Here is a 72,089-nt window from a genome sequence, read left to right on the forward strand (position 1 = left end):
ATGATTAGCATAGAGATGCTTACCACTGAAACTATTCTCGACTCACATGATGATCGGACTTGAGATAGTGGATTTGGATCATGTACCACTCAAATGACTAGAGAGATGTACTTTTTGAGTGGGAGTTCTTAAGTAATATGATTAATTGAACTAATTGTCATGAACATAGTCTAATGGTCTTTGCGAATTACGATGTAGCTTGCGCTATAGCTCTACTGTTTTATATGTTCCTAGAGAAAATTTAGTTGAAAGTTGATAGTAGCAAACTTTGCAAAATGAGTCTGTAAAACCGAGGATTGTCCTCGTTGCTGCACAAAAGGCTTATGTCCTTAATGCACCACTCGGTGTGCTGCACCTCGAGCGTCGTCTGTGGATGCTATGAACATCCGACATACACGTTTCTGATGACTACACGATAGTTCAGTGCAAAATACTTAATGGCTTAGAAGCAAGGCGCCGAAAACGTTGTAAAACGTCACGGAACATAAGTGATGTTCTAAAGAGATGAAATTGTGATTTCATGCTCGTGCCCTTGTTGAGAGGTATGAGACCTCCGACAAGATTCTTTGTCCACAAAGTAAAGGAGAAAAGCTCAATCATTGAGCGTGTGCTCAGATTGTCTGAGTACAACAATCACTTGAATCAAGTGGGAGTTAATATTCCAGATGAGATAGTGATGGTTCTCCAAAGTCACTGCCACCAAGCTGTGAGAGCTTCGTGATGAACTATAACATATCAAGGATAGATACAATGATCCTTGAGCGATTCGTGATGTTCTGACACTGCGAAAGTAGAAATCAAAAAGGAGCATCAATAGTTGATGGTTAGTAAAACCACTAAGTTTCAAGAAAGGCGAGGGCTAGAAGGGATACTTCGTGAAACGGTAAAACAGTTGTTGCGCTAATGAAGAGACCCAAGACTAAACCCAAACCCGAGACTAAGTGCTTCTGTAATGAGGAGAACAGTCACTGAGGCGGAGCAACTCTAGATGCTTGGTAGATAAGAAGGCTGGCAAAAGTCGAGAGAAATATATTTGATATACATAATGTTGATGTGTACTTTACTAGTACTCCTAGTAGCATGAGGGTATTGGATACCGGTTCGGTTGCTAAGTGATTAGTAACACGAAATGAAAGCTACGGCATAAAAGGAGACTAGCTAAAGGCGAGGTGACGATACGTGTTGGAAGTGTTTCCAAGGTTGATCTGATCAAACGTCGCACGCTCCCTCTACCATCGGGATTGGTGTTAAACCTAAATAATTGTTATTTGGTGCTTGCGTTAAGCATGAACATGATTGGATCGTGTTTATTGCAATACGATTATTCATTTAAAGAGAATAATGGTTACTCTGTTTTCTTGAATAATCACCTTTAATGGTTTATTGAATCTCGATCGTAGTGTTACACATGTTCATGATATTGGTGCCAAAACATACGAGTTGATGATGATAGTACCACTTACTTGTGGCACTGCCGCTTGAGTCATGTTAGTATAAATTGCATGAAGAGGCTCCATGCTGATGGATCTTTGTACTCACCTGATTTCGAATCACTAGTGACATGCAAATCATACCACATGAGCAAGGCCTTGTTTTCATTGAGATGAAATAAGATAGTAACTTGTTGGAAGTGATACATTTTGATGTATCCAGTCCAATGGGTGCTGAGGCACGCAGTGGATATCATTATGTTCTTACTTCACTGACGATTTGAGTAGATACAGGAGTATTTACTTAATGAATCACAAGTCTGAAATGTTGAAAAGTTCAAATCCGTTTCAGAGTGAAGTTCGTCGTAACAAGAGGATAAACTGTCTACGATATGATCATGGAAATGAATATCTGAGTTACGAGTTTTGGTACACAGTTAAGACAATGTGGAAATTGATTCGCAGTTCATGCCACCTGGAACATCATAGTGTGATGATGTGTCTGAACGTCATAGCCGCGCACTATTTGGTATGGTGCATACTATGATGTCTCTTATCGAATTGCCACTATCGTTTATGGGTTATGCATTAGAGACAACCGCACTCACTTTAAATAGGGCACCGCGTATTTCCGTTGAGATGACACAGTATAGACCGAGGTTTAGAGAAATCTAAACTGTCCTTTCTTGAAAGTTTGGGGTTTCGACACTTATGTGAAAAAGTTTCAGTCTGATAAGCTCGAACCTAAAGCGGATAAATGCATCTTCATAGGATATCCAAAACAGTTGGGTACATCTCCTATCTCAGATCCGAAAGCAAAGTGTTTGTTTCTAGAAACGGATCCTTTGTCGAGGAATGGTTTCTCTCGAAAGAATTGAGTGGGAGAGTGGTAGAACTTGATGAGGTTATTGAACCATCACTTCAACCGTTGTGTACCAGGGCGCAGGAAGTTGTTCCTGTGGCACCTACACCAATTGAAGTGGAAAGCTGATGATGGTGATCATCAAGCATCGGATCAAGTTACTACAAGCCTCGTAGGTCGACAAGGTCGCGTACTGCTGCAGAGTAGTACGGTAACCCTGTCTTGGAGGTCATGTTGTTTGAGCAACAGTGAACCTACGAGTTATGGAGAAAGCGATGGTGGGCCCAGATTCCGACAAATGGCTGGAAGCCATGAAATCCGAGAGAGGATCCATGTATGAAAACAAAGTGTAGACTTTGAAAGAACTACTTGATGGTCATAAGACTATTGAGTAAAGACGGATCTTTAAAGGAAGACAGACGATGATGGTGATAAGTCACTATTAAGAAAAGCTCGACTTGTTGCAAAGATGTTTTCGACAAGATCAAATAGTTGACTATGATGAGACTTTCTCACTCGTAGCGATGCTAAAGGTCTGTTAGAATTATGTTAGTTGTTGATGCATTATTTATGAAATATTGCATGTAGGATGTCAAAACATTGTTTCCTCGACGGTTTCCTTGAGCAAACATTGTATGTGATACAACCAGAAGGTTTTGTCAATCCTAAAGATACTAGCAAGTATGCAAGCTCCAGCGATCCTTCAATGAACTGGTGCAAGCATCTCGGAGTTGGAATATATATACTTTGATGAGATGATCAAAGATTTTGGGTTTGTACAAGGTTTATGAGAAACTTGTATTTCCAAAGAAGTGAGTGGGAGCACTATAGAATTTCTGATAAGTATATGTGGTTGACATATTGTGGATCAGTAGTAATGTAGAATTTCTGTAAAGCATACAAGGTTGTTTGAAAGGAGTTTTTCAAAGGAATACCTAGATTGCGCTACTTGAACGTTGAGCATCAAAGATCTATGGAGATAGATCGAAAGCGCTTAATAGAAGTTTCAACAAGATGCATGCCTTGACAAGTTTTTGAAGGAGTTCAAAATAGATCAGTAAAGAAGGAGTTCTTGGTTGCGTTGTAAGGTGTGAATTTGAGTAAGACTCAAAACCCGACCCCGGCAGAATAAAGAGAATAGACGAAGGTCGTCTTCTATGCCTTAGCCGTAGAAACTAAAGTATGCCATGCTGTGTACCGCACCTGATGTGTGCCTTAACTCAAAGTATGTTGAGAGGTACAGAGAGTGATCCATGATTGAATCACTAGCAGTGGTCGAAATTTATCCTTAGTAACTAAATAGACTAAGGAATTTTTTCTCGATTATGGAGGTGGTTAAAGAGTTCGTCGTAAAGGGTTACGTCGATGCAAGCTTTGACACTAAGCCGAATAACTATGAGTTGTGAAACGGATTCGTATAGTAGAGTAGATATTTGGAGCATTTCCGAATAGCACGTAGTAGCAGCATCTATAAGATGACATAAAGATTTGTAAAGAATGCACGGATCTGAAAGTTTCAGAACCGTTGACTAAAACCTCTCTCACGAGCAAGACGTGATCAGACCCCATAACTATATGGTTGTTGGATTCGTTGGAATCACATAGTGATGTGAACTAGATTATTGACTCTAGTGCAAGTGGGAGACTGTTGGAAATATGCCCTAGAGGCAATAATAAATTAGTTATTATTATATTTCTTAGTTCATGATAATCGTTTATTATCCATGCTATAATTGTATTGATTGGAAACACAATACTTGTGTGAATACATAGACAAAACACTGTCCCTAGTAAGCCTCTAGTTGACTAGCTCGTTGATCAAAGATGGTCAAGGTTTCCTGGCCATAGGCAAGTGTTGTCACTTGATAACGGGATCACATCATTAGGAGAATCATGTGATGGACTAGACCCAAACTAATAGACGTAGCATGTTGATCATGTCATTTTGTTGCTACTGTTTTCTGCGTGTCAAGTATTTGTTCCTATGACCATGAGATCATATAACTCACTGACACCGGAGGAATGCTTTGTGTGTATCAAACGTCGCAACGTAACTGGGTGACTATAAAGATGCTCTACAGGTATCTCCGAAGGTGTTCGTTGAGTTAGTATGGATCAATACTGGGATTTGTCACTCCGTATGGCGGAGAGGTATCTCGGGGCCCACTCGGTAATACAACATCACACACAAGCCTTGCAAGCAATGTAACTTAGTGTAAGTTGTGGGATCTTGTATTACGGAACGAGTAAAGAGACTTGCCGGTAAACGAGATTGAAATAGGTATACGGATACTGACGATCGAATCTCGGGCAAGTAACATACCGAAGGACAAAGGGAATGACGTAAGGGATTATATGAATCCTTGGCACTGAGGTTCAAACGATAAGATCTTCGTAGAATATGTAGGATCCAATATGGGCATCCAGGTCCCGCTATTGGATATTGACCGAGGAGTCTCTCGGGTCATGTCTACATAGTTCTCGAACCCGTAGGGTCTGCACACTTAAGGTTCGATGTTGTTTTATGCGTATTTGAGTTATATGGTTGGTTACCGAATGTTGTTCGGAGTCCCGTATGAGATCATGGACGTCACGAGGGTTTCCGGAATGGTCCGGAAACGAAGATTGATATATAGGATGACCTCATTTGATTACCGGAAGGTTTTCGGAGTTACCGGGAATGTACCGGGAATGACGAATGGGTTCCGGGAGTTCACCGGGGGGGCAACCCACCCCGGGGAAGCCCATAGGCCTTGGGGGTGACACACCAGCCCTTAGTGGGCTGGTGGGACAGCCCAAAAGGCTCTATGCGCCAAGGAGAAGAAAATCAAGAGAGAAAGAAAAAAAAAGGGAGGAGGTGGGAAGGAAGGGGGACTCCCTCCCACCAAACCAAGTCCAACTCGGTTTGGGGGGAGAGTCCTCCTCCTTGGACTCGGCCGACCCCCTTGGGGCTCCTTGAGCCCCAAGGCAAGGTCCCCTCCCTCCCACCTATATATACGGAGGTTTTAGGGCTGATTTGAGGCGACTTTTCCACGGCAGCCCGACCACATACCTCCACGGTTTTCCCTCTAGATCGCGTTTTTGCGGAGCTCGGGCGGAGCCCTGCTGAGACAAGGTCATCACCAACCTCCGGAGAGCCGTCACGCTGCCGGAGAACTCTTCTACCTCTCCGTCTCTCTTGCTCGATCAAGAAGGTCGAGATCATCGTCGAGCTGTACGTGTGCTGAACGCGGAGGTGCCGTCCGTTCGGTACTAGATCGTGGGACTGATCGCGGGATTGTTCGCGGGGCGGATCGAGGGACGTGAGGACGTTACACTACATCAACCGCGTTCACTAACGCTTCTGCTGTACGATCTACAAGGGTATGTAGATCACTCATCCCCTCTCGTAGATGGACATCACCATGATAGGTCTTCGTGCGCGTAGGAAAATTTTTGTTTCCCATGCGACGTTCTCCAACACTACTCCCACGCTGACTGCCTTGGAATTGGCTCCAATGTAGAGGAGCATAAGTTCCTTGTCTGCTGGAGCGGCCAACACTGGCGGGTTAGCTAATTTCTGCTTCAAGGCTTCAAAAGCTTCATCGGCTTCGTCCGTCCAGACGAAACGATCAGTTTTCTTGAGCAACTGATAGAGAGGGATGGCCTTCTCCCCAAGGCGACTTATAAAACGGCCCAGAGCTGCGATTCGACCCGCCATACGCTGGACCTGGTTAACATTGGCCGGTTTTCCCAGTGAGGTAATTGCCTCAATCTTGTCCGGGTTGGCCTTAATGCCACCCTCCGACACCAAGAAACCCAATAACTTCCTGGCAGGGACACCAAAGACGCACTTGGTGGGGTTAAGCCTCATCTGGTAAACACGTAGGTTGTCAAAGGTTTCCTTGAGATCTCCGAGGAGCGACTCTTTTCAGTCAGACCTGACCACGATGTCTTCCACATAAGCGTGGACGTTACGACCTATCTGGTTGTGCAAGCAATTTTGGATGCAACGCTGATAAGTCGCCCCCGCACTCTTGAGACCAAACGACATGGACACGTAACAGAAAGCTCTGAATGGGGTTATGAAGGATGTCTTATCCTGATCCGCCACCGCCATCTTGATCTGACGGTATCCAGAATAAGCGTACAAGAAACACAATCGTTCACAATCCGCCGTCGAGTCAATAATTTGATCAATGCGGGGAAGGCCAAAGGGATCCTTCGGACAGGCTCTGTTGAGGTCAGTATAGTCGATGCACATGCGGAAAGTGCCGTTCTTCTTGAGCACCGGGACCGGGTTAGCTAGCCATTCAGGATGGAAAACCTCGATGATGAACCCAGAGGAAAGTAGCCGGGCTACTTCCTCTGCAATCGCCTTACGACGCCCCTCATTAAATCTGCGAAGGTACTGTCGAACTGGCTTAACTTTAGGGTTAGTATTAAGATGGTGCTCAGCGAATTCTCTCGGTACACCCGGAATGTCAGAAGGTTTCCATACAAAGATGTCCCGATTCTCATGGATGAATTCGATGAGCGCGCTTCTCTATTTGGGGTCGAGACCCACCCCAATAGTGAACTGCTTGGTGGAGTCGCCAGGCGAAAAGTCGATAACCTTGGTGTCGTCCATTGGTTTAAACTTGAGGGGCGGCTCAGAATCGATGGTCGGTCTCTTAAGTGACGTCTTGTCTGCCAGGTCAACATTAGATTGGTGAAACTTGAGCTCCTCAGCTGCGCAAGCTGACTCGGCATAGGCCGCGTCTCCTTCTTCACATTCTAGAGCTACCTTTCTGTCGCTGCTGATTGTAATGGGACCGTTAGGTCCGGGCATCTTGAGTTTGAGATAAACATAGCATAGGCGGGCCATGAATCTGGCGTACGTCGGCCGTCCAAACAACACATGATAGGGGCTCTTGATTTTGACCACTTCGAACAGGTGGGACTCGCTCCTGTAATTTGATTATGTGCCAAAAGCCACGTTAAGCTTAATCCGCCCAATTGGATATGATGAATTACCGAGGACGATGTCGTGGAAGACCGTGGATGATGGTATCAGGTATTTCTCCAAGAGGTTCATCCGTTGGAAAGTGTCGAAATATAAGATGTTGATGCTGCTGCCTCCGTCCATGAGGACCTTGCAGAGGGTGTATCCTCTGACTTGGGGAGCCACGACCAAAGCCAAGTCGCCAGGGTTGTCTACTCGGGGGGGGGGGGGGGGTGCTGGTCTTCCCTGCTCCAGGTTATGGGTTGCCAAGACCAGTGAAAGTACCGGGGGTGTGCCGGCTCAGCTATGCTGAAGGTTCTATGCTTCACCTTATGATCACGCTTGCATGTGCTGGTGGTGAACACGTGATATTGCCTGTTGTTCAATTGTTTGGGGTTATTCTGAAACCCGCCACGATATTCCTGTAGCTGGGGATTCCCTTGCGGGGGTGGCTGCTGGAATACTCCCGGTGGGTGATACTGCTGATTGTGAACTTGGTACTGCCCAGTGTTGGGCTGAGACCCGCCCTATGGTCCCGGGTTGGGAAATCCGCCGAACGGGACCTGGCGTGACCCGGATGCGCCGGCTTGTTCCTGTCGCTGTCCCTGTTCACCACCTTGGTCTCTCCTGACCGCCTCGGCCCGGAATTCCTGCATCACGTAGCAATCCTCCCAAGAGTGAGTCGACGGTCCCTCCGCCGTGGCATTCTGCGAACAAGGGCCTTTGAGCATCTCGTGATAATTGCACGGCTTCTTCCCACTAAAGCCCCGCTTTTTCTGGCGTGGGTTTCCGTTGTTGGTATTAGTATTAGCGACAAATTCTATAGGACCCTCCTTTTGTCTCTTTTTGCCGTGCCCTCCATGATGGTGGTTGCCCCGTCCCTGAAACTGAGAATGGCCCTTGTGTAACTCGCCCTTCCTGGCGGTACTAACTTTGTCATCATCCTCCCCGGGATCTCTGGTGTCGTCCGGCTCTACATACCTATTAAGGGTATCCATTAATTCGCCCATATCCTGTACTTTACGCTTGAGCCACCCTAGCTTTAGTACCAGAGGTTTGTAATGGTAGTTCTTCTCCAGTATCAACACCGTGTGAGCCGCCGAGATGCCCTCTGATGAGTGGATAACTTCCGTGACTCGCCGGGTCTAATGGTGGGCTGACTCATCCGGCCGCTGAACGCAGTGCTGTAAGTCGACGATGGTCATCGGGCGTTTGCAAGTCCCTCTGAAATTCTTGATGAAACATTCTTTTAGCTCCTTCCAGGTGTTTGGAGTTGGGTGGTAAGTTTTTCAACCACGCACGTGTCGTCCCTTCGAGCATCATCATGAACTACTTAGCGCAAACTGCCTCATTCACGTCGAGCATGTCCATCGCCAGCTCGTAACTCTCGATCCACGATCCTGGTTCGAGATCCGGTGAGTAATTAGGGACCTTCCGGGGCCCTTTGAAGTCCTTCGGCATTCGCTCGTTACGCAAAACCGATGCCAGACACGATACCCCGATGTGCTTGCCCCCGGCGTCCAGGGGTGCGGGAGGTGACGGCATGTAAGCCGGGTAAACCTGACCCGCCACGGCTATTGGCTCTGCTTGTCGCGCGGCTCGCGCTGCATCCATGATATCTTGGGCTCGCGTGTCGGGCATCCCAAGTGGGTCGTGTTGAGGGAATCGCCGCGGCCCACAGGTTACTGTGGGCAAGTCCTCATGGCGGCTTATGGTGTGACTCGCCTGACGCGTGGAGTGCAGCCGATCGAGGCTATGAGAATATTGCGCGTCCTGGACCATGGCTGTTTTCAGCATCTCGATGGGGTTTCTGGCCTCTATCTCAGCCAGGAGTTTCCATAGATCGGAAGGGACTCAAGGTGGCGGGTTGCCGCCAGCACATTGTCTACAGGATTCGAGAAGTGACCCCGTGGCGTCTGGAACCGAGTTGCGTGGGCATCCATTGGCTGAGGCGGCGGCGGATTGGGTAGTGGAACCATTCCTCCCCCCAGGACAGTTTGTAAGGGCCGATTAGGACCCGCCCCAGGGGGTGCATGGAGTGTCGAAAAGCCGAGTTGGGTGTAAGTCGACCGGGATGCGCCCGTGGTGCCTCCTTTGGTGAAGGGCGTCGGACGCGTGCTGCCGTCTCTCGAGCCGCCATCCCTCGGTGTTCAACCGCTCCATCTCTGCTGCGATCGCAGCCTGCTGCGTCTCCGCCGTGGAGGCTTCTGCTCCATGTCCCACTGTGCCTTGGCCACTGCCTCCCGCAGCTTGGCTAGCTCGGCATTGACAGACTCCTGATTCTCGATTGTGACCGTGGTTACCATTAGGATGGCGACCTCCACCGCTAGCTCCGCCATGGTTTGTGCTGGGGGTTTGGACGTTCCACCGGTATCATTGTTGCTAGTTGGATTTTGCTGAGGTTGCGCTGACCCCGCCATGTAGATGGCGATTTGCCGACGGGACCTCTCGAAGACTTCGGGATCCATTGCCAACGACAGCCCTCCAAGTTGTCCTTCCTGTAGAGGGTGGATTGAATCTGTCTCACCCATGGATGACTCGCCATCGGAATTGACTGGGGTGATCTCCTGGACAGCCACTTCGTCCTGTACGTTGTTTCCCTGCGTAAAACCGACGAAGGCGTGGCGACTCCTGTCTCGCCGTGTGATTGGGAGGACGTACCTGGCCAGCTCGATGATGTCGGTGGAGGTGTCTGACTCAGGTACGGGCATCCCGATCATGCCGATGAAGATGTTGATTTTGCCGAAGGGGACTCGGTAGCCAGATTCGACTGAATCGGCTTCCGGCTCCCACAACGAGTTGTCGATGTAATACCTTCCGCGGCGGCTCTTCGTCATGATGCCAACCGCGTAGCTTTCTAACCCTGGTAGGGCTCCCTTCGAGAACTCAACTCCACCGTGCGCTAGCCCCACGGTGGGCGCCAACTGTCGTGGTTTTGTCACGGCAGATGTCCTCGTGAAAGGACTGAGAGATGGAGCTATCGCACGTTGGTGGCGACTCGAAGAGGGTGAGCGAAAGCAAGACTCAGATTTACCCAGGTTCGGCCCCTCGTGAGGAGGTAAAAGCCTACGTCCTGCTTTGTGTGTATTGATGGTGGTTTCGATTACAAGGAGGGCGTAACTCGCCTGACCTAGCTCTCGATTCTCTCTAACTTGCCTGATCTCTCCCTGGGACTCGCCTTTATAGACAGGTCGAGGCCCTAGGGTTTACAAAGTCCTGCCATGCTACTCTTTGTAGCTTTCCTTATCTCTAAGTCGTCATGTCCTCCACGATCGGGAACTCTCTTGGTAATCCATCGTCCACACAATCTCTTGAACCGCCATCCATCTTCTGGGCCACGAGACGCGTGGTAAATGGTAAGTGGCCCCTTTGGTGACCCGGCCCACTTAGGGCGGGTTCCCCATAGGTAATATCCCCAACATAACCTATTAGAACACTTCTGTAGTTGGTGCACCGCCAAACCTAGACAAATCTTGAGGAAAATGGAGCTTGGAGGTTGAGCTTGGAGAGGAGCAAGCTGAAGTGTGGCTCGGGTATTTCATCGAACACCTCATGTGCATGCATAGGAGGGTGGCAACAAGAGCATGGCATGCACACCTCGGCCAAGAAACAGAGGAGAGGGTGGGCAGAGCGAGGGTATATATAGGCATCTCTTTGGTCCTAGTTGGTGGACAGAACCGGGAGAGAAGGCTAACCTTTAGTCCCAGTTCCAGCCATCAACCGGGACTAAAGGTGTTGCGCCAGGAGCGAGGACCATTGGTCTCGGTTCGTGTCTAGAACCAAGACTAAAGGGGTCAGACGAACCGGGATACTGGCCCAACCGGCGCCCTCGCCTAACGAACCAGGACTAAAGCACCCATTGGTCCCGGTTCGTAATAGAACCGGGACTAAAGCCCTTTTCTCAGCTGGACCAAAGCCCTATTTTCTACTAGTGCATGTAAATTTCCTCATCCAACTCTGCATTTAGGAAAATAGTATCAACATCCATTTGATGAACGAGAAGAACATGGGAGGCGGCTAGTGAAACTAGTACTCGAATAGTGGTCAGTCGAGCCATAAGTGAGTAAGTATCAAAGAAGTCTTCACCTTCCTTTTGGGTATAACCCTTAGCCACGAGTCGTGCCTTGTACTTCTCGACAATACCATTAGGCCTGAACTCCTTCTTGAATACCCATATGCATCCTATAGGTTTACACCCATAAGGACAATCAGTGATCTCCCAAGTTTCATTTGCCAAGATGGAATCCATCTCACTCTGGACCGCTTCCTTCTAGTAGTGAGCATCTTCGGATGCATATGCCTCTGAAATAGAAATGGGACTGTCATCTATGAGATACACAAGAAAATCATTACCAAAGGACTTTGGAGTCCTCTGTCACTTGCTCCTGGTAGGAACTTCATTGTTCTCCTCCACAGAGTTTTCAAAGTGTTTCATCGAAATGGTAGGTTCATTAATTGTAACTAATTCATGATTTGATGAACTAGGCATCTCCTGATTAGATGAGGTAACCATATCCTCCATGGGAAAGATATCTTCGAAGAAAGTCACATCATTCGACTCCATGATTGTACCGACATGCATGTCAGATATCTCAGATTTCACAACCAAGAATCTATAGCCAATGATATGAAAAGCATATCCCAGGAAAACACAATCCACAGTTTTTGGTCCCAGCTTGCGCTTCTTCGGAATTGGTACATTGACTTTCGCCATGTTGGGGAATGTCGCATGGGAAACAAAAAATTTCCTACGCTCACGAAGACCTATCATGGTGATGTCCATCTACGAGAGGGGATGTTTGATCTACGTACCCTTGTAGACTGCACAGCAGAAGCGCTAGTGAACGCGGTTGATGTAGTGGAACGTCCTCACGTCCCTCGATCCGCCCCGCGAACCGTCCCGCGATCAGTCCCACGATCTAGTGCCGAACGAACGGCAGCTCCGCGTTCAGCACACGTACAGCTCGATGATGATCTCAGCCTTCTTGATCCAGCAAGAGAGACGGAGAGGTAGATGAGTTCTCCGGCAGCGTGACGGCGCTCCGGAGGTTGGTGGTGATCTTATCTCAGCAGGGCTCCGCCCGAGCTCCGCAGAAACGCGATCTAGAGGTGAAACCGTGGAGATATGTGGTCGGGCTGCCGTGGCAAAGTTGTCTCAAATCAGCCCTAAAACCTCCGTTTATATAGGGGGAGGAGGGGGAGCCTTTCCTTGGTGTCCAAGGACTCCCAAGGGGGTCGGCCGAGCCAAGGGGGGAAGGTCTCCCCTTTCAAACCGAATCCAACTTGGTTTGGAAGGTGGAGTCCTTCTTCCCTTTCCCACCTCCTCCTTTTTTTCTTTTCTCTTTGATTTTCTTCCTATGGCGCATAGGGCCTTCTTGAGCTGTCCCACCAGCCCACTAAGGGCTGGTGCGCCACCCTAAGGCCTATGGGCTTCCCCGAGTTGGGTTGCCCCCCCCCCTCCGGTGAACATCCGGAACCCATTCGTCATTCCCGGTAACTCCGAAAACCTTCCGGTAATCAAATGAGGTCATCCTATATATCAATCTTCGTTTCCGAACCATTCCAGAAACCCTCGTGATGTCCGTGATCTCATACGGGACTCCGAACAACATTCGGTAACCAACCATATAACTCAAATTCGCATAAAACAACGTCGAACCTTAAGTGTGCAGACCCTGCGGGTTCGAGAACTATGTAGACATGACCCGAGAGACTCCTTGGTCAATATCCAATAGCGGGACCTGGATGCCCATATTGGATCCTACATATTCTACGGAGATCTTATCGTTTGAACCTCAGTGCCAAGGATTCATATAATCCCGTATGTCATTCCTTTTGTCCTTCGGTATGTTACTTGCCCGAGATTCGATCGTCAGTATCCACATACCTATTTCAATCTCATTTACCGGCAAGTCTCTTTACTCGTTCTGTAATACAAGATCCCGCAACTTACACTAAGTCACATTGCTTGCAAGGCTTGTGTGTGATGTTGTATTACCGAGTGGGCCCCGAGATACCTCTCCGTCACACGGAGTGACAAATCCCAGTCTTGATCCATACTAACTCAACTAACACCTTCGGAGATACCTGTAGAGCATCTTTATAGTCACCGAGTTATGTTGCGACGTTTGATACACACAAAGCATTCCTCCGGTGTCAGTGAGTTATATGATCTCATGGTCATAGGAACAAATATTTGACACACAGAAAACAGTAGCAACAAAATGACACGATCAACATGCTACGTCTATTAGTTTGGGTCTAGTCCATCACATGATTATCCTAATGATGTGATCCCGTTATCAAGTAACAACACTTGCCTATGGCCAGGAAACCTTGGCCATCTTTGATCAACGAGCTAGTGAACTAGAGGCTTACTAGGCACAGTGTATTGTTTATGTATCCACACAAGTATTGTGTTTCCAATCAATACAATTATAGCATGGATAATAAACGATTATCATGAACAAAGAAATATAATAATAACTAATTTATTATTGCCTCTAGGGCATATTTCCAACAGTCTCCCACTTGCACTAGAGTCAATAATCTAATTCACATCACCATGTGATTCCAACGAATCCAACACCCATATAGTTATGGGGTCTGATCACGTCTTGCTCATGAGAGAGGTTCTAGTCAACGGTTCTGAAATTTTCAGATCCGTGTGTTCTTTACGAATCTTTATGTCATCTTATAGATGCTGCTACTATGGGCTATTCAGAAATACTCCAAATATCTACTCTACTATACGAATCCGTTTCACTACTCATAGTTATTCGGATTAGTGTCAAAGTTTACATCGACGTAACCCTTCACGACGAACTGTTTAACCACCTCCATAATCGAGAAAAATTCCTCAGTCCATCAGTTACTAAGGATAAATTTTGACCGCTGCTAGTGATTCAATCATGGATCACTCTCTGTACCTCTCAACAGACTTGCTGCAAGGCACACATCAGGTGCGGTACTCAGCATGGCATACTTTAGAGTCTACGGCTAAGGCATAGAAGACGATCTTCGTCTATTCTCTTTATTCTGTCGTGGTCGGGTTTTGAGTCTTACTCAAATTCACACCTTACAACGCAACCAAGAACTCCTTCTTTGCTGATCTATTTTGAACTCCTTCAAAACTTGTCAAGGCATGCATCTTGTTGAAACTTCCATTAAGCGCTTTCGATCTATCTCCATAGATCTTTGATGCTCAACGTTCAAGTAGCTCAATCCAGGTATTCCTTTGAAAACTCCTTTCAAACAACCTTGTATGCTTTACAGAAATTCTACATTACTTCTGATCCACAATATGTCAACCACATATATTTATCAGAAATTCTATAGTGCTCCCACTCACTTCTTTGGAAATACAAGTTTCTCATAAACCTTGTACAAACCCAAAATCCTTGATCATCTCATCAAAGTGTATATTCCAACTCCGAGATGCTTGCACCAGTCCATTTAAGGATCGTTGGGGCTTGCATACTTGGTAGTATCTTTAGGATCGACAAAACCTCATGGTTGTATCTCATACAATGTTTGCTCAAGGAAACCGTCGAGGAAACAATGTTTTGACATCCTACATGCAATATTTCATAAATAATGCAGCAACTACTAACATAATTCTAACAGACTTTTAGCATTGCTACGAGTGAGAAAGTCTCATCATAGTCAACTGTTTGATCTTGTCGGAAACATCTTTGCGACAAGTCGAGCTTTTCTTAATAGTGACTTATCACTATCATCGTCTGTCTTGCTTTTAAAGATCCATCTTTACTCAATAGTCCTATGACCATCAAGTAGTTCTTCGAAAGTCTACACTTTGTTTTCATACATGGATCCTCTCTCGGATTTCATGGATTCCAGCCATTTGTCGGAATCTGGGCCCACCATTGCTTTCTCCATAACTCGTAGGTTCACTGTTGCTCAACAACATGACCTCCAAGATAGGGTTACCATACCACTCTGTAGTAGTACGCGACCTTGTCAACCTACGAGGCTTGTAGTAACTTGATCCGATGCTCGATGATCACCATCATCAGCTTTCACTTCAATTGGTGTAGGCGCCACAGGAACAACTTCCTGCGCCCTGCTACACACTGGTCGAAGTTATGGTTCAATAACCTCATCAAGTTCTACCACCCTCCCACTCAATTCTTTCGAGAGAAACCTTTCCTCGAGAAAGGATCAGTTTCTAGAAACAAACACTTTGTTTTTGGATCTGAGATAGGAGATGTACCCAACCGTTTTGGATATCCTATGAAGATGCATTTATCCGCTTTGGGTTCTAGCTAATCAGACTGAAACTTTTTCACATAAGTGTCGAAACCCCAAACTTTCAAGAAACGACAGTTTAGATTTCTCTAAACCTCAGTCTATACTGTGTCATCTCAACGGAAATACGTGGCGCCCTATTTAAAGTGAATGCGGTTATCTCTAATGCTTAACCCATAAACGATAGTGGTAATTCGATAAGAGACATCATAGCATGCACCATACCAAATAGTGTGTGGCTATGACGTTTAGACACATCATCACACTATGATGTTCTAGGTGGCATGAACCGCGAAACAATTTCCACATTGTCTTAACTGCGTACCAAAACTCGTAACTCAGATATTCATTTCTATGATCATATCGTAGACAGTTTATCCTCTTGTTACGACGAACTTCACTCCGAAAGAGAATTGAACTTTTCAATATTTCAGACTTGTGATTCATTAAGCAAATACTCTAGTATCTACTCAAATCTTCATTGAAGTAAGAACATAATGATATCCACTACGTGCCTCAGCACCCATTGGACTGCATACATCAAAATGTATCACTTCCAACAAGTTACTATCTTATTTCATCTCAATGAAAACAAGGCCTTGCTCATGTGGTATGATTTGCATGTCACTAGTGATTCAAAATCAAGTGAGTATATAGATCCATCAGCATGGAGCCTCTTCATGCAATTTATACCAACATGACTCAAGCGGCAGTGCCACAAGTAAGTGGTACTATCATCATTACCTCGTAAATTTTGGCACCAATATCATGAACATGTGTAACACTACGATCGAGATTCAATAAACCATTGAAGGTGATTATTCAAGAAAATAGAGTAACCATTATTCTCTTTAAATGAATAATCATATTGCAATAAACACGACCCAATCATGTTCATGCTTAACGCAAGCACCAAATAACAATTATTTAGGTTTAACACCAATCCCGATGGTAGAGGGAGCGTGCGACGTTTGATCATATCAACCTTGGAAACACTTCCAACACGTATCGTCACCTCGCCTTTAGCTAGTTTCCTTTTATGCCGTAGCTTTCATTTCGTGTTACTAATCACTTAGCAACCGAACTGGTATCCAATACCCTCATGCTACTAGGAGTACTAGTAAAGTACACATCAACATCATGTATATCAAATATACTTCTTTCGACTTTTGCCAGCCTTCTTATCTACCAAGTATCTAGAGTTGCTCCGCCTCAGTGACTGTTCCCCTCATTACATAAGCACTTAGTCTCGGGTTTGGGTTTAATCTTGGGTCTCTTCATTAGTGCAACAACAGTTTTGCCGTTTCACGAAGTATCCCTTCTAGCCCTTGCCTTTCTTGAATCTTAGTGGTTTTACAAACCATCAACTATTGATGCTCCTTCTTGATTTCTACTTTCGCAGTGTCAAACATCGCGAATCGCTCAAGGATCATTGTATCTATCCTTGATATGTTATAGTTCATCACGAAGCTCTCACAGCTTGGTGGCAGTGACTTTGGAGAACCATCACTATCTCATCTGGAAGATTAACTCCCACTTGATTCAAGTGATTGTCGTACTCGGACAATCTGAGCACATGCTCAACGATTGAGCTTTTCTTCTTTACTTTGTGGACAAAGAATCTTGTCGGAGGACCTCTCAACAAGGGCACGAGCATGAAATCACAATTTCATCTCTTTAGAACATCACTTATGTTCCGTGACGTTTCAAAACGTCTTCGGTGCCCTTGCTTCTAATCCATTAAGTATTTTGTACTGAACTATCGTGTAGTCATCAGAAACGTGTATGTCGGATGTTCACAGCATCCACAGACGACGCTCGAGGTGCAGCACACCGAGTAGAGCATTAAGGACATAAGCCTTCTGCGCAGCAACGAGGACAATCCTCTTCAAAGGTTGCTACTATCAACTTTTAACTAAATTTTCTCTAGGAACATATAAAAACAGTAGAGCTATAGCGCAAGCTACATCGTAATTCGCAAAGACCATTAGACTATGTTCATGACAATTAGTTCAATTAATCATATTACTTAAGAACTCCCACTCAAAAAGTACATCTCTCTAGTCATTTGAGTGGTACATGATCCAAATCCACTATCTCAAGTCCGATCATCACGTGAGTCGAGAATAGTTTCAGTGGTAAGAATCTCTATGCTAATCATATCAACTATACGATTCATGCTCGACCTTTCGGTCTCATGTGTTCCGAGGCCATGTCTGCACATGCTAGGCTCGTCAAGCTTAACCCGAGTGTTCTGCGTGTGCAACTGTTTTGCACCCGTTGTATGTGAACGTTGAGTCTAATACACCCGATCATCACGTGGTGTCTCGAAATGAAGAACTGTCGCAACGGTGCACAGTCGGGGAGAACACAATTTCGTCTTGAAATTTTAGTGAGAGATCACCTCATAATGCTACTGTCGTTCTAAGCAAGATAAGGTGCAAAAAGGATTAACATCACATGCAATTCATAAGTGACATGATATGGCCATCATCATGCGCTTCTTGATCTCCATCACCAAAGCACCGGCACGATCTTCTTGTCACCGGCGTCACACCATGATCTCCATCATCATGATCTCCATCAACGTGTCACCATCGGGGTTGTCGTGCCACTCATGCTATTACTACTAAAGCTACGTCCTAGCAATATAGTAAACGCATGTGCAAGCACAAACGTTAGTTTAAAGACAACCCTATGGCTCCTGCCGGTTGCCGTACCATCGACGTGCAAGTCGATATTAACTATTACAACATGATCATCTCATACATCCAATATATCACATCACATCGTTGGCCATATCACATCACAAGCATACCCTGCAAAAACAAGTTAGACGTCCTCTAATTTTGTTGTTGCATGTTTTACGTGGTGACCATGGGTATCTAGTAGGATCGCATCTTACTTATGTAAACACCACAACGGAGATATATGAATTGCTATTTAACCTCATCCAAGGACCTCCTCGGTCAATTTCGATTCAACTAAAGTTGGAGAAACTGACACCCGCCAGTCATCTTTGAGCAACGAAGTTACTCGTAGCGATGAAACCAGTCTCTCGTAAGCGTACGAGTAATGTCGGTCCGAGCCGCTTCGATCCAACAATACCGCGGAATCAAGAAAAGACTAAGGAGGGCACCAAAACGCACATCACCGCCAACACAAACTTTTGTGTTCTACTCGAGAAGACATCTACGCATGAACCTAGCTCATGATGCCACTGTTGGGGAACGTCGCATGGGAAACAAAAAATTTCCTACGCGCACGAAGAACTATCATGGTGATGTCCATCTACGAGAGGGGATGTTCGATCTACGTACCCTTGTAGACCGCACAACAGAAGCGTTAGTGAACACGGTTGATGTAGTGGAACGTCCTCACGTCCCCCGATCCGCCCCGCGAACCGTCCCGCGATCAGTCCCACGATCTAGTGCCGAACGGACGACACCTCCGCGTTCAGCACACGTACAGCTCGACGATGATCTCGGCCTTCTTGATCCAACAAGAGAGACGGAGAGGTAGATGAGTTCTCTGGCAGCGTGACGGCGCTCCGGAGGTTGGTGGTGATCTTATCTCAGCAGGGCTCCGCCCGAGCTCCGCAGAAACGCGATCTAGAGGTGAAACCGTGGAGATATGTGGTCGGGCTGCCATGGCAAAGTTGTCTCAAATCAGCCATAAAACCTCCGTATATATAGGGGGAGGAGGGGGAGCCTTGCCTTGGGGTCCAAGGACTCCCAAGGGGGTCGGCCGAGCCAAGGGGGAAGGTCTCCCCTTCCAAACCGAATCCAACTTGGTTTGGAAGGTGGAGTCCTTCCCTTTCCCACCTCCTCCTTTTTTTTCTTTTCTCTTTGATTTTCTTCCTATGGCGCATAGGGCCTTCTTGGGCTGTCCCACCAGCCCACTAAGGGCTGGTGCGCCACCCCCAAGGCCTATGGGCTTCCCCGAGGTGGGTTGCCCCCCCCCCCCCGGTGAACATCCGGAACCCATTCGTCATCCCGGTACATTCCCGGTAACTCCGAAAACCTTCCGGTAATCAAATGAGGTCATCCTATATATCAATCTTCGTTTCCGGACCATTCCGGAAACCCTCGTGACGTCCGTGATCTCATCCAGGACTCCGAACAACATTTGGTAACCAACCATATAACTCAAATACGCATAAAACAACGTCGAACCTTACGTGTCCAGACCCTGCGGGTTCTTGAACTATGTAGACATGACCCGAGAGACTCCTCGGTCAATATCCAATAGCGGGACCTGGATGCCCATATTGGATCCTACATATTCTACGAAGATCTTATCATTTGAACCTCAGTGCCAAGGATTCATATAATCCCGTATGTCATTCCTTTTGTCATTCGGTATGTTACTTGCCCGAGATTCGATCGTGCGTATCCGCAAACCTATTTCAATCTCGTTTACCGGCAAGTCTCTTTATTCCTTCCGTAATACAAGATCCCGCAACTTACATTAAGTCACATTGCTTGCAAGGCTTGTGTGTGATGTTGTATTACCGAGTGGGCCCCGAGATACCTCTCCGTCACACGGAGTGACAAATCCCAGTCTCGATCCATACTAACTCAACTAACACCTTCGGAGATACCTGTAGAGCATCTTTATAGTCACCCAGTTACGTTGCGACGTTTGATACACACAAAGCATTCCTCCGGTGTCAGTGAGTTATATGATCTCATGGTCATAGGAACAAATACTTGACACGCAGAAAACAGTAGCAACAAAATGACATGATCAACATGCTACGTCTATTAGTTTGGGTCTAGTCCATCACATGATTCTCCTAATGATGTGATCCCGTTATCAAGTAACAACACTTGCCTATGGCCAGGAAACCTTGGCCATCTTTGATGAATGAGCTAGTCAACTAGAGGCTTACTAGGGACAGTGTTTTGTCTATGTATCCACACAAGTATTGTGTTTCCAATCAATACAATTATAGCATGGATAATAAACGATTATCATGAACAAACAAATATAATAATAACTAATTTATTATTGCCTCTAGGGCATATTTCCAACACGCCAAACAACCCCAGGTACGTAGATAAGAGAGTTTTAACTTTTTCTTCTCCCATTCTTCAAATGGAGTTATCTCTTTCTTCTTTGTGGGAACTAGGTTTAGGGCATGACATGCAATCAATATTACCTCCCCCCACCATGCCTTGGAGAGACCCGATGTGCCTAACATGGCGTTAACCAAATCAGTTAGAGTATGGTTCTTTCTTTCGACTACCCCATTAGACCGAGGTGAATAGGGAGGCATCCTCTCATGGATTATACCATGTTCCACACAGAAGAAATCAAATTCATTTGAAAAATACTCTCCACCACGATCGGACCTAAGCCTCTTGATCTTTTAATCAAGTTGGTTTTCAGCTTTAGCTTTACAAATCTTGAAATAGTTCAAAGCCTCATCCTTAGATTTCAGAAGATACACATGGCAGTATCTAGTGGAGTCATCAATTAACATCATGAAATATTTCTTTCCACCTTTTGTCAAAATACCATTCATTTGACATAGATCTGAATGTATGAGCTCTAGTGGTGCAATATTTCTTGATTCCACACTCATGTGAGACTTACGAGGTGGCTTTGCTTGCACACAAACTTGACACTTAGATACCATGACTCTGGTGAAACTAAGGATTAAGTTCAATTTGGCTCGTCGCGACATGCAACCAAAATTAACGTGACACGGACGCGAATGCCACACATTTGATTCACTATTGTTGCAAACATGATTAACAACTTCATTGCATACATCGGACAAGGATGAATGGAACAGGCCTCCTCACTCATAGCCTTCACCATAAAAAGTTACATACTTGGATATTATAAATTTATTCGACTCAAAGATAAGCTTGTAGCCATCTCTACACAGAAGAGATCCACTAACAAGATTTTTATTGACGGAGGGGACATAATGCACGTTCTTCAGCCGCACGATCTTCCCCGAAGTAAACTTCAGATCGACCGTGCCAACACCACAAACAGAAGCACATGAACCATTGACCATCAGCATGGTGGAAGTCGCTGTGGTATGATAAGGACGAAAACATGGAAATATCACCGCATACATGTACATTACCACCCGTGTCAATCAACCAATCGGGAGAATGACATACTGAAAGAATAGTGGGAAATATTGTTGGAAATATACCCTAGAGGCAATAATAAAATGGTTATTATCATATTACGTTGTTCATGATAATCGTCTATTGTTCATGCTATAATTGTATTAACAGGAAACAGTAATACATGTGTGAATAGATAGATCACAATGTGTCCCTAGCAAGCCTCTAGTTGGCTAGCTCGTTGATCAATAGATGATCATGGTTTCCTGATCATGGGCATTGGATGTCATTGATAACGGGATCACATCATTGGGAGAATGATGTGATGGACAAGACCCAATCCTAAGCATAGCACTAGATCGTATTGTTTGTATGTTAAAGCTTTTCTAATGTCAAGTATATTTTCCTTCGACCGTGAGATTGTGCAACTCCCAGACACCGTAGGAGTGCTTTGGGTGTATCAAACGTCACAACGTAACTGGGCGACTGTAAAGGTGCACTACGGGTACCTCTAAAACTGTCCGTTGGCTTGGTATGAATCGAGATCGAGATTTGACACTCCGTGTGATGGAGAGGTATCTCTGGGCCCACTAGGTAGAACATCATCATGAGCTCAATGTGACTAAGGAGTTAGTCACACGATGACGTGCTACAGAACGAGTAAAGAGACTTACCGGTAACGAGATTGAACAAGGTATATGTATACCGACGATCGAATCTCGGGCAAGTTCTATACCGACACACAAAGGGATGTATACGGGATTGATTAAATCCTAGACATCGTGGTTCATCTGATCAGATCATCGTGGAACGTGTGGGAGCCACCATGGGTATCCAGATGCCGCTGATGGTTATTGGCATGAGAGCATCTCGGTCATGTCTGCATGCTTCCCGAACCCGTAGAGTCTACACACTTAAGGTTCGATGACGCTAGGGTTATAGGGAAATGTTATACGTGGTTACCGAATGTTTTTTGGAGTCCCGGATGAGATCCCGGACGTGACGAGGAGCTCCGGAATGGTCCATAGGTAAAGATTGATATATAGGATGGATGGTTTTGGACACCGGAAATGTTTCAGGCGTCACTGGTAGCGTACCAGGACCACCGGGACCAACGGAAATGGTCCCGGGGGTCCACCGGGAGGGGCCACCAGGCCCAAGAGGTAGCATGGGCCAAAAGGGGGAGGGCAACCAGCCCAAAGTGCGTTGGTGCACCTCCCACAAGAGGCCCAAGGCGCAGAAGGGAGAGAAGGGGGGAAACCCTGGCGCTGGTGGGCCTAAGGCCCACCTCAGGGGTGCGCCACCCCCTCCCCCCTGCCCTAGCCGCCACTCCTCCCATCTGAGGGGGCTGCCGCACTACCTAGGGGGGAAAACCTAGGGGTGGCACCCCCTCCCCTCCTCCTATAAATAGAGAGGGGTTTGGGGCTGTTTTGGACACTGTTTCTTCTCCCCTCGGCGCAGCCCTGCTCCCCTCCTTCCTCCTCCTCCCACGGTGCTTGGCGAAGCCCTGCCGGGAGACCTCGTCTCTCCATCGACACCACGCCGTCGTGGTGCCGGAGATCTTCCCCAACCTCTCTCTCCTCCTTGCTGGATCAAGGTGCGGGAGACGTCATCGGGCTGTGATACATCCATTTTGCATCATACTTCCATGTTGATATTTATTGCTTTTTGGGCTGTTATATTACTTGTGGTACCATATTTATGCTTTTTCTCTCTTATTTTGCAAGGATTATTTGAAGAGGGAGAATTCAGGCAGCTGGAATTCTGGACTGGAAAAGGAGTAAATCCTAGTCCACTATTGTGCACATCTCCAAATGCCCTGAAAATTTACGTGGATTTTTTCGGGAATATACTAAAAATACTGGGCAAAAGAACTATTGGAGGGGCCAACAGGGCCCCACTAGCTTGCCCACCGCCACCACCCCCCTGGTGGCGCAGGGCAGGCTTGTGGGCTGCCTGAAGGCCTACTAGCCCCCCTCTTTTGCTATATGAAGCGTCCTGGTCTGGAAAAAAAATCAATAGGGAGCTTTTTCGTGGTTTCGCCGCCGCCACGAGGAGGAACTTGAGCAGATCCTTGATGCTATTCATTACACCTCTGGTCATGATTATGATTATGTCTTGTGAGTAGTTACTTTTGTTCGTGAGGACATGGGATAAGTCATGTTAATAATAGTCATGTGAATTTGATATTCATTCGGTACTTTGATATGATGTATGTTGTTTTTCCTCTAGTGGTGTTATGTGAACGTCGACTACATAACACTTCACCATATTTGGGCCTAGAGGAAGACATTGGGAAGTAGTAAGTAGATTATGGGTTGCTGGAGTGACAGAAGCTTAAACCCTAGTCTATGCGTTGCTTCGTGAGGGGCTGATTTGGATCCACTAGTTTAATGCTATGGTTAGACTTTGTCTTAATTCTTCTTTTGTAGTTGCAGATGCTTGCGAGAGAGGTTAATCATAAGTGGGATGCTTGTCCAAGTAAGGGCAATACACTAGTGGGGACGGGGCCTTTAGCCCCGGCCCGGAAGGGGCTTTAGTCCCGGTTCACCAACCGGGACTAAAGGGGCGGGAGTAAAGGCCTAACCTTTAGTCCCGGGCCTGTTACAAGCCGGGACTAAAGGTGCTCCACGTGGGCGCCTCGTAGCACCCCAGGGGCAGGACCTTTAGTCCTGGTTCGTTACACGGGCTGGGACTAAAGAGTTTCAGATTTTGCTTATTTTTGGGTTTTTTTTGAATGAAATTATTTTTGGGTTTTAGGGTTTTAGGGTTTAGGTGTTCGGGAGATTAACGTGATGCCTCGTTTGGTGTTTGGGAATCAGTTTTCATATAATTTAAATAGAAATAATTATGCATATATATATAAGGTTAACTTATCTTTCAAGCGAGCATATATATACAATTATATGGAGATCTGAATTATCGGGATTAAAGCCCATCTATTCGATTACATGGACGAACATCAGTAATGGCCCCTAGCTACACTAAATCGTCCTTTGTCATCTATAGCTTCAGTCCTCAGAAATCCCGCAAGCTCCTCTGCAACAGCAATCGCGCCTTGCTCTGGTAGGACCTTCGTCGTCATGGTCGTGTGCTATATAAGAAGAGGAGATGAATATGAATATCAATCATGATAACAAAGAATGACGGGTAAAAATAGAAGTGTGAATGTTCATTGCTTACGTCGAATCTGTGATCCTTGTGCTCAGAGGTAAACGTGCGAATGGTCTCGCAAACATAGTATCCGCATAGATGCGTTCCCCGTAGCTGCGGGTCGCACTTTACGAGAATAGAATATATATAATCAAAATAATAATCTAGCACCATAAATGTATTAAAAATAGAAGTATATCATACTACTACTTACCTGAGCCGCTCTAAAGGTCAGCTTCTCAGGAAAGTTACCGGGAGTCACGCACTTGAACCGCTTCCAAACCCTGCCTGACAAGGATAATGATTTGCTAAGTTTTTCATTAATTGATATATCAGAAAATCATCGAAATAGACCGATAGAGCGCAAGAATGGTGGAAATTACCCTTGGAGCATGTCCTGCAGGCTTTGGAACTGTTCCAAGGGTCTCGATAATGGGTCGAAGGCATCAACTCTTCCCTTGTCAATTTGAATGTCCAACAGAATCCAATGGAAGCTGCACATGTATATATATATGTGTGTGTGTGTGTGTGTGTGTGTGTCAGTAACTTATCAATTACACTTATTAGTGAATGGACACAATAGAGTAAAGACCCTCACCTGAAGTTGTATGGATACAGTATGTGGTCACAGAAATTTTGATCTGTTAGAAACCTTAGAAGGTTTTCCTCCGTCTCCTTGGGATAATCAGTTAGCGTCGCTATATGTATTTTATCTGGGTCAATAACGCAATATTTAGGATGTTCTTACTTTTACAATCCAGAATCTTCATTCTGCACAATAGATTACAAGTTATATATAGACAATGAATTGAAATAACTAAACAAGTTATATGTAGACAACGAATTGAAAAACTTACAGAAAATAGCAACTCATAAGCGATTTGTCGAGGGTGTCGTCATTGGACATCTGGAAGAGTTCATCAAAGTCGATATGGATTTCTTCGGGGAGGCCGTAGTACTCCCGTGGGACACTCAGCACGATCATCATTCTCCCATTCTTTGATTCACTTAAGTACCATTGATGCAAGTAACGCATATTTGTTGGGAGATCATCTTTGCTGACCAAAGGCTCACCCATGACAAACTGTGGCTTAGGGGCTACCACAGCCTTGGGTATCCTGTCGTCTTGGGAAGCTAGCAAATCTTCAACCAACACACCACATTCAGCCGCCAACTCCTTTGCTATTTCAAAAGCTAGCCCCTGCACCGGAGGGGGAACATTCTCGGTTAACACCTTGAGGGGTGGGATCAACTGTTTGGCCTGTTGTCCAAACTGAGGAACGTTTGATTTTTTCTTGCTTGTAGTTGAACTTGATTTGCTCCCACTTGCACTTGCACGTGATCTGCTCTTTTTCAATTCCTTCTGCAATGTGCGTGTATAGTCATCAGGCTTATGGTGTCAGTCATACTGTGATGGGAGGGTCGTGAAGTATTTTGCAAATGCTATTTGCTTCTCGGTGTATTCCGGGCGGGGCTCGGGTTCCTTCTTTTTCATCTGCGCATCATGATGTTCCTTTGCTATCCTGGCGTTTTCCTCGGGGTACGATCATAAGGTCTGATAGGAAGATTAGCATGACGTACCTTTGGGAGGGGCGACCGTTTGCGCTTTGGGGGGCTCCGTGGCTTAGGAATCATCGGCGGAGCGTTCTTGGTGGCACGCTCCCGCTTAGTATCCGGAGCGGACGGCGGCGGAGATGGACGACCCAAGTCCGGAGGTGGTGATCGAGATGGACTCGTGTTGTGCTGGTCGACGTCATGTGGAGGGCTTGGAGGTGATATGCTCTTTTTCACTTCCTTCTGCAATGTGCGTGTATAGTCATCAGGCTTATGGTGTAAGTCATACGGTGATGGAAGGGTCGTGAAGTATTTTGCAAATGCTATTCGCTTCTCGGTGTATTCCGGGCGGGGCTCGGGTTCCTTCTTTTTCATCTGCGCATCATGATGTTCCTTTGCTATCCTGGCGTTTTCCTCGGGGGTACGATCATAAGGTCTGATAGGAAGATTAGCATGACGTACCTTTGGGAGGGGTGACCGTTTGCGCTTTGGGGGGCTCCGTGGCTTAGGAATCGTCGGCGAGGCGTTCTGGGTGGCACGCTCCCGCTTAGTATCCGGAGCGGGCAAAGGCGGAGACGGACGACCCAAGTCCGGCGGCGGTGATCGAGATGGACTCGTGTTGTGCTGGCCGACGTCATGTGGAGGGCTTGGAGGTAATGGAGGTGTAGGTGACCTGCGACGACTCGGAGGCGGTGTTGTCCTTGGGGCCGAGCCTAGAAGCTTGATGTAGTTCGTGTCCCATAGGATGACTCCACCCAGTACTTCTCCGAGTGTCCTCTCATCTTCGGGTCCAGCTATGTCGAGCTCCATATCATGAAACCCCGTCAGGATTTCATCCACCCCGACTTTAGCAAAGCCAGCTGGAATCTCACGGCCATGTCAGCGTGCATCAGGGCTAGAAGGTAAAGCTTGTCCGACGACCACCTTCATGGATATGTTCTTGAATTTCTCATGGAGTTCACATGATTTTGACTCCTTGATTCCATCCACGGGGTAGCCGGGACCACCCTCTATCATTCTTCCTGCATCGTCGGGCGGGGCCTCAGATTCAACCACGCTGCTTTTCCGCTTAGACGGGGCGCCGGTAATATCAAGTGCAGGATCTTCCTGGTGTGCTTCTCCTCTAAGCTCATCAATCTGCTTCTGTTGCTCGTTAATCCTGGCAAGCAACTAGTTGAACTTGTCATTCTCCTCATCCTGCTGCCGCTTCTTTGCTCTCTCTCGGCTTCTGTAAGTGTCTTGGTCTCTGGAAAACCCAAGCCACCACAGGTAAGAAGGACCGTAGCCTCGCGTTCGTCCTGCATGTTCATCAATGCCGAGGACCAGTGTGAGCAAATCTTTCTCTCTATCTGGAGTGAACTTTCTTTTTCCCTCCTTAATTTCTTTCACTATCCTTTTCCAATTCTCCCTGGGTATCCTAAGACCGTCACTGCAGATGAGGTCCCCTGTTTTTTCGTCGTACGACCCACCATGCGCAAGGAACCAATTTCTTGCTCTCAATTCCCACTCATCACGGAGTGGTTCAGGTACGATGCCTTTATCTAGCAGATCTTGCTCTTTCTTATCCCACTTTGGGATGGCAGTCTCATAGCCCCCTGTCCCCAGCTTGTGGTGATATTTCTTCTTGTCGGCATTTATCTTGTTCTTTTCTAATAATGCCTGGGCATCTTCTGACTCCTTGTACTCTTGAAATACCTTCCAGTGATTCGCCTGCTTGGCTAGATACCCCTTGAATACTGGCACTTCCTTTGTCTTCAGATAGTTTTTCCATAGCTTCTTCTTCCAGCTATGGAACATTTCGGCCATCTTCTTTAGAGTCCACTGCTTGACTTTGGCCCTCAGTTTGCCTGCGGCGTCTTCATTCTCACATTCTGGTAGGTTGAAATGTGACATGAGATCATTCCAAAGATTATCTTTGTACCTTTCGGCGACATAGTCACTATCGGCTGCCCCTTTGCGCTTGTTCCACTCCCGAACGCTGATCGGGACGTGATCCCTAACGAGAACTCCGCATTGCTTCTTGAATGTGTCAGCAGCATTCTTAGGAAGCTTGGGTTCGCCCGTAGGCAATATCACCTCAAAGGTGTAATGCGTCCGTGCATCCAACTTTCTAGTCAGGCCTCGTTTCGTAGCTTTGCTCAATGTGGAGGCCTAAGAAGGAGAAACATTCGTCAAATGAATGTATATGTATACAATATAGAGCTATCTCCAATATTTTTCACATATTACAAGTGATTGTCGAACTTCATATGTATACTTCGCCGGACATTATTATTTCTTCAACGGCTTATCCACCGGCTTCTCCATCAGAGGAGCTATCACCTTCTCCGTCATTGGACCTATCTCCTGCCCCATCGGCTTCAACCTGAGGTACCTACTGAAAATATCTTTTATGAAATTCCTTTTGTTATGCTTGAGAAACTGCTGGCTAATCCTTTCGCAGGAGATGGATCTTCACATCCAGACTTTCATCTAATCTATGTAGATGAAGTTTGTGGTTTATTTAAGCTTGCAGGTTTTCCCGAGGATGAGGTAAAGAAGAAAGTCTTTCCTTTATCTTTGAAGGATAAGGTGTTGACATGGTATAGGCTATGTGATGATGCTGGATCATGGGGCTACAATCGGTTGAAATTGGAATTTCATCAAAAGTTCTATCCTATGCATTTAGTACATCGTGATCGGAACTTTATTTATAACTTTTGGCCTCATGACAGGGAAAGCATAGCTCAATCTTGGGGGAGGCTTAAATCAATGCTATATTCATGCCCAAATCATGAGCTCTCGAGAGAAATCATCACTCAAAACTTTTATGCTCGGCTTTCTCATGAAGATCGTACCATACTTGACACTTCTTGTGCCGGTTGTTTTATGAAGAAGGATATTGATCACAAGTGGAATTTATTGGAGATAATCAAACGCAACTCTGAAGATTGGGAGCTGGAGGAAGGTAAGGAGTCGGGCATGAATTTCCAGTTCGATTGCGTTAAATCTTTTGTTGAGACAAACACTTCTAGAGATTTTAGCGCTAAGTATGGACTTGACTCTGAGATACTAGCTTCTCTATGTGAATCTTTTGCTGCTCATGTTGATCTTCCCAAAGAGAAATGGTTTAAATATCAACCTCCTGTAGAAAGCAATATAGCCAAAACCAATCTAGTTGAGGAGAAAATCCTAGCTTTTAGTGATCCTGTTGTTCCTTGTGCTTACACTGAGAAACCACCATACCCTGCTAGGATAAAGGATTATTCTAAAGCTCCAACTGTGATACGTAGGGGTTACATTAGACCACTTGCACCCCTTGAAGAGATTAGAGTTGAACCTAGTGTTGCTATCATCAAAGATTTCTTAGCCGAGGATATAGACGGGCATGTTATCAAATTCTGTGAGGACTCCGCTAGAATTGCTAAACCTCACGCGAAAGACAAACACAGACCTGTAGTTGGCCTGCACGTTGTTTCTGTTAAGATAGGAGATCACTGTTACCATGGTTTATGTGATATGGGAGCTAGTGTTAGTGCAATACCCCATTCTCTATATGATGAAATCAAAGATGAGATTGCACCTGCTGAGTTAGAACCCATTGATGTCACTATTACACTAACTAATAGAGACACTATCTGCCCTCTGGGAATTGTGAGAGACGTAGAAGTCCTGTGTGGTAAGACGAAGTATCCTACTGATTTCCTCGTCCTTGGTACTGCACAAGATAACTTTTGTCCCATCATATTCGGTAGACCCTTTCTCAACACTGTCAATGCTCACATTGATTGCATTAAACAGATTGTCACAATTAGTTTTGAGGGTGTGTCTCATGAATTTAACTTCTCCAAGTTTGGAAGACAACCCCATGAAAGAGAGTTGTCTCGTAGAGATGAAATCATTGCTGTTGCCTCTATTGCCGTACCTCCTACGGATCCTTTAGAGCAATATCTGCTTGAGCATGAAAATGATATGCATATGGAGGAAAGAGATGAGATAGATGAAATTGTCTTAGAATAATATCCTATTCTCAAGAATAATCTGCCTGTTGAACTGCTTGCGGATCCTCCCGCACCAAAGGGTGATCCTGTGTTCGAGCTTAAACAGTTGTCTGATACTCTTAAGTATGCCTATCTTGATAAGAAGGAAATATATCATGTCATTACTAGTGCTTTCCTCTTAGAGCGCGAAGAGAAGAAGTTACTAAAAACTCTGACGAAGCACCGCGCTGCTATTGGATATACTCTTGATGATCTTAAGGGTATTAGTCCTACTCTATGTCAGCACAAGATTAAAATCGATCCTGACTTTAAACCAGTTGTTGATCATCAAAGGAGATTAAATCCTAATATGAAAGAGGTCGTTAGAAAAGAAATATTAAAGCTTCTCGAAGCAGGAATCATTTGTCATGTTGCTCATAGTGATTGGGTAAGTCCAGTACATTGCGTACCTAAGAAGGGAGGTATCACCGTCGTTCCTAATGATAAGGATGAACTAATCCCACAAAGGATTATTACCGTCTATATAATGGTCATAGACTTCCGGAAACTGAACAAGGCAACCAGGAAAGATCATTATCCTCTGTCGTTCAACGACCAAATACTAGAATGGCTATCAAAACACACACACTTCTGTTTTCTAGACGGTTATTCAGGTTTCTCGCAAATACCTGTTGCACAATCTGATCAAGAGAAAACCACTTTCACCTGCCCTTTCTGTACCTTTGCCTATAGACGTATGCCTTCTGGCTTATGTAATGCACCTGCCACCTTCCAAAGATGTATGATGGCTATATTCTCTGACTTCTGCGAAAAGATCGTGGAGGTTTTCATGGATGACTTCTCCGTTTACGGGTCTTCCTTTGATGATTGCATCAGCAACCTTGATCGAGTCTTACAGAGATGTGAAGAAACCAACCTCGTCTTGAATTGGGAGAAGTGCCACTTTATGGTTAATGAAGGTATCGTCTTAGGACACAAAATTTCTGAGGGAGGCATTGAAGTTGATAAGGTTAAGGTTGATGCAATTGAGAAAATGCCTTGCCCCACAGATATCAGAGGTATACGAAGTTTCCTAGGTCATGCTGGTTTCTATAGAAGGTTCATTAAAGACTTCTCTAAGATTTCTAGGCCTCTTACCAACCTATTGCAGAAGGATGTTCCTTTTGTTTTTAACGAGGATTGTGAGAAAGCTTTCAAAATACTTAAGAAGGCTTTGATAACCGCACCTATTGTTCAACAACCTGACTGGAACTTGCCCTTTCAAAATCATGTGTGATGCTACTGATTACGCTGTTGGTGTTGTTCTAGGACAAAGAGTTGACAAAAGTTGAATGTAATTTACTATGCTAGTAAAACTCTAGACAGTGAACAATGAAACTATGCCACTACGGAGAAGGAATTTTTAGCAATCGTGTTTGCATGTGAAAATTTCAGATCTTATATAGTTGACTCCAAAGTCACAATTTACTCTGATCATGCTGCTATTAAGTACCTCATGGAGAAGAAGGACGCTAAGCCTAGGCTGATCAGATGGGTTCTCCTGCTACAGGAATTTCATTTGCACGTCGTTGACCGAAAGGGTGCTGATACTCCTGTAGCAGATAACTTGTCTAGGCTAGAGAATGTCCTTGATGACCCACTACCTATTGATGATAGCTTTCCTGATGAGCAATTAAATGTCATCCGCACTTCACATAGTGCACCGTGGTATGCCGATTATGCAAACTATATCGTAGCGAAATACATACCACCCAGTTTCACCTATCAACAAAAGAAGAAATTCTTCTTTGATTTGAGACACTACTTTTGGGATGATCCTCACCTTTATAAGAAGGAGTAGATGGTGTTATTAGATGTTGTGTGCCTGAACATGAACATGGACCGATCTTGCAGAAGTGTCATTCCAAAGCCTACGGAGGACACCATGCTGGAGATAGAACTGCCCATAAGGTATTGCAATCAGGTTTCTATTGGCCCACTCTCTTCAAGGATGCCCGTAAGTTTGTCTTGTCCTGTGACTAATGCCAAAGGATAGGGAACATCAGCAAGCGTCAAGAGATGCCTATGAACTATTCACTTGTCATTGAGCCATTTGATGTCTGGGGCTTTGATTATATGGGACCCTTCCCGAGTTCCAATTGGTACACTCACATCTTAGTTGCTGTGGATTACGTTACTAAGTGGGTAGAAGCTATCCCCACTAAAAATGTTGATCACCACACCTCTATTAATATGCTTAAAGAAGTCATATTCCCAAGATTTGGAGTCCCTAGATACTTGATGACTGATGGCGGTTCACACTTCATTCATGGTGTTTTCCGCAAGATGCTAGCTAAGTATGATGTCAACCATAGAGTTGCATCTCCTTATCATCCTCAGTCTAGTGGTCAAGTGGAGTTGACTAATAGGGAGATCAAGTTGATCCTACAAAAGACCATCAATAGATCTTGAAAGAACTGGTCTAGCAAACTTGACGATGCACTATGGGCTTATAGGACTGCTTATAAGAATCCCATGGGCATGTCACCGTATAAAATGGTTTACTGTAAGGCCTGTCATTTACCTCTTGAGCTGGAACAAAAAGCTTATTGGGCAATCAAAGAGCTCAACTTTGATTTCAAACTTGCCGGTGAGAAGCGGTTGTTTGATATCAGCTCGTTAGATGAATCGAGAGCCCAGGCATATGAGAATGCCAGGTTGTTCAAGGAAAAGGTTAAGAGATGGCACGACAAACGAATACAGAAACGAGAGTTCAATGTAGGTGATTATGTCTTGCTATACAATTCTCGTTTGAGATTCTTTGCAGGCAAGCTTCTCTCTAAATGGGAAGGTCCCTATGTTGTCGAGGAAGTATATCGTTCCGGTGCCATCAAAATCAATAACACAGAAGGAAATTTTCCTAGAGTGGTAAATGGTCAAAGAATCAAGCATTACATCTCTGGTAGTCCCATAAATGTTGAGACTAATATCATCAATGTCATAACTCCAGAGGAGTACATAAGGGATGTTTATCAGCCTTTTTCAGACCTTGAAAACGAAGATGTACCTGTTTCGGCAAGAAATTGGACTCCGATACTTTTCCAATAGGAAATTTATTCCATTTTGGAATTTTTGGAAAATTAGAAAAATAAAAAGCAGTCCGGAGGGCGAACGAGGCAGCCACAAGGGCCCACTCCGCCACCACCCCCCTGGTTGCGGTGGGCAAGCTTGTGGGCACCTCGTGTGCCTCCCGGACTCCGTTTTATTGCGGAGGACTCCTTCTGGCCCAGAAAAAAAATCAATATATAGTCGCTCGAAGGTTTTGATCTCCGTATCGCATAGTTTTCCTCTATTTTCGTTTCGAGCTTGTTGTCTGCCACAGATTTAGGTCAAGATGTCTTCTCAAGATTCAGAAGAAGAGATCTATGTGGCCGATGATCGTGCTAACTCTAGGATTAATGGGGACTTGGAACCATATGGCTGGACCACTGATGAGGAAGAGGACTATGAGCCCAAAGGGAAGGAGAAAACGAGTTCCGATGAAGAGGGGGCTCCTCTACATCAACCTGGAAACACCCATGTGGACTTCAAGAAGTCAAGCCTCCCTGACCATAGGAAGATGCCTAATACCTTGTTTATCCCTTCTCGTTTCTTGCAGGAGAGTAAGGATGAGCTTTGCCATAGAGTTTTGAAACTTGAGGAGGAAAATGACGATCTAAGGGAGCATAACTTTTTGCTCAAGTGGAAATTAGACAATCTCAAGACTGCTCCAACAACACCACCATCACCACCAAAGGAAGACAAATAAGCATTGGTATGGGCAATCCCCTTGGCTTCTGCCAAGCTTGGGGGAGTTGCCCTGGTATTGTATCACCTTTATATCTTTTGCTTTTACCTTTGTTTTAGTTCTTTCCTTTTCAGTTTTTATTACTTATTTTAGAGGAATAAGCCTTTAGTTTTCAGTTTGAGTCTTTTGCTTTTGTCTCTCCCCTGATGTATTCGAGCTTACGAGCTATAAAATAAAGAATTTCTTAGTCAAGGGCTTTGCTTTGTGCCATGATCAAAGTATGAAAAGAATGATAGCATGAAAGATCATGAGACGATCTTATGGAAAGTGATATCTTCACTTATGACACGTATGATGATTGAAACTTGTTGAGAATAAATAAACATAGACCTCAGTCATTGTTGCAATTAATAAGAAGTAATAAGGAAAGAGAGGTTCACATATAAATATATCATCTTAGACACTTTTTACAATTGTGAGCACTCACCAAACTATTACATGTGTAGGAGTAGATGTTGGACAAGGAAGACAACATATTGAATTGTGTTTGCTTGGTTCCAAACAGTGTTATATGATTGGAGATCCCTTAGCATGTGACGATTGCTTCCCCCTCATATTAGCCAAAACTCCCGCACTAAGTAGAGATACTACTTGTGCATCCATAAACCTCCAACCAGTTTTGCCATGAGAGTCCACCATACCTACCTGTGGATTGAATAAGATCCTTCAAGTAAGGTGTCATCGGTGCAAGCAATAAAAATTGCTCTCCAATATGTATGATCTATTAGTGTGTGGAAAATAAGCTTTGTACGAACCTGTGATGAGGAAAACATAAAAGCGACACACTGCATAATAAAGTTCTTGATCACACGAGGCAATATAAAGTGGCGTTCCTCCGCACTAAGAGGACACGCATTCAAACCTCAAAAGCGCATGACAACCTCTGCTTCCCTCTGCGAAGGGCCTATCTTGTACCTTTACTTTTTGCCCTTGTAAGATTCATGGTGATCTTCACCAATTCCCTTTTTTGCCTTTGTCTTGGTTACCGTCACATGCTTGGGAAAGATCTATGTTCATATATCAACTTGGAGTTGAGTACTCATGTTTTATTGTTGTTGACTTTACCCTTGAGGTAAATGGTTGGGAGCCAAAACTATAAGCCCCTATCTTCCTGTGTGTCCAGCTGAAACTTTGACACCATGAGTACCACGTGAGTTGTAACAATTGTGGAAAACAAAAGAGATGATTGAGTATGTGGGTTTGCCTTACAAGCTCTTATTTGACTCTTTCTCATGTTGTGATAAATTGCAATTGCTTCAATGACTATGGACTATTGATGGTTACTTCTCGGTAAGGTTTTTGCCTCATGCTTTGCTTTGTGAAGGAATTGTTACTTTCCCATAAGAATCTTTATGATATATTGTTGTTCTATGTGTGATCATGATGCCCTCATGTCCGTATTATGTTTTATTGACACATTCGTCCCTCAACATGTGGACATGTTTATGGAACTTGGTTTTTGCTTGAGGACAAGCGAGGTCTAAGCTTGGGGGAGTTGATACGTCCATTTTGCATCATGCTTTCATGTTGATATTTATTTCTTTTTGGGCTGTTATATTACTTGTGGTACCATATTTATGCCTTTTCTCTCTTATTTTGGAAGGATTATTTGAAGAGGGAGAATTTAGGCAGCTGGAATTCTCGACTGGAAAAGGAGCAAATCCTAGTCCACTATTATGCACATCTCCAAATGCCCTAAAACTTTACGTGGATTTTTTCTGGAATATATTAAAAATACTGGGTGAAAGAACTACCGAAGGGGGGCCACCAGGGCTCCACAAGCTTGCCCACCGCCACCACCCCCCTGGTGGCGCATGGCAGGCTTGTGGGCTGCTTGAAGGCCCACTAGCCCCCCTCTTTGGCTATATGAAGCGTCCTGGTCTGGAAAAAATCAATAGGTAGCTTTTTCATGGTTTCGCCGCCGCCACGAGGCGAAACTTGAGCAGATCCAATCTAGAGCTCCGGCAGGACGATCATGTTGGGGAAACTTCCCTCCCGGAGGGGGAAATCGTCGCCATCGTCATCACCAACACTCCTATCGTTGAAGGGGAGGCATCTTCATGAACATCTTCATCAGCACCATCTCCTCTCCAATCCCTAGTTCATCTCTTGTAACCAATCTTCGTCTCGCGACTCCGATTGGTACTTGTAAGGTTGCTAGTAGTGTTGATTACTCTTTGTAGTTGATGTTAGTTGGATTACTTGGTGGAAGAGTTTATCTTCAGTTCCTTGATGCTATTCATTACACCTCTGGTCATGATTATGATTATTCCTTGTGAGTAGTTACTTTTGTTCCTGAGGACATGGGATAAGTCATGTTAATAATAGTCATGTGAATTTGATATGCGTTCGGTATTTTGATATGTTGTATGTTGTTTTCCTCTAGTGGTGTTATGTGAACGTTGACTACATAACACTTCACCATATTTGGGCCTAGAGGAAGGCATTGGGAAGTAGTAAGTAGACGATGGGCTGCTGGAGTGACAGAAGCTTAAACCCGAGTCTATGCGTTGCTTCGTGAGGGGATGATTTGGATCCACTAGTTTAATGCTATGGTTAGACTTTGTCTTAATTCTTCTTTTGTAGTTGTGGATGCTTGCGAGAGAGGTTAATCATAAGTGGGATGCTTGTCCAAGTAAGGGTAGTACCCAAGCGCCGGTCCACCCACATATCAAACTATCAAAGTAATGAACGCGAATCATATGAACATGATGAAACTAGCATGATAGAAATTCCCGTGTGTCCTCAGGAGCGTTTTTGCTCCTATAAGACTTTGTTCAGGCTTGTCCCCTGCTACAAAAGGGATTGGGCCACTTGCTGCACAATTGCTACTACTTGTTACTTGTTACTCTTTGCTTGCTACATTTCACCTCGCTACACAATCACTTGTTACCGCTACTTTCAGTGCTTGCAGTTATTACCTTGCTGAAATCCGTTTATCAGAGCCTTCTGCTCCTCGTTGGGTTCGACCCTCTTACTTATCAAAAGGACTATGATAGATCCCCTATACTTGTGGGTCATCAGGCTGCACGTGTGTTGAATGTGGAGGTGCCGTAGTTTGGCACTAGATCGGAATCACACCGCGATCTGAATCGCCGCGAGTACGACTCCATCAACCGCGTTCTAGCAACGCTTCCGCTTAGCGATCTTCAAAGGTATGAAGATGCACTCACCCTCTCTCGTTTCTGGTCTCTCCATATGAAGATCTGAATATGCGTAGGAATTTTTTTGAATTTATGCTACGTTACTCAACAGTGGTATCCGAGCCAGGTTTTCTATGCATAGATTCTATGCACAAGTAGAACACAAAAGGTTGTGGGCAATGATTTGTCAATTGGTTGCCGCTACTAGTCTTATTCTTTTCCGACGGTATTGTGAGATGAAGCGGTCCGGACCGACCTTACACGTACGCTTACGTGAGACTGGTTCCACTGACAGACATGCACACCGTGCATAAAGGTGGTAGCGGGTGTCTGTCTCTCCTACTCTAGTCGGATTGGATTTCATGAAAAGGGTCCTTATGAAGGGTAAATAGCTTTGGCATATCATCGTTGTGGCTGTCATGTAGGTAAGAAGGCGTTCTTGCTAGAAACCCAAATCAGCCACGTAAAACTTGCAACAACAATTAGAGGACGTCTAACTTGTTTTTGCAGGGTTTGACATGTGATGTGATATGGCCAAAGTTGTGATGTTGCATGTATGATGTATGAGATGATCATGTTATTGTAATAGGTTTCACGACTTGCATGTCGGTTAGTATGACAACCGGTAGGAGCCATGGGAGTTGTCTTAATTTATTGTATTAGATGCAACGCCATGTGCTTACTACTTTTACTTCATTGCTAACAGTTAGCTATAGTAGTAGTGATAGTAGTAGTTGGCGTGACGACTTCGCGGAGATACGATGATGAAGATCATGGTGTCACGCCGGTGACAATGATGATCATGCGATGCCTGAAGATGGAGATCGAAAGAGCAAAGATAATAATGGTCATATCATGTCACTATATGATTGCATTGTGATGTTTGTCATGTTTTTCATCTTATTGCTTAGAACGACGGTAGCATAATAAGATGATCCCTCTTAAAAATTTCGAGAACGTATTCCCCTAAGTGTGCACCGTTGCGAAGGATCATTGTCTCGAAGCACCATGTGATGATCGGGTGTGATAGATTCTAACATTCGCATACAACGGATGTAAGCCAGATTTACATACGCGAAACACTTAGGTTGACTCGACGAACTTAGCATGTACAGACATGACCTCGAATACAAGAGACCAAAAGGTCGAACATGAGTCGTATGGTTGAATACGATCAGCATGAAGTTGCTCACCATGACGACTAGTCAGTCTCACGTGATGATCGGACACGGGTTAGTCAACATGGATCATGTATCACTTAGATGACTAGAGGGATGTCAATTTAAGTGGGATTTCATACTTAATTTGATTAAATGAACTTAATTGTCATGAACTTAGTCTAAAAGTTATCTTTATAAATATTGTAGATGGCCAACGTCAACCTCATTTTCAACGCATTCCTAGAGAAAAACAAGCTGAAAGATGATGGTAGCAACTATGCGGACTGGGTCCGCAACTTGAAGCTCATCCTTGAAGCAGCTAAAAAGGCTTATGTCCTTGATGCACCGATAGGTGACCCTCCTGCTCCTGTAGCAGCCCAGGACATTCTGAACGTCTGGCAAACGCGGAGTGATGACTACTCTCTGGTTAGGTGTGGCATGTTATACAGTTTGGAAACGGGACTCCAAAGGCGTTTTGAGCAACACGGTGCATATGAGATGTTCTAAGAGCTGAAACTAGTTTTTCATGATCATGCCCATGTAGAGAGATATGAAGTCTCCGACAAGTTCTTTAGCTGTAAGATGGAGGAGAACAGTTATGTCAGTGAGCATATACTCAAAATGTCTGGGTTACATGGTCGTCTGACTTCACTTGGAGTCGAACTTCCGGTGATGCTGTAATTGACAGAATCCTCCAGTCTCTCCCACCAAGCTACAAAGGTTTTGTGCTGAGCTACAACATGCAAGGGATGGAGAATACCATTCCCGAGTTGTACTCGATGCTCAAGTCTGCAGAAGTAGAAATCAAGAAAGAGCATCAAGTGTTGATGGTCAACAAGACCACCAGTTTCAAGAAGGGCAAGGGTAAGAAGAACTTTGAGAAAGACGGCAAAGTCGTTGCCACACCCGGTAAGCCAGATGTCGGGAAGAAGAAAAAGAATGGACCCAAGCCTGAGACTGAGTGCTTCTATTGCAAGGGAAAAGGTCACTGGAAGCGGAACTGCCCCAAGTACTTAGCGAACAAGAAGGCCAGCAATGTTAAAGGTATATGTGATATACATGTTATTGATGTGTACCTTACCAACGCTCGTAGTAGCTCCAGGGTATTTGATACCAGTGTTGTTGCTCACATTTGCAACTCAAAGCAGGAATTACGGAATAAGCGGAGACTGGCCAAGGACGAGGTGACGATGCGCGTCGGGAATGGCTCCAAGGTCGATGTGATCGCCGTCGGCATGCTATCTCTACATCTACCGCCGGGATTAGTTTTAAACCTTAATAATTGTTATTTAGTACCAGCTTTGAGCATGAATATTGTATCACGGTCTTGCTTAATGCGAGATGGCTACTCATTTAAGTCAGAGAATAATGGTTGTTCTATTTATATGAGTGATATGTTTTATGGTCATGCTCCGCTGGTGAATGGTTTATTCTTGATGAATCTCGATCGCGATGTTACACATATTCATAGTGTGAGTTCCAAAAGATGTAAAGTTGATAATGATATTCCCACATACTTGTGGCACTGCCGCCTTGGTCATATCGGTGTTAAGCCCATGAAGAAGCTCCATACTGATGGACTATTAGAGTCTCTTGACTTTGAATCATTTGACACATGTGAATCGTGCCTCATGGGCAAGATGACTAAGACTCCATTCTCAGGAATAATGGAGAGAGCGACCGACTTATTGGAAATAATACATACTGATGTGTGTGGTCCAATGAATGTTGAAGCTCGCGGTGGCTACCGTTATGTTCTCACTCTCACCGATGATTTGAGTAGGTATGGGTATATCTACTTGATGAAGCACAAATCTGAGACGTTTGAAAAGTTCAAGGAATTTCAGAGTGAGGTTGAGAATCAACGTGACAGAAAAATTAAGTGTCTACGATCTCATCGTGGAGGAGAATATTTGAGTCACGAGTTTGGCACACACCTAAGGAAGTGTGGAATCGTTTCACAACTGACGCCGCTTGGCACACCACAACACAACGGAGTGTCTGAATGTCGTAATTGCACTTTATTAGATATGGTACGATCTACGATGTCTCTTACCGACTTACCGCTATCATTTTGGGGATACACATTAGAAACTGCAGCATTCACTTTAAATAGGGCACCGTCTAAATTCGTTGAGACGACACCGTATGAACTATGGTTTGGCAAGAAACCTAAGTTGTCGTTTCTTAAAGTTTGGGGCTGCGATGCTTATGTGAAGAAACTTCAACTAGAGAAGCTCAAACCCAAAGCGGAGAAATGTGTATTCATAGGATACCCTAAGGAAACTATTGGGTATACCTTCTATCTTAGATCCGAAGGTAAAACCTTTGTTGCCAAGAATGGATCCTTTCTAGAGAAAGAGTTTCTCTCAAAAGAAGTAAGTGGGAGGAAAGTAGAACTTGATGAGGTAATTACACCCCCTCTCGAACAGGAAAGTAGCGCAGCACGAGAAATTGTTCCTGTGGCGCCTACACCAACTGAAGAGGAAGTTAATGATAATTATCATGAAGCTTCGGATCAAGTTACTACTGAACCGCGAAGGTCCACAAGGGCATGCTCCGCACCAGAGTGGTACGGCAACCGTGTGATGGAAATCATGTTGTTAGACAACGGTGAACCTTCGAACTATGAAGAAGCAATGGCGGGCCCGGATTCCAACAAATGGCTTGAGGCTATGAAATCCAAGATAGGATCCATGTATGAGAACAAAGTATGGACTTTGGTGGACTTGCCCGATGACCGGCGAGCCATAGAAAATAAATGAACCTTCAAGAAGAAGACTAATGAAAATTGTAATGTGACCGTTTATAAAGCTCGACTTGTCGCAAAGGGTTTTCGACAAATTCAAGGAGTTGACTACGAAGAGACTTTCTCTCCCGTAGCAAAGCTGAAATCAGTCTGAATCATGTTAGCAATTCTCGCCTTTTATGATTATGAAATTTGGCAAATGGACGTCAAAACAGCGTTCCTTAACGGGAATCTTAAGGAAGAGTTGTATATGATGCAACCAGAAGGTTTATCGACCCTAAGGGTGCTAACAAAGTATGCAAGCTCCAGCGCTCCATCTATGGGCTGGTGCAAGCATCTCGGAGTTGGAACATTCGCTTCAGTGAGGTGATTAAAGCGTTTGGGTTCATACAGGTTTACGGAGAAGCCTGTCTGTACAAGAAAGTGGGTGGGAGCTCTGTAGCTTTCCTCATACTGTATGTGGATGACATATTATTGATGGGGAATAATATAGAAATGTTGGAGAGCATAAAGGCCTATTTGAACAAGAGTTTGTCAATGAAGGACCTTGGAGAAGCTGCATACATATTAGGCATCAAGATCTATAGAGATAGATCGAGACGCCTCATAGGTCTTTCGCAAAGTACATACCTTGAAAAGATATTGAAGAAGTTAAATATGGAAAACTCAAAGAAGGGGTTCTTGCCAGTTTTGCAAGGTATGAGATTGAGTAAGACTCAGTCACCGACCACGGCAGCAGATAGAGAGAAGATGAGTCCTATCCCCTACGCTTCAGCCTAGGCTCTCTAATGTATGCCATGCTGTGTACCAGACCTGATATAAACCTTGCCATAAGTTTGGTAGGGAGGTACCAAAGTGATCCCGGTATGGAACACTGGACAGCGGTCAAGAATATCTTTAAGTAGGTGAAGAGGACTAAGGAGATGTTTCTCGTTTATGGAGGTGACGAAGAGCTCGTCGTAAAGGGTTACATCGATGCTAGCTTCGACACAGATCCGGATGACTCTAAGTCACATACCGGATATGTGTGTGTTTTGAATGGTGGGGCAGTGAGCTGGTGCAGCAGCAAGCAAGAAGTCGTGGCAGCATCTACATGTGAAGCGGAGTACATAGCTGCTTCAGAAGCGGCTTGAGTGGCACTCTCTGGCAATAGCTAGACGAATGTTGATTCTGTGACAACCACCCTTCCCTTGCAACAGCACCAGAAGAATGCTACTAGCACTCCCCGGCAACGAAACTAGAAGAATATTGTTGATGGCCCACCGGCGCGTGGGTTCGCAGCAGTTTTCGAGCGTAGAGTAATCGACCCAAATTTGTTGATTCGCCAGGCAGGAGGTGAGAGAATACTCTCGAGTTTTAGCAGCTGAATTTGTCTGATTCAACCGCACCTGAAAGATTAGTATCTGCAAGCAAAGTAGTAGCAGCAAAGTAACGAGTAACGGCAGTGGCAAGGAACAACAGTAGTGACAGCAGTAGCAAGTAGCAACAATAGCAAGCGACAGTAGTAACAGCAGTAGCAGCAGAGCAGGACAAGTAACAACAACAGAGCAAGACAAGTAACAACAGCAGTAGGACAAACTCGTAGGCAATGGGTCGGTGATTTGTTTGGATGATATTCATCATGCAACAGTTATAACACGGAGAGATATGTGGCTAGCTACCGTTCGTCAATGTGATGTAGGCATGCATTCCGTGTGTCGTCATACGTGCTTAGGGAAAAGAACTTGCATGTCATCTATTGTCCATCCCTCCCATGGTAGCGGGGTCCAAAAGGAAACTACGGGATAATAAGGTTCTCCTTATAATAAAGAACCGGACCAACGCATTAGCACTTGGTGAACACATGAACTCCTCAAACTATGGTCATCACCGGAAGTGGTTCCGGTTATTATCACTCCGGGGTTGTCGGATCATAACACTTAGTAGGTAACATAGTAATTTCATATCTGAAATCATGGCACTCGGGCCCTAGTGACAAGCATTAAGCATGGCAAAGTAGTAGCAACATCAATCTCAGAACATAGTGGATACTAGGGATCAATCCCCATCAAAACTAACTCGATTACATGATAGATCTCATCCTACTCATCACTGCCCAGCGAGCCTACGAATAGATTACTCACGAACGACGAAGAGCTTCATGGAATTGGAGAGGGAAGAAGGTTGATGATGACGATGGCGACGATTTCCCTTCTCCGAAGCCCAAAACGGACTCCAGATCTGCCCTCCAGATGAAGAACAGGTTGTGGCGGTGCCTTCGTATCGCAAACGCGATGAAATCTTCTCTTTTTATTTTTTCTAGGACGAAAGTGAACTTATAGAGCTGCGATTGGGGGCTGTAGAGCTGTGTGGGCCCCACAAGCTTGCCCACCGCCACTAGGGGGGTGGCGGAGGCAGGGCTTTTGGCCAACTGGCCCACCACCTCAGGTGGATCTTTGCGCAGGTATTTTTCGTATTTTCCAAAAATGTTCCCCGTAAATTTTCAGGAAGTTCTGAGAATTTTGATTTCTGCACAAAAATAACACCAAGCCAATTTTGCTGAAAACAGCGTCAGTCCAGGTTAGTTCCATTCAAATCATGCAAATTGGAGTCCAAAACAAGGCCAAAAGAGTTTGGAAAAGTAGATACGATGGAGACGTATCAACTCCCCCAAGCTTAAAACCTTGCTTGTCCTCAAGCAACTCAGTTGACAAACTGAGAGAGAAAGAAAAACTTTGACAAACTCTGTTTGATCTTGTTGTTGCAACTATGTCTAACTCATAACAAGAATTTCAGCAAGATCACAAGTTAACCACATAAGCAAGTGACACAAACGTCTCATGGTAAACTAATATCAATGGCATAATCAGCTAACGAGCAAATAATAATGAGTTTCAAATACCAACACTTCAATCAAAACAAGCATGAAGCAATATGAATAGGTGGTATCTCGCTAGCTCTTTCTGAGACCGCAAAACATAAATGCAGAGCACTTTCAAAGATCAAGGGCTGACTCAACATTGTAATTCATATCAACGAAGATCCAGTCATAGTCATACTCAATATCAATCAAAATCAAAGCATAAAAATGATAGAGGTGCTCTCTAATTGGTGCTTATATAAGAGGAGGATGACTCAAGAGGAAAATAAATAGACAGGCCCTTCGCAACGACCAAGAGTTCTCAATATCTTCCATGCTACTCATGCTATAGGCGGTTCCCAAACAGAAAAGTAAAGTTTTAAATCCCCCACCACCAATCAATCACACTCCACGGCTAGCCGAATCCTCGGGTACCGCCCATACTAACATCAATCCGGGGGGAGTCTTGTTTTACAGTTATGTTTTCGATCTAAGCGTGGAACTGGGCATTCCAATTACCGACCCCTTTCTCATGAATGACAGTGAATAAACACATGTCGAGGATAACACTCCTACCATGGAAGATACCAATAGCTCTCTGTCACCACACGAGCGGTTCGGGCATGCAAAACAGATTATTTCTTGAAGGTTTAGGGAGTGGCACATGCAAATTTACTTGGAACGGCAGGTAAATACCACAAATAGGTAGGTATGGTGGACTCTCATGGGAAAACTTTTGGGTTTATGGAGGTGGATGCACAAGTAGTAATCCGCTTAGTACAAGTGAAGGCTAGCAAAAGACTGGGAAGCGACCAACTAGAGAGCGACAATAGTCATCAAGATGCAATGAGTTTGACTAACAATGAATGCAAGCATGAACAGGATATAAATCACCATGAACACGAACATCATAGAGGCTATGTTGATTTTGATTCAACTACATGCATGAACATGCGCCAAGTCAAGCCACTTGAAACATTCAAAGGAGAATACCATCCTATCATACTACATCATAGTCATCTCAAAATCTATGTTGGCGTTGAAGAATACCATTATAAGCTTTCAGCTAAATAAGCATGACATCAGAAACTATGATCTCTAAGTTGTCATTGCAAACATGGTTCTCTCACAACAAAGCTGAATATAGGTCGACAAGCTAGTCATATTTACAAAAACAAAATAGATAGAGTTCATACCAGCTTTTCAGTCTCAGTCACTTCATCATATATCCTCATTATTGCCTTTCACTTGCACGATCGAACGATGTGAACAATAATAAGAGTGCTCATGCATTGGACTAAGCTGAATCTGCAGGCAAACACAGAGGAGAAGACAAAGTAATATGGCTCTTTGAAAGCTAAACAGGTATGCATGCAAGAACCACTAAACATTGTAACCAATATCTTGTACCTTTACCCAAAGAAAAAGAAAACTACTTACACGGGAAAACTCCCAACAAGCAAAAGAAGAAAGAAAAATCTTTTGGGATTTTCTCAAAAGGACACAAAACAAGAAAACAAGAAAACAAAGTAAACTAGCATGGATAATAAAGTGGCAAAGTGTAAACACCGGCTAACAAAGTGAAAGCATAAGCATGAATGTAAAGTTGGTGAGAACATGTACTCCCCCAAGCTTAGGCTTTTGGCCTAGCTTGGTCTACTCCCATGGATGGTCTTGGCGAAACCCAAAATCATAATGGGTGTTATATGGGAGTGCTGCAGGCACTGCCTGAATAGCTGCCTCGCGAAGTCGAGCAGCCGTCGCCTCCCTCTCATACTCCTCTGTCTCTCCTATGGTTATGTAGTATCTTCGTTTTACCTGAAAGTCAAAGAAAGCAGGAGCAGGAAGGGTAATATGGAAAACACGTAGCCGGTTAAATATCAAGCGGTATAGGAGGGATCCATGATCTCTCTCAAGGAACTGGTAGCATGTTAGAGCGAGACGATCAAGGTAGGCTCTACGGAGAGGAGGGTCTTCTGAATGGATGGATATTCCAAAAAAGTTTGCTAAGCGTGTAGCATAAACTCCCCACATAAATCCCCCTCACTGGCATTTTTATTCAGCCTCCTTGCTATTATAGCTCCCATATTGAAGCTCATGTAACCTGTTACTGCGCTCTTAAGGATACTAAGGTCGGAAGCGCATAGGTGACAATGTGCACCCTTGACGTTAATGCACCTACCTATGAAGAGGGCAAAGCAGTTCAAGGCAAGGAAATGGATGCTTCCTATGGTGGCTTGCGTGATATCTCTGGTTTCTCCAATAGTTATACTAGAGACAAAGTCTCTGATCGAAGACTTAGAAGGATCATTAATACTACCCCCATCGGGTATCTTGCAAATCCTATTGAAATCCTCCAAATGTGCATGGCATAGGATTTATCGTACAGATCAAACAGTATGGATGAGTCACGGCCAACTGAAAATTTAAATCTACGCACGAAAGAGGCAGTGAGCATAGCATACTGTTTGCACTTATCTGAGAGGAATTCTTCTAACCCGGCATTGCAGACAAGTGTATTAAACTCGTCCTTGAAACCTGCTTCGATCATAAACTCATCGGAAGGCCATTCACATGGTTGCACCGGTGCGTCCCTTAGTTGAAAAGGTTCGGGCTCCCGAAAAGAAAGACGGGGACCCTTCTTACTTGAGGAACCACCATGAAACTTCCTTCTGAACATAATTTCCTTTTGCTGAAATTTTTGAAGTTCAAGAGAAAAGTGAATGAAGACCAACCATACCTTGTAGCAACTACTCCTACTAATGCCTAGAGACCGTATCATGCGCTAAAACTACTTGGGACCAGCTAAAATCAACCTTTCTAGCTCAAGAACAGGGTCACCAAGGTAGCAAGAATACGCGAAAGATAAAGCACTAGAGCAAAAACTAATAGGACCAATGGAGGAGTCACTTACCAAGGAGTAATTTCCCCAAAATGGTTCGGAGAATGGTGCTTTGAGCAAGGAGATCGAAAATCACGGCAAAATGAGCAAGAACACGGGTTTGAGCTGCGAAACAATTTTTTCTGGAGGTGAAAGAAGAGGCTGGGAGCTGGAATGAGTGGAGGGGGTCCCTGTGGGCCCCACAAGCTTGCCCTCCGCCACCAGGGGGTGGCGATGGCAGGGCTTGTGGCCCAATGGTCTGGCCCCCAGGCCAGCTCTCAGGCCTAGTAATTTTCAAAAATTCTAGAAAAATCATACTAAATTTCCAGGACCATCGGAGAACTTTTATTTTCGAGGTATCTTTCTCCGGGACGCTAAAACAGAAAACAGGGAAAACTAAACTAAATCCATCATTTTTCTTCTAAGAAACAGAAAATGAAAGCTCAAAACAAAGGTATGTGACTCTTTGATTCATCCATTTCATGGTCATCGAAAGAAATCCGTCAATAGGATTGATCAAGTCCTCATGACAAAAACTTCTCGAATCTCAAGAGAGAACGGAGAATTTTCGAATAGCCACTAAGTCACCTCAATGGGGATATGTATCAACCCAACAAGCAAATCATACTTCATCTTGACACGAGGAGTAGGGCATTCTAAGCTCCCAATAAGAATCGATGAAGTCTTTTTGATAGCATTGATGCAATGTACTTGATATCGTTTCTTTGGAAAGTGCACTGTGTGCTCATTACCGTTGACATGGAAAGTGACATTGCCGTTGTTGCAATCTATAACAGCCCCTGCAGTGCTTAAAAAGGCTCTTCCGAGGATGACAGCCATGGCATCGTCCTCGGGAATATCCAAGATAACAAAGTTTGTTAAGATAGTGGTATTAGCAACCACAACAGTCACATCCTCGCAAATGCCGATAGGGAAAGCAGTTGATTTGTCGGCCATTTGCAGAGAAATTTCACTGGGTGTCAACTTATCCAACTCAAGTCTATGATAAAGAGAGAGCAGCATAACACTAACACCGGCTCCAAGGTCACATAAGGCAGTTCTTACATAGTTTCCTTTAATGGAACAAGGTATAGTGGGCACTCCGGGATCACCAAGTTTCTTACGAGTTCCACCTTTGAAAGTGTAATTGGCAAGCATGGTGGAGATCTCAAGCTCTTGTATCTTCCATTTATTGGTCACGATATCTTTCATGTACATGGCATACAGAGACATCTTGAGCATATCAGTTAACCGCATCTGCAGAAAGATGGGTCTTATCATCTCAACGAAGCACTCAAAATCCTCATTATCCTTTTTCTTGGATGGCTTAGGAGGAAAGGGTATAGATCTCTGAACCCATGGTTCCCTTTCTTTACCATGCTTCCTAGCAGTGAAGTCATTCTTATCGTATCTCTTAGGTTGCGGGTTATCAGGATTAACCGAAGGTTCAATCTCCACATCCTCATCATTGCTAGGTTGAGCATTATTATGAACATCACTGTCCATATTGTCACCAGGTTCATGTTCATCACCAGATTGTGTTTCTGCATCAGACGCAGAAATATCATTAGGTTCTTCAGGTGTGACAGTATTTGGTGAACTGGCATGTAGGTTTCTATCATCCTTCTTCTTCTCCTTAGGATGACTGGGTGTATCAGCATTGATTCCTTGAGAATCTTGATCAATTCTCTTAGGATGACCTTCAGGATACAAAGGTTCCTGACTCATTTTGCCTCCTCTAGTAATGACTCTGACAGAGTTTTATTTAATTCATTGAGCAAGTCATTCTGAGCTTTAAGTACTTTTTCTACCTGAGTAGTAATCATAGAGGCATGTTTACTCAGAAGCTTCAGATCATTGGCATTTCTGTCTACACAAGCACTTAAATGGCTAAGCATACGAGTACTTTGTTCCAAATGTCTGCTAACATAATAATTGAAACTCTCTTGTTTGGCAACAAAGTTGTCAAATTCATCAAAGCATAGGCTAGCAGGATTATCAAAAAGAATATTACTCTCATCAAACCTATGCAGAGAATTTACTTCTACTACCTGTATCGGGTTATCGAGACCATGGATCTCTTCGATAGCTGGTAGATTTTTAACATCTTCAGATCTAATGCCTTTCTCTTGCATAGATTTCTTGGCTTCTTGCATATCTTTGGGACTGAGGACTAGAATACCTCTTTTCTTCGGAGTTGGATTAGGAGGTGGTTCGGGAATAGTCCAAGCATTATCGTTGATCAAGATGTTATTCAGTAGGGTCTCAGCTTGTTCTATAGTTCGTTCTCTAAAAACAAAACCGGCACAACTATCTAGGTGGTCTCTAGAAGCATCGGTAAGTCCGTTATAGAGGATATCAAGTATCTCGTTCTTCTTAAGAGGGTCATCAGGCAAAGCATTTTGTAGCTGGACGAGCCTCCCCCAAGCTTGTGGAAGACTCTCTTCTTGGAGTTGAGCAAAGTTGTATATTTCCTGCAAGGCAGCTTGCTTCTTATGGGCAGGGAAATATTTCTCACAGAAGTAATAGACCATATCCTGGGGACTACTCACACATCCAGGAGCACGAGAGGTGAACCAAGCTTTAGCGTCATCCTTTAGAGAGAAAGGAAACAACTTAAGGATATAGTACTGACAATCTTCTCCTCATTAGTGAAAAGGGTGGCTATATCGTGTAGTTTGGCAAGATGGGCTACGACCGTCTCAGACTCATAACCATGAAAGGATCAGATTCGAAAAGAGAGATTATCTCAGGATCGACAGAGAATTCATAATACTTATCGGTGATAAAGATAGGTGAAGTGGCAAACTTCGGGTCGTATTTCATCCTAGCTTTCAGAGATTTTTCCTTCCACTTGAGAAGTAATTTCTCAGCGTCATAGGCATCCTTACACGCAAGAAAATCCTCAGCTATCTCTCCATCCATAACGTAACCCTCAGTTATATCAGGCAATTCATATCTAGGAGAGCTAGATCTAACAGGAGCAAAAGCAGGTTCTATCTAAATAGTATCGGCAGTTTCAGAAGCATCACGAGCATTGGCAGTAACTCTAGCAATATGAGCATCTAGGAACACCCCTAGTGGAACATCAGGCAAAGTAGTGTCTCTAGCAGTATCAATCATTGCATCATCAGGCAAAATAGCATCTCTAGCATCATCAGGCAAAGCAATATCAAGCATAGCATCTATAGCAGTATCAAGCAGAGTATCATCAGGCATAGTATCAAACATAGTATCATCAGGCATAGTATCAAGCATAGTATCATTAGGTATAGTATCAAGCATAGCATCTCTAGCAGTAGCATCATAAGCATCATCAAGCAAATACGACATATCAAGATTTCTAGCAGGAGGTGATGTCGCAAACTTACTCATAACTGAAGGTGAACCAAGTGCAGAGCTAGATGGCAATTCCTTACCTCCCCTCGTAGTTGAGGGCAAGACTTTCGTTTTTGGATCCTTCAGATTCTTCATAGTGATCAACAGATATAAATCCCAAGTGACTCAGAGAATATAGCAATACCTCCCCGGCAACGGCGCCAGAAAAATGCTGACTGTCACTCTCTAGCAATAGCTAGACGAATGTTGATTCTGTGACAACAACCCTTCCCTTTTAACGGCACCAGAAGAATGTTGCTAGCACTCCCCGGCAACGAAACTAGAAGAATGTTTTGGCACCAGAACATATAAATCATGGCACTTGGGCCCTAGTGACAAGCATTAAGCATGGCAAAGTAGTAGCAACATCAATCTCAGAACATAGTGGATACTAGGGATCAATCCCCATCAAAACTAACTCGATTACATGATAGATATCATCCTACTCATCACCACCCAGCGAGCCTACGAATAGATTACTCACGAAAGACGAAGAGCTTCATGGAATTGGAGAGGGAAGAAGGTTGACGATGACGATGGTGACGATTTCCCTTCTTCGGAGCCCAAAACGGACTCCAGATCTGCCCTCCAGATGAAGAACAGGTTGTGGTGGCGCCTCCGTATCGCAAACACGACGAAATCTTCTCTTTTTATTTTTTTCTGGGACGAAAGTGAACTTATAGAGCTGAGATTGGGGGCGGCAGAGCCGTGTGGGCCCCACAAGCTTGCCCACCGCCACAAGGGGGTGGCGGAGGCAGGGCTTGTGGCCCACTGGCCCACCCCCTCAGGTAGATCTTTGCGCAGGTATTTTTCATATTTTCCTAAAATGTTCCCCGTAAATTTTCAGGACGTTCTCAGAACATTGATTTCTGCACAAAAATAACACCAAGGCAATTCTGCTGAAAACAGCGTCAGTGCAGGTTAGTTCCATTCAAATCATGCAAATTAGAGTCCAAAACAAGGGCAAAAGTGTTTGGAACAGTAGATTCGATGGAGACGTATCACGGCTCATGAAGGAATTCGGATGAAGGACCTCATCACCGACCTTGGAGTGGTTCCAAGCGCGTCGGGTCCGATGACACTCTTCTATGATAACACTGGGGCCATTGCCATAGCCAAGGAGCCCAGGTTTCACCGGAAGACCAAGCACATCAAACCCAGCTGCAACTCCATCCAGGACCATGTCCAGAGTGGAGTAATAGAGATTTGTAAAGTACACACGGATCTGAATGTTGCTGACCCGTTGACTAAACCTCTTCCTCGAGCAAAACATGATCAACACCATAATGCTATGGGTGTTTGATATATCACAATGTAACTAGATTATTGACTCTAGTGCAAGTGGGAGACTGTTGGAAATATGCCCTAGAGGCAATAATAAAATGGTTATTATCATATTTCCTTGTTCATGATAATCGTCTATTGTTCATGCTATAATTGTATTAACAGGAAACAGTAATACATGTGTGAATAGATAGATCACAATGTGTCCCTAGCAAGCCTCTAGTTGGCTAGCTCATTGATCAATAGATGATCATGGTTTCCTGATCATGGGCATTGGATGTCATTGATAACGGGATCACATCATTGGGAGAATGATGTGATGGACAAGACCCAATCCTAAGCATAGCACTAGATCATATTGTTCGTATGCTAAAGCTTTTCTAATGTTAAGTATCTTTTCCTTCGACAGTGAGATTGTACAACTCCCGGACACCGTAGGAGTGCTTTGGGTGTATCAAACGTCACAACGTAACTGGGTGACTATAAAGGTGCACTACGGGTACCTCTCAAAGTGTCTGTTGGATTGGTAAGAAACGAGATCGGGATTTGTCACTCCGTGTGACGGAGAGGTATCTCTGGGCCCACTCGGTAGAACATCATCATGAGCTCAATGTGACTAAGGAGTTAGTCACACGATGACGTGCTACAGAACGAGTAAAGAGACTTACCGGTAAGGAGATTGAACAAGGTATCGGTATACCAACGATCGAATCTCGGACAAGTTCTATACCGATAGACAAAGGGAATTGTATACGAGATTGATTGAATCCTTGACATCGTGGTTCATTCGATGAGATCATCGTGGAACTTGTGGGAGCCACCATGGGTATCCAGATCCCGTTGATGTTTATTGGACAGAGAGGATCTCGGTCATGTCTGCATGCTTCCCGAACCCATAGGGTCTACACACTTAAGGTTTGATGACGCTAGGGTTATAGGGAAATGTTATACGAGGTTACCAAAAGTTTCTCGGAGTCCCGGATGAGATCCCGGACATCACGAGGAGCTCCGGAATGGTCCGGACGTAAAGATTGATATATAGGATGGATGGTTTTGGACACCGGAAATGTTTTGGGCGTCACGAGTAGCGTACCGGGACCACCGGAAATGGTCCCGGGGGTCCACCGGGAGGGGCCACCAGGCCCAAGAGGTAGCATGGGCCAAAAGGGGGAGGGAAACCAGCCCAAAGTGGGATGGTGCGCCTCCCACAAGAGGCCCAAGGCGTAGGAGGGAGAGAAGGGGGAACCCTGGCATTGGTGGGCCTAAGGCCCACCTATGGGGTGCGCCACCCCCTCCCCCTGCCCTAGCCGCCACACCTCCCATCTGAGGGGGCCGCCGCACTACCTAGGGGGAAATCCTAGGGGTGGCACCCCCTCCCCTCCTCCTATAAATAGAGAGGGGTTTGGGGCTGTTTTGGAAACGGTTTCTTCTCCCCTCGGCGCAGCCCTGCTCCCCTCCTTCCTCCTCCTCCCACAACGCTTGGCGAAGCCCTGCCGGGAGACCTCGTATCTCCATCGACACCACGCCGTCGTGCTGCCAGAGATCTTCCCCAACCTCTCCCTCCTCCTTGCTGGATCAAGGTGCAGGAGACGTCATCGGGCTGCACGTGTGTTGAACGCGGAGGTGCCGTAGTTCGGCAATAGATCGGAATCACACCGCGATCTGAATCGCCGCGAGTATGACTCCATCAACCGCGTTCTAGCAACGCTTCCGCTTAGCGATTTTCAAATGTATGAAGATGCACTCACCCCTCTCTCATTGTTGGTCTCTCCATAGGAAGATCTGAATATGCGAAGGAAAAAATTTGAATTTATGCTACGTTACCCAACAAATATACCATACCCAGCATCCTTCACGCCAGTGTCACCAATGACAATATTAGCGGCCTTGCGGCCTTTCCCAGGACGACGCTTGTCACAACGATTAGGGCAACTAGGAGCTCAATGGTCAGGATCTCCGTAGACATGACAAACACCTTTCTTCTTGTCATTCTTCTTCTCGAAGTTGGTGTGTTGTACAACCTTGTTCTTCCCATCATACTTTGCTTTACCATAAACTTGCCCTTATCCTTGAACTTGTGGGGCTGGAAGTTTTTATTCTGTACCATATTGGCACTACATCCCCCCCCAATACCTCGAGCACGTGTGTCTTTTTCTCTCGCCTTTTCTTCCACATCAAGAGTACCAATGAGATCCGGAATGGAAAACTCCTGCCTCTTATGCTCTAGTAAGGTAGAAAAATTCCTCCACGAAGAAGGAAGCTTAGTTATAATGCCTCCGGCAACAAACTTGTCAGGTAGCATACAATTGAAGTTCTCAAGTCCTATAACAAATGACTGTATCTCGTGAGATTGCTCAACCATGGAGCGCTCTTGATTCATCCTGTAGTCATAGAATTGTTCCATGATGTACAACTGATGACGAGTTGATGAATATACTTCTCGCCCCTCGTTGGTTACCCCAAGTGGAAGGTGGAGATGTAGTCAGCAGCAGATTTCCCTTACACGGGGATTGTAAGGTTTATTGAACCAGGAGGACTCTGAGGATCAACAAGTAGGTGTGCGCTGCTCTGGTGCTAGGAGTAGACGCGGACCTGCACACACAACAAATAACTTTGCTCCCAACGACTATAGAGAGGTTCTCAATCTCTCTGGCCTTGTAGTTTGCAAAGGATCAAAACACAAGCGGGAATAGTGATAGTGATTGCAACGAAAAAGTAAATAAAGCAGTAAATGGTGGAGGTGTAAGCAATGGTGGTGATATGGACATGAGTCACATGATGTTCACTACTGATGTATCTCTCCCAAAAGACGACAAACAACTATGCATGGGTAAACAAATTACACCTCGGAAATTGACAGAATTATAAACGCACCGCAATGCTATTTATGCTACTTGAAAGTTAGAGGCTCAATAGTAGTGGGTAGTTGATACGTCCATTTTGCATCATGCTTTCATGTTGATATTTATCGCTTTATGGGCTGTTATATTACCTTGTGGTACCATACTTATGCTTTTCTCTCTTATTTTGTAAGGTTTATTTGAAGAGGGAGAATACCGGCAGCTGGAATTCTGGACTGGAAAAGGAGCAAGTCTGAGTCCTCTATTCTGCACAACTCCAAATGCCTTGAAAATCAACATGGAATTTTTTGGGAATATTTAAAAAATACTAGGCGAAAGAAGTACCAGAGGGGAGGTACCAGGGCCCCACAAGACTGGTAGCCGCCACCCCCTGGTGGCGGCTACAGGGCTTGTGGGATCCGTGACGGCCCACTGGCCCCCCTCTTTTGCTATATGAAGGGTTTTGTTCCAGAAAAAATCAAGGATGAGCTTTTTCGTGGATTCTCCGCCGCCACGAGGCGGAACTTGAGCAGATCCAATCTAGAGCTCCGGCAGGACGATCCTGCCGGGGAAACTTCCCTCCCGGAGGGCGAAATCGTCGCCTTCGTCATGACCAACACTCCTCTCGTCGGAGAGGATGCATCTTCATCAACATATTTATCAGCACCATCTCCTCTCCAATCCCTAGTTCATCTCTTGTAACCAATCTCCGTCTCCCGACCCCGATTGGTACTTGTAAGGTTGCTAGTAGTGTTGATTACTCTTTGTAGTTGATGCTAGTTGGATTACTTGGTGGAAGAGTTTATGTTCAGAACCTTGATGCTATTCATTACACCTATGATCATGATTATGACTATGCTTTGTGAGTAGTTACTTTTGTTCCTGAGGACATGGGATAAGTCATGCTGATAATAGTCATGTGAATTTGGTATTCGTTCGGCATTTTGATATGTTGTATTTTGTTTTTCCTCTAGTGGTGTTATGTGAATGTCGACTACATAACACTTCACCATATTTGGGCCTAGAGGAAGGCATTGGGGAGTAGTAAGTAGATGATGGGTTGCTAGAGTGACAGAAGCTTAAACCCAAGTCTATGCGTTGCTTCGTAAGGGGCTGATTTGGTCCACTAGTTTAATGCTATGGTTAGACGTTGTCTTAATTCTTCTTTCGTAGTTGCGGATGTTTGCGAGAGGAATTAATCATAAGTGGGATGCTTGTCGAAGTAAGGGAAGTACCCAAGCGCCGGTCGACCCACATATCAAACTATCAAAGTAACGAACGCAAATCATATGAACATGATGAAACTAGCATGACAAAAATTCCCGTGTGTCCTCGGGAGCGTTTTTCCTCCTATAAGACTTTGTTCAGGCTTGTCCCTTGCTACGAAAGGGATTGGGACACTTGCTGCACCGTTGCTACTACTTGTTACTTGTTACTTTTCACTTGCTACGTTTCACCTCGCTACACCATCACTTGTTACCGCTACTTTCAGTGCTTGCAGTTATTACCTTGCTGAAAACTGTTTATCAGAGCCTTCTGCTCCTCGTTGGGTTCGACACTCTTACTTATCGAAAGGACTATGATTTATCCCCTATACTTGTGAGTCATCAAGACTCTTTTCTGGCGCCGTTGCCGGGGAGGGAAGTGCCTTTGCTAAGTGGAATTTGGTAAGGAAACATTTATATACTGTGCTGAAATTTATTGTCACTTGTCACTATGGAAACTGTTCCTTTCAGGAGTTTGTTCATGGTATCTTCACCACAAATGGAAGCACGAGGAGTTGTTACTCCACTTGAGGTACCTACTGAAAATATCTTTTATGAAATTCCTTCGGGTATGCTTGAGAAACTGCTGGCTAATCCTTTTACACGAGATGGAACTTCACATCCGGACTTGCATCTGATCTATGTAGATGAAGTTTGTGGTTTATTTAAGCTTGCAGGTTTGCCCGAGGATGAGGTAAATAAGAAAGTCTTTCCTTTATCTTTGAAGGATAAGGCGTTGTCATGGTATAGGCTATGTGGTGATACTGGATCATGGGACTACAATAGGTTGAAATTGGAATTTCATCAAAAGTTTTATCCTATGCATTTAGTACATCATGATCGGAATTATATTTATAACTTTTGGCCTTGTGATAGGGAAAGCATAGCTCAAGCTTGGGGGAGGCTTAAATCAATGCTATATTCATGCCCCAATCATGAGCTCTCGAGAGAAATTATCACTCAAAACTTTTATGCTCGGCTTTCTCATGAAGATCGTGCCATGCTTGATACTTCTTGTACCGGTTCTTTTATGAAGAAGGATATTGACCACAAGTGGAATTTATTGGAAAGAATCAAACGTAACTCTGAAGATTGGGAGCTTGAAGAAGGTAAGGAGTCACGAATGAATTTCTAGTTTGATTGCGTTAAATCTTTTGTTGAAACAAACACTTCTAGAGATTTTAGCGCTAAGTATGGACTTGACAGTAAGATAGTAGCTTCTCTATCTGAATCTTTTGCCGCTCATGTTGATCTTCCCAAAGAAAAGTGGTTTAAATATCATCCGCCTGTAGAAGTCAACATAGTTAAACCCAATCTAGTTGAGGAGAAATTCATTGCTTTTAGTGATCCAGTTGTTCCTTGTGCCTACTCTGAGAAACCACCTTACCCTGCTAGGAAAAAGGATTATTCTAAAGCTCCAACTGTGATACGTAGGGGTTACATTAGACCACTTGCACCCCCTGAGGAAATTAGAGTTGAACCTAGTGTTGCTATTATCAAAGATCTCTTAGCCGAAGACATAGACGGGCATGTTATCAAATTTTGTGAGGACTCCGCTAGAATTGCTAAACCTCACATGGAAGACAAATACGGACCTGTAGTTGGCATGTCTGTTGTTTCTGTCAAGATAGGAGATCACTGTTATCATGGTTTATGTGATATGGGTGCTAGCGTTAGTGTAATACCCCGTTCCCTATATGATGAAATCAAAGATGAGATAGGACCTGTTGAGTTAGAACCCATTGATGTCACTATTACGCTAGCTAATAGAGACACTATCTGCCCTCTGGGAATTGTGAGAGACGTAGAAGTCCTGTGTGGTAAGACGAAGTATCCTACTGATTTCCTCGTCCTTGCTACAGCACAAGATAGCTTTTGTCCCATCATATTCGGTAGACCCTTTCTCAACACAGTCAATGCTCACATTGATTGCATTAAGAAGACTGTCACTATTAGTTTCGAGGGTGTGTCTCATGTATTTAACTTCTCCAAGTTTGGAAGACAACCCCATGAAAAAGAGTCATCTGGTATGGATGAAATCATTGCTCTTGCCTCTATTGTCGTACCTCCTATGGATCCTTTAGAGCAATATCTGCTTGAGCATGAAAATGATATGCATATGGATGAAAGAGATGATATAGATAAAATTGTCTTAGAACAATATCCTATTCTCAAGAATAATCTGCCTGTTGAACTGCTTGGGGATCCTCCCCCGCCGAAGGGTGATCCTCTGCTCGAACTTAAACAGTTACCAGATACTCTTAACCTTGATGAGAAGGAGATATATCCTGTTATTATTAGTGCTCTCCTCTCGAATCACGAAGAGAAGAAGTTACTAAAAACTTTCAGGAAGCACCGTGCGGCTATTGGATATACTCTTGATGATCTTAAGGGTATTAGTCCCACTCTATGTCAGCACAAGATTAAAACTAATCCTGACTTCAAAACAATTGCTGATCATCAAAGGACATTAAATCCTAAGATGAAAGAGGTCGTTAGAAAAGAAATATTAAAGCTTATGGAAGCCGGAATCATTTATCCTGTTGCTCATAGTGATTGGGTAAGTCCAGTACATTACGTATCTAAGAAGGGAGGTACCACCGTCGTTCCTAATGATAAGGATGAACTAATCCCACAGAGGATTATTACTGTCTATAGGATGGTGATAGACTTCCGGAAACTGAACAAGGCAACCAGGAAAGACCATTATCCTTTGTCGTTTATCGACCAAATGCTAGAAAGGCTATCCAAACACACACACTTCTGCTTTCTAGACGGATATTCAGGTTTCTCGCAAATACGAGTTGCACAATCTGACTAAGAGAAAACCACCTTCAGATGCCCCTTCGGTACCTTTGCTTATAAACGTATGCCTTTTGGCCTCTGCAATGCACCTGCCACCTTTCAAAGATGTATGATGGCTATATTCTCTGACTTTTGTGAAAAGATTGTCGAGGTTTTCATGGATGACTTCTCCGTTTACGTGTCTTCCTTTGATGATTGCCTCAGCAACCTTGATCGAGCCTTACAGAGATGCGAAGACACCAACCTCGTCTTGAATTGGGAGAAGTGCCACTTTATGGTTAATGAAGGCATCGTCTTAGGACATAAAATTTAAGAAAGAGGCATTGCAGGTGATAAGGCTAAGGTTGATGCAATTGAGAAAATGCGTTGCCCCACAAATATCAGAGGTATACGAAGTTTCTTAGGTCATGCTGGTTTCTATAGAAGGTTCATTAAAGACTTCTCTAAGATTTCTAGGCCTCTTACCAACCTCTTGCAGAAGGATGTTCCTTTTGTTTTTATGAGGATTGTGAGGAAGCTTTCGAAATACTTAAGAAGGCCTTGATAACCGCACCTATTGTTCAACCACCTGACTGTAACTTTCCCTTTGAAATCATGTGCGACGCTAGTGATTATGCTGTCGGTGTTGTTCTAGGACAAAGAGTTGACAAGAAGTTGAATGTTATTCACTACGCTAGTAAGACTCTAGAGAGTGCCCAAAGAAACTATGCCACTACGGAAAAGGAGTTTTTAGCATTCGTATTTTCATGTGAAAAGTTCAGATCTTATATAGTTGACTCCAAAGTCACTATTCACTCTGATCATGCTGCTATTAAGTACCTTATGGAGAAGAAGGACGCTAAGCCTAGGCTAATCAGATGGGTTCTTATGCTACAGGAATTTGATTTCCACGTTGTTGACCAAAAGGGTGCTGATAACCCTGTAGCAGATAACTTGTCTAGACTAGAGAATGTCCTTGATGACCCACGACATATTGATGACAGCTTTCCTGATGAGCAATTAAATGTCATCCGCACTTCACAGAGTGCACCGTGGTATGCTGATTACGCAAATTATATTGTAGCCAAATACATACCACCCAGTTTCACCTACCAGCAAAAGAAGAAATTCTTCTTTGATTTGAGACACTACTTTTGGGATGATCCTCACCTTTATAAGGAGGGAGTTGATGGTGTTATTAGACGTTGTGTGCCTGAACATGAACAGGGACAGATCCTGCAGAAGTATCATTCCGAAGCCTACGGAGGACGCCATGCTGGAGATAGAACTGCTCATAAGGTATTGCAATCAGGTTTCAATTGGCCCACTCTCTTCAAGGATGCCCATAAGTTTGTCTTGTCTTGTGATGAAAGTCAAATAATAGGGAACATCTGTAAACGTCAGGAAATGCCTATGAACTATTCACTTGTCATTGAACCGTTTGATGTCTAGGGCTTTGATTATATGGGACCCTTCCCAAGTTCCAATGGGTACACTCACATGTTAGTTGCTGTGGATTACGTCACTAAGTGGGTAGAACCTATCCCCACTAGAAATGCTGATCACCACACCTCTATCAAGATGCTTAAAGAAGTCATTTTCCTAAGATTTGGAGTCCCTAGATATCCCATGACTGATGGCGGTTCACACTTCATTCATGGTGTTTTCCGCAAGATGCTTGCTAAGTATGATTTCAACCATAGAGTTGCATCTCCTTATCATCCTCAGTCTAGTGGTCAAGTGGAGTTGAGTAATAGGGAGGTCAAATTGATCTTACAAAAGACTGTCAATATATCTCGGAAGAATTGGTCTAGCAAACTTGACGATGCACTATGGGCTTATAGGACTGCTTATAAGAATCCCATGGGTATGTCGTCTTATAAAATGGTTTACGGTAAGGCGTGTCATTTACCTCTTGAGCTGGAACAGAAAGCTTATTGGGCAATCAAAGAGCTCAACTTCGATTTCAAACTTGCCGGTGAGAAGGGGTTGTTTGATATCAGCTCATTAGATGAATGGAGGGCCCAGGCATATGAGAATGCCAAGTTGTTCAAGGAAAAGGTTAAGAGATGGCACGATAAAAGAATACAAAAACGAGAGTTCAATGTAGGTGATTATGTCCTGCTATACAATTCTCGCTTAAGATTCTTCGCAGGCAAGATTCTCTCTAAATGGGAAGGTCCATACGTTGTCGAGGAAGTATATCGTTCCGGTGCCATCAAAATCAATAACACGGAAGGAAATTTTCCTAGAGTGGTAAATGCGCAAAGAATCAAGCATTATATCTCTGGTACTCCCATAAATGTTGAGACCAATATCATCAATATCATAACTCCAGAGGAGTACATAAGGGATGTTTATCAGCCTGTTTCTGACCCTGAAAATGAAGAGGTATGTGTTTCGGTAAGTAATTGGATTCCGAAGCTTTTCCAATAGGAAATTTCCTCCGTTTTGGAATTTTTGGAAAATTAGAAAAACAAAAAGCACTCCGGAGAGCGCACGAGGCGGCCACAAGCTTGGTAGCCGCCACCTACCCCCTGGCGACGACTACAGGGCTTGTGGCCACCTCGTGTGCCTGTCGGACTCCGTTTTCTTGCAAAGCACTCCTTCCGGTCCAGAAAAAATCATTATATATACGCCCGAGGGTTTTTATCTCCGTATCGTGCAGTTTTCCTCTGTTTTCGTTTCGAGCCTGTTGTCTGCCGCAGATTTAGAGCAAAGATGTCTCAAGAATCTGTTGGGGAGAATGATCTCTCCCAAGTTCATGCTGATCTGAAAAGAGTAGAAGTCACGGAAGCCAGGGACAAAGCTAAGGAGAAAACCCAAGCTAGGGAGGAAGTTCAACCTATGTTCAACATTGAAGACGTTGAAGGAGTAGATTTTCTCCAACCTTTCCTCCACGTGATGTCTCCATCCTTGATTGAACACTTGAGGTTTTGCGAAACAACTCGTGCTCGTAATATTTCCCTTTCTCGTGAAGTTGTTTTGCTGGAAAACTATGTCGCAGATCTCAAAGGTATAAATGAAAGATTGATAGCTCTCTTGGAATCAAAGGCAACGACTCCACCACTATCACCACCAAACGAAGACAACTAAGCATTGGTATGGGCAATCCCCTTGGCTTTTTCCAAGCTTGGGGGAGTTGCCCTCGCATCATATCACCTTTATATCTTTTGCTTTTACCTTTGTTTTAGTTCTTTCCTTTTCAGTTTTTATTTCTTCTCTTAGTGGAATAAGTCTTTACTGTTTAGTTTGAGTCTTTTGCCTGTGTCTCCCCCGATGTATTCGAGCTTGCGAGCTATATAATAAAGAGTATCTTAGTCAAGGGCTTTGCTTTGTGCCGTGATCAAATGTATGAAAAGAAAGATAGCATGAAAGATCATGAGATGATCTTATGGAATGTGATAGCTTCACATATAACAAGTATGATGATTGAAACTTGTTGAGAATAAACCAACATAGACCTCAGTCATTGTTGCAATTAATAAGAAGTAATAAGGAAAGAGAGGTTCACATATAAATATATCATCTTAGACACTTTCTATAATTGTGAGCACTCACCAAACTATTACATGCTTAGCAGTAGATGTTGGACAAGGAAGACAACATAATGAATTGTGTTTGCTTGGTTCCAAACAATGTTATATGATTAGAGATCCCTTAGCATGTGACGATAGCTTCCACCTCATTTTAGCCAAAACTCCCACACCAAGTAGAGATACTACTTGTGCATCCATAAACCTCCAACCCTGTTTTGCCATGAGAGTCCACCATACCTACCTATGGATTGAACAAGATCCCTCAAGTAAGTTGTCATCGGTGCAAGCACTAAAAATTGCTCTCTAATATGTATGATCTATTAGTGTGTGGAAAATAAGATTTGTACGAACCTGTGATGAGGAAGACATAAAAGCGACAGACTGCATAATAAAGTTCTTTATCACAGGAGGCAATATAAAGTGACGTTCCTCCGCACTAAGAGGACACGCATCCAAACCTCAAAACTCATGACAACCTCTTCTTCCCTCTGTGAAGGGCCTATCTTGTACCTTTACTTTTTTCCCTTGTAAGAGCCATGGTGATCTTCATCAATTCCCTATTTTGCCTTTGTCTTGGCTACCGTCACATGCTTGGGAAAGATGTATATTCATATATCAACTTGGGGATGAGTACTTATGCTTTATTATTGTTGACTTTACCCTTGAGGTAAATGGTTGGGAGGCAAAACTATAAGCCCCTATCTTCCTCTGTGTCCAGCTGAAACTTTGATACGATGAGTACAACGTGAGTTGTAACAATTGTGGAAAATAAAAGAGATGATTGAGTATGTGGGTTTGCTTTACAAGCTCTTATTTGACTCTTTCTGATGTTATGATAAATTGCAATTGCTTCAATGATTATGGACTGTTGTTGGCTACTTCTCAGTAAGGTTTTTGCTTCATACTTTGCCTTGTGAAGGAATTGTTACTTTCCCCTAAGAATCTTTAGGATGTATTGTTGTTCTATGTGTGATCATGATGCCCTCATGTCCGTATTATGTTTTATCGACACCTTCATCCCTAAACATGTGGACATGTTTATGGAACTTGGTTTCGCTTGAGGACATGCGAGGTCTAAGCTTGGGGGAGTTGATACGTCCATTTTACATCATGCTTTCATGTTGACATTTATTGCTTTATGAGATGTTATATTACCTTGTGGTACCATACTTATGCCTTTTCTCTCTTATTTTGCAAGGTTTATTTGAAGAGGGAGAATACCGGCAGCAGGAATTCTGGACTGGAAAAGAAGCAAGTCTGAGTCCTCTATTCTGCACAACACCAAATTCCCTGAAAATCAATGTGGAATTTTTTGAGAATATATAAAAAATACTAGGCGAAAGAAGTATCAGAGGGGAGCTACCAGGGCCACACAAGCCTGGTAGACGCCACCCCCTGGTGGCGGCTACAGGGCTTGTGGGCTCCCTTACGGCCCACTGCCCCCCTCTTTTGCTATATGAAGGGTTTCGTTCCAGAAAAAATCAAGGAGGAGCTTTTTCGTGGATTCTCCGCCGCCACGAGGCGGAACTTGAGCAGATCCAATCTAGAGCTCCGGCAGGACGATCCTGCCGGGGAAACTTCCCTGCCGGAGGGGGAAATCGTCGCCTTCGTCATCACCAACACTCCTCTCGTCGGAGGGGAGGCATCTTTATTGGCATGCCTGTTGTTTCTGTGAAGATAGGAGATCATTGCTATCATGGTTTATGTGACGTGGGTCCTAGTGTTAGTGAAATACCTCAATCCTTATATGATGAAATCAAAGATGAGATTGCACCTATTGAGATAGAACATATTGATGTCACTATTCAGCTTGCCAATAGAGATACTATCTGCCCTGTGGGAATTGTAAGGGATGTTGAAGTCTTGTGTGGTAAACCGAAGTATCCTGCTGATTTCCTCGTTCTTGCTACCACACAAGATAGCTTTTGTCCCATCATATTTGGCAGACCCTTCCTCAATACCGTCAATGCTCATATTGACTGTGAGAAGCAAACTGCCACTGTTGGTTTTAAAGGTGTGTCACATGAGTTAAATTTCTACAAGTTTGGTAGACAACCACATGAAAAAGAGTTGCCTAGTAAGGATGAAACTATTACCTTAACTTCTATTGTCGTGCCTCCTACTGATCCCTTGGAGCAATAATTGCTTGAGCATGAAAATGATATGCATATGGATGAAAGGGATGAGATAGATAGAGTTGTCTTAGAACAATATCCTATCCTTCAAAATAATTTGCCTGTTGAACTGCTTGGGGATCCACCCCCACCAAAAGGTGATCCTATATTCGAGCTTAAACAGTTGCCTGATACTCTTAAGTATGCCTATCTTGATGAAAAAGAGATATATCCTGTTATAATTTGTGCTAGCCTCTCAGAGCATGAAGAAAATAAGTTACTAAAAACTCTGAGAAACATCGTGCTGCTATTGGATATACTCTTGATGATCTTAAGAGAATTAGTCCCACTCTATGCCAGTACAAGATTAAAACTGATCCTGATTCCAAGCCAGTTGTTGATCATCAACGGAGATTAAATCCTAAGATGAAAGAGGTAGTAAGAAAAGAAATACTAAAGCTCCTGGAAGCATGTATTATCTATCCTGTTGGTCGTAGTGAATGGGTAAGTCCGGTGCATTGCGTCCCTAAGAAGGGAGGCATTACTGTAGTCCCTAATGATAAGGATGAATTGATCCCACAGAGGATTATTACTGGCTATAGGTCGGTGATCGATTCTAGGAAATTGAATAAAGCTACTAGGAAAGATCATTACCCTTTGTCGTTTATCGACCAAATGCTAGAAAGACTGTCTAAACACACACACTTCTGCTTTCTAGACGGTTATTATGGTTTCTCCCAAATACCAGTTGCACAATTTCATCAGGAGAAAACCACTTTCACCTGCCCTTTCGGTACCTTTGCTTACAGATGTATGCCTTTTGGCTTATGTAGTGCACCTGCCACTTTTCAAAGATGTATGATGGCTATATTCTCTGGCTTTTGTGAAAAGATTGTTGAGATTTTCATGGATGACTTCTCCTCTTACGGGTCTTCTTTTGATGATTTCCTCTGCAACCTTGATTTGGTCTTGCAGAGATGTAAAGATACCAATCTTGTCTTGAATTGGGAGAAGTGCCACTTTATGGTTAATGAAGGGACCGTCTTAGGTCATAAAATGTCTGAAAGAGGTATTGAAGTCGATAAGGCTAAGGTTGATGCAATCGAGAAAATGCCATACCCCACAGATATCAAAGGTATAAGAAGTTTCCTTGGTCATGCTGGTTTCTATAGGAGGTTCATTAAAGACTTTTCTAAGATTTCTAGGACTCTTACCAATCTCTTCCAAAAGGACATTCCTTTTGTTTTTGACAATGATTGTGAGGAAGCCTTCGAAATACTTAAGAAGGCTTTGATAACTGCACTTATTGTTCAACCACCTGATTAGAACTTACCTTTCGAAATCATGTGTGATGCTAGTGATTATGTTGTTGGTGCTATCCTAGGGCGAAGAGTTGATAAGTAGTTGAATGTTATTCATTATGCTAGTGAAACTCTAGACAGTGCCCAAAGAAACTATATTACTAGGGAAAAGGAATTTTTAGCAGTCGTGTTTGCATGTGAAAAGTTCAGGTCTTACATAGTTGATTCCAAAGTCACTATTCACACTGATCATGCTGCTATTAAGTATCTCATGGAGAAGAAAGACACTAAATCTAGACTTATCCGATGGGTTCTCTTGCTACAAGAATTTGATTTGCATGTTGTCGATAGGAAGGGTGCTGATAACCCCATAGAAGATAACTTGTCTAGGTTGGAGAACGTTCTTGATGACCCACAACCTATTGATGATAGCTTTCGTGATGAGAAATTGAATGTCATCAAAGCTTCATGTAGTGCACCGTGGTATGCTGATTATGCAAACTATATTGTTGCCTAATATATACCACCTAGTTTCACATACCAGCAAAATAAGAAATTCTTCTTTGACTTGAGACATTACTTTTGGGATGATCCGCACCTTTATAAGGAAGGAGTAGATGGTGTTATTAGACGTTGTGTATCTGAACATGAACAGGGACAGATCCTACAGAAGTTTCACTCTGAGGCCTACGGAGGACACCATGCAGGAGATAGAACTGCACACAAGGTATTGCAATGAGGTTTCTATTGGCCCACTCTCTTCAAGGATTCCCGTAAGTTTGTCTTGTCTTGTGACTAATCTCAAAGAATAGGTAATATCAGTAAACATCAGGAAATGCCTATGAACTATTCACTTGTTATAGAACCATTTGATGTTTGGGGCTTTGATAATATGGGACCTTTTCCAAAATCCAACGGGTATACTCATATCCTAGTTGTTGTTGATTAGGTCACTAAGTGGGTAGAAGTTATCCCCACTAGTAATGATGATCACAACACTTCTATCAGGATGCTTAAAGAAGTTATTTTCCCTAGATTTGGAGTCCCTAGATATCTAATGACAGACAATGGTTCACATTTCATTCATGGTGCTTTCCACAAAACACTTGCTAAGTACGATGTCAACCATAGAATTGTGTCTCCCTATCACCCTCGGTCCAGTGGTCAAGTAGAGCTAAGCAATAGAGAGATTAAACTAATTCTGCAAAAGACTGTCAACAGGTCTAGAAAGAATTGGTCTAAGAAGCTCGATGATGCACTGTGGGCTTATAGAACTGCCTATAAGAATCCCATGGGCATGTCTCCGTACAAAATGGTGTACGGTAAAGCATGTCATTTACCTCTTGAGCTAGAGCATAAAGCTTATTGGGCAATCAAATAGCTCAACTTTGATTTCAAACTTGCTGGTGAGAAGAGGTTATTTGATATTAGCTTGCTTGATGAATGGAGAACTCAGGCATATGAGAATGCCAAGTTGTTCAAAGAAAAGGTTAAGAGGTGGCATGATAAAAGGATACAAAAGCGTGAGTTCAATGTAGGTGATTATGTCTTTCTATATAATTCTCGTTTAAGATTTTTCGCAGGCAAGCTTCTCTCTAAATGGGAAGGTCCTTACATTGTTGAGGAAGTATATCGTTCCGGTGCTATCAAGATCAACAACACGGAAGGTGATTGTCCGGGAGATGTAAATGGGCAGACTATCAAGCATTATATCTCAGGTACTCCCATAAATGTTGAAAGCAATATTATCAATACCATAACTCCGGAAGAATACCTAAGGGATATTTATCAGCCTGTTTCAGACTCCGAAAACGAAGAGGTATGTGATTCGGTAAGAAAACAGACTCCAAAACTTTTCCAGTAGGATTTTTTCTCCGTTTTGGAATATTTGAAAAATAGAAAATTGGAAGTAGTCCAGAAAGCGCACGAGGAGGAGACAAGCCTGCCAGGCGCGGGCCCACCCCCTGGCCGCGCCTGGGGGGCTTGTGGCCACCTCGTGTGCCTCCCGGACTCCGTTTTCGTGCGGAGTACTCCTTCTGGTCTGGAAAAAATCATTATATATTCTCTCGAAAGGTCTGACCCTCGTATCACGCAAATTTCCTATGTTTTCGTTTCGAGCTTGTTTCTGCTGCAGATCTAGTTCGCTATGACGTCCCCAAAAGCTTCGAAGGACAAGATCTTCCAGAAGGTCATCAATCCCTACCTCGCGGGAGTGCTGCAACACCCTCAATCTATCGAGATGTGTGAGGGGATGTTGCACATCCATGATGTTGAGGGGCCTAAGAAGACTAGGAGCGTGGAGGCGAGGCCCGAAGCAATGGAGCAACAAGTCTTCAAGTGCCAAGGGATGGTGGAGCGTGGACTCAACACCAACCACATGATGATCACGGAGTTCACCAACAAGCACAAGATTGATGCCAATGACATTGGGAAGCACCTCTCCAGGCTCTATGATAGGATTGATCACCTCCAAGCCCAGATCTATGACCTGCAGAACAAAAACTGTGAGTATGAGTATAGATTTAAATCAATACGGTTGGCTGCAGATTTGAGGATTCCGGAGACTCGTTCATCTTTCCATCATGGAGCACCTATGCCTTGGAAGACGGAGGATCATACCCATGTTGCCACAACTCCACTACCATCACCTCCAAAGGAAGACAACTAAGCAGGGGTATGGGCAATCCCCTTGGCTTGTGCCAAGCTTGGGGGAGTTGCCACGGTATCGTATCACCATCACATCTTTTGCCTTTACCTTTGTTTTAGTTTGTTCCTTTTTAGTTTTCTCTTTCTCTAGTAGAATAAAGGTATTAGTGTTTTAGGCTTGAGTTTTTCTTTGTGTCACCCCCGATGTATTCGAGCGCGTGAGCCATATAATAAAGAGTGTCGTAGTTGAAGGGCCTTGCCTCTTGCCATGATCAAAAGAATGAGAAAAGAACAAAGGCATGAAAGATCATGTAATGATCTTATGGGAAGTGATGGCTTCACATATTAAAAATAATGATGATTGAAACTTGTTGAGGGTAGACAAACATAGACCTTGGTCATTGTTGCAATTAATTGGAAGTGATAAAGAAGGAGAGGTCCACATATAAATATATCATATTTGACACCATATATGATTGTGAACACTCACTAATCTATTGCATGCTTAGAAGTAGATGTTGGACAAGGAAGACAACATAATGAATTGTGTTTAATTGGTTCCGAACAATGTTATATGATTAGAGATCCCTTAGCATGTGACGATTGCTTCCACCTCATATTAGCCAAAACTCCCGCACCAAATAGAGATACTACTTGTGCGTCCACAAACCTTCAACCCAGTTTTGCCATGAGAGTCCACCATACCTACTTATGGATTGAATAAGATCCCTCAAGTAAGTTTTCATTGGTGCAAGCAATAAAAATTTCTCCCTAATATGTATGATCTATTAGTGTGTGGAAAATAAGCTTCGTACGAACCTGTGATGAGGAAGACATAAAAGCGACGGACTGCATAATAAAGTTCTTTATCACAGGAGGCAATATAAAGTGACGTTCCTTCACACTAAGAGGACACGCATCCAAACCTCAAAAGCGCATGACAACCTCTGCTTCCCTATGCAAAGGGCCTATCTTGTACCTTTACTTTTTGCCCCTGAAAGAGTCATGGTAATCTTCACCAATTCACCATTTCGCCTTTATCTTGGCTAACGTCATATGCTTGGGAAAGATCTATATTCATATGTCAACTTGGAAGTAAGTATTCATGAATTATTATTGTTTTTGACATTATCCTTGAGGTAAGCAATTGGGAGGCAAAACTATAAGCCCCTATCTTTCTCTGTGTCCAGCTGAAACTTTGATCTCATGAGTACCACGTGATTTGTAGCAATTGTAGAGAACGAAAAGATGATTGAGTATGTGGATTTGCTTTACAAGCTCTTATTTGTGATAAATTGCAATTCCTTCAATGACTAAAGGCTATCGGTTGCTAATTCTTGGTAAGATTCTTGACCCATACTTTAATTTGTGAAGGAATTGTCACTTTAGCATGAGAGATTATATGTTGGTATTGTAGTTCTGATCATGATCATGATGCCTGCATGTTCGTATCTTGTTTTGTTGACACCTCTCTCCCTAAACATGTGGACATATTTATTGAGCTCGGCTTTCGCTTGAGGACAAGCGAGGTCTAAGCTTGGGGGAGTTGATACGTTCATTTTGCATCCTGCTTTCATGTTGATATTTATTGCTTTTTGGGCTGTTATTTCACTTCACGGTACAATACTTATGCCTTTTCTCTCTTATTTTGCAAGGTTTACATAAAGAGGGAGAATGCCGGCAGCTGGAATTCTGGCCTGAACAAGGAGCAAGTTTGAGATGCCTATTCTGCGCAACTCCAAAAGCCGTGAAAATCAACGTGGATTTTTTTGGGAATATATAAAAATACTGGGCCGAAGAACTGCCAGAGGGGCGCCAGCAGGTGGCCACAAGCCTGCTAGGCGCGGCCACCCCCCTGGCCGCGCCTAGGGGGCTTGTGGACTCCCTGCTGGCTCACTGCCCCCCCTCTTCTGCTATATGAAGGATTTCGTTCCAAAAAAATTAGAGAGGAGGCTTTTTGGAGGATTCGCCGCCGCCACGAGGCGGAACTTGAGCAGAACCAATCTAGAGCTCCGGCACAACGATCCTGTCGGGGAAACTTCCCTCCCGGAGGGGGAAATCGTCGCCATCGTCATCACCAACACTCCTCTCATTGGAGAGGACTCATCACCATCAACATCTTCATCAGCACTATCTCATCTCCAAACCCTAGTTCATCACTTGTAACCAATCTCCATCTCGCGACTCCGATTGGTACTTGTAAGGTTGCTAGTAGTGTTAATTACTCTTTGTAGTTGATGCTAGTTGGATTACTTGGTGAAAGAGTTTGTGTTTAGATATTTGATGCTACTCATTACCTCTCTGGTCATGAATATGATTATGCTTTGTGAGTAGTTACTTTTGTTCCTGAGGACATGGGATAAGTCATGCTATAAGTAGTCATGTGAATTTGGTATTCGTTCGATATTTTGATGTGTTGTATGTTGTTTTTCCTCTAGTGGTGTTATGTGAACATCGACTACATAACACTTCACCATTATTTGGGCCTAGAGGAAGGCATTGGGAAGTAGTAAGTAGATGATGGGTTGCTAGAGTGACATAAGCTTAAACCCTAATTTATGTGTTGCTTCGTAAGGGGCTGATTTGGATCCACTAGTTTGATGATATGGTTAGACTTTGTCTTAATTCTTCTTTCGTAGTTGCGGATGCTTGCGAGAGGGGTTAATCATAAGTGGGATGCTTGTCCAAGTAAGGGCAGTACCCAAGCTCCGGTCCACCCACATATCAAACTATCAAAGTAACGAACGCGAATCATATGAACATGATGAAAACTAGCTTGACAGAAATTCCCGTGTGTCCTCGGGAGCGTTTTTCCTCCTATAAGACTTTGTCCAGGCTTGTCCCTTGCTACAAAAAGGATTGGGCCACTTTGCTGCATCGTTGCTACTTTTTTTACTTGTTGCTTGCTACGAATCATCTCACCACACAACCACTTGTTACCGATAATTTCAGCGCCTGTAGATATTACCTTGTTGAAAACCACTTGTCAGATCGTGCTGCTCCTCGTTGGGATCGACACTCTTACTTATCGAAAGGACTACAATAGATCCTCTATACTTGTGGGTCATCATGCTCCCAATCTCGGAAGTGTTGCGGCGGTGGAACAATGGAGGAATTCGCGATTCTGGATATGATAGAAGGGTTTCCGATCGGAGGGGTAAATATAGGCCAAGGGAGGGCGTCAGAGGAGGTGGGGCCCACCCAGTCAACCTGTCGGCGTGACTAGGGGCCAGGCCGCGCAGGGAGGCCGCCTAGGCAGCCCCTGGCTCCCCTCTAGCCCATCTTCGGTGTTCCGGAAGCTTCCGTCATGCTGATTTATATATATTTTTCTCGGGATTTTTTGGGCTCTAGAAATTTGGGTAAAAGTCCCTGCAAAAAAGATATCAACAGACAGAAACTGGCACTGGGTGCACTGAGTTAGTAGGTTAGTCCAAATATGTGTAAAAAGTTATGAAAGTGTAGCAAAACATATAACAATGTCACCCAAAAGATCATGGAACAAGCAGAAATTATAGATACGTTTGGGAGGTATCAACATCCCCAAGCTTAATTCTTGCTCGCCCCCGAGTAGGTAAATGATAACACAAATAATTTATGTGGTGACATGCTAACACACATATAAAAACTTCAAAGTAAAGCAAGTAAGATATGGAATTCAAGTCAAGACAATAACAAGCAAGAGTCTATATTTAGTATTGAAAATAGCAAAGTAAGAACATAAAGGTGCAAGAGCTCTCCCTGTCCGTGACTCGAATGTCTCCAAATGGTGTTTGCGTGCAAGAAATGGGATATGGGTTTATAGCATAAAAATATATTTTTATTGAGAACTCAATCTACTAAACTTCACACTTGGACTCCTTCGGAATCTTATTTTGACTCATCCCCACACCACTAGTCAGGCACAAGCCAAAATAATCCTCTCCCTTTCGACTTTGAGCACTCAAGCAATGGATGAGCGCAAGCAAGATATGTTGGCACTTAAGATGGCAAATAGAATAATGATGGGGAAGAAATATAAAAAGGGTGTGAAAGGCTCAC

The sequence above is a fragment of the Hordeum vulgare genome, chromosome 4H (assembly GCF_904849725.1).
Source record: "Hordeum vulgare subsp. vulgare chromosome 4H, MorexV3_pseudomolecules_assembly, whole genome shotgun sequence".
Taxonomy (NCBI): domain Eukaryota; kingdom Viridiplantae; phylum Streptophyta; class Magnoliopsida; order Poales; family Poaceae; genus Hordeum; species Hordeum vulgare.